The 65,032-nt window shown below is 47.0% G+C and overlaps 1 protein-coding gene across 1 annotated transcript; it reads left to right on the top strand.

Moving 5' to 3' along the window:
* Window positions 1-4,607: 4,607 nt before the first annotated feature.
* Tmem114 (transmembrane protein 114) lies at window positions 4,608-19,154 on the top strand. The gene is made up of 4 exons (XM_028872946.2): window positions 4,608-5,355; window positions 5,622-5,702; window positions 16,951-17,088; window positions 18,699-19,154. Exons 1-4 carry the CDS (start codon window positions 5,139-5,141, stop codon window positions 18,929-18,931), a joined length of 669 nt encoding a protein of 222 aa, XP_028728779.1. The 5' UTR covers window positions 4,608-5,138; the 3' UTR covers window positions 18,932-19,154.
* The last annotated feature ends 45,878 nt before the right edge of the window (window positions 19,155-65,032 follow it).

The following is a 65,032-nucleotide window of genomic DNA, read 5'->3' as shown; positions in this document are numbered from 1 at the left end:
CTGTTCCTTTCAGAGTGACTGGGCACGGTTCAGCTAGATGATGTTAAAATCCTCAGGGGAAAAGGGATTTTTCAAAGCCTTCAAAATTATCTTTGCAGAGAAACCTTCAAGAGTGTTTTCTGCAGGTGAGGAGCGTGGACACCCACCAGGCGACACGCCCATGCTAGACATGGGGTTCCCTAGTGGCTTGACCCCTGACTGTCCATGTTGTCACCTCTGGTATATGTGTCTTGGTTTTCTTACTGGAGTCAACTGGGTTCATCATGTAAAATGCAGAATAACTAATTAAGTTCAAACTTCAGACAAACAACACAACACTTTTTTTGTTGTTTGGTTTTTTTCGAGACAGGGTTTCTCTATGTAGTATTGGTGTCTGTCCTGGATCTTGCTCTGTAGACCAGGCTGGCCTTGAACTCATAGAGATCTGCCTGGCTTTGCCTCCTGAATGCTGGGATCAAAGGTGTGCGCCACCACCGGCCGCCAACACAACATATTTTAAAAGTGTATCTCAAATATATTATTTTGTGAGTAATTGGTGTGTTGAGATAGGGTTTCATATAACCCAGGCCAGCCTTGAACTCCCTTTATGTTGGAAGCTGTCCTTGAACTCCTGATCTCCTGCCTGGTGATGTCTCTAATGAAAATGATGGTAACTGTGTGGCCGAGTTTAGAAGCAAACAAAGCTGGGGGTGGGAATATGGCTTAGTGCGTAGAGTGCTATTGTGTAAGGACCTATTTTGAATCCCTTTACACCCATGCAAACCCTGGGCATGGTGGAGCACACCTGTAACCCCAGGGCTGCATGGGGAGCAGAGACAGGTGGGTCTCTGGGACTCACTGGCCAGGCAGTCTAGCTTAAATGGTGATGTTCAGATTCATTGAGAGAGGACCTTTACATGTACATGTACATTCATAGGTGAGCATACACACACACACACACACACACACACACACACACACACACACACACACCAGTGGTGACAGAGAGGATTCTGGAAAAATAGTTTGCAGAATAAGAAGATGCCATTTTGCAGTTGATAGCTCCATTAGCTTGCAACTATGTATCCAAGTTCACAAGGATAAGCTGCTGTCACAAGAATAACGATCTGTGCAACTAAGACCACCTCTTTAGTCGGGGTTGCTGGTGGTCAGGAGGCTCGTGTAGGGAGCTGTGGGGAGATGTGTCAGATAGGCAGGCAATGGTCTGATCATAAATTGCAGGGTGGTTACAAATTTCAGGGGAGGGGCCTATTTTTCTAATTTGTGGGCTGCTGCTATCTACAAGTTGTGTTGTGTTCTGGGTTCTGTAAATATGAAGAAAAGCAACCGATTAAAAGGTCTTATGACTGATGTCCTCCCAAGGACAGTTCATTCTGCTGTGATAGCTTGGAGTACAAAAAGTGTCTTTGATTCAGGGCATGGGAAAAGATAGAAAGAGGTTTCCCCCGCCCCTCCCGGAGGACCAGGGAACACAGAGAAAAGCCACTTGCCTCAGAGGACCGGAGAGATAACCTATGTTGAGGAGCAGTGTTGGACTCATCAGGTGGCCTTAGTCAGAAGTGTCCTTTACAGCAAAGCCGGGGGGAGACTAGAAATACAGTGTCCAGCTGTGCGACTTCCAGAGTCAGTGACTTTTACAACGCCAACCAAGGGCAAGAGACATTGAGGATTGAATTACGGCTTCAGCACGCTGATGCTGCTGAGGATGAAGATGAGGGTGAGAAGGATGAAGGTTAAGAAGGCTTTGGGAATGAGAAAAGCAATGACAGCATAATTCTCCACATTAACGCTGTCCTGATCAATTCTAACCTTTCAATGTAAAATACAACATACACTTCCTTGTTCACCATGTTACTAGCCTAGCCCAAGTCACAGGATCCCTCGCTTCTTCTAGTATGTCTTCCCAACTCCTCTTAAATTTTTTTTTGTGTTGTATGTGTACATGTATGTGTTTGTGCACATTCTTCTACATGCCATGGAGATGGGGGGGCAGGGATTTCAGGTGTACACTGCTTTGTTGTTTTTAGGCTGGGTTCTCTCTAAATCTGGAGCGAGGCTGATGATCAGCAAGCCCTAGCGATCAGCAAGCCTTGGAGATTCACAAGCCCTGGAGATGGGCAAGCCCTGGCGATCCTTTCACCTTTGACCTTCCCACCCTAAGCTGGGGTTACAAGTGCATGTGACTGCATCTGGTTTTAATGTGCATTCTGGGGATTTGAACTCAGATCCTCAAGCTTGTACAGCATGGCTCTCACCTGCTGACCCACCTCTCCTGCTCCCTCATCTCCTCAGCTGTTCCTGCTTCTTGCCATTCAGCGCTATACACTAATAGCACAGAGACTGAGGGTTTGGGGGCCCCCACCATGTAAGTTAGAACATTTCAGTTTCCTGCTTTAAACTGTCCAGGGATTTAAATTTTCCATCCTGGGTGCTCTGAAACCCCAAGTCGCCCTCATGAACCTGCAGAGCTGTACACCATTGCCCTCCACCCCCCACCTCCCTCTTCTGTGCCTCTTTCTCTCACCGATTCTTTCAGCGTCTCTGGAATGTACCCAAGCTGACACACTTCTATAGCATGATGGGCTGGTGTCTCGTCCATGTCTCAGGATCAATGTCACTTCCTCAGAGACTGAGACCTCCCTATGGTTACTCACCCTCCCACCATCCCTCGGGATGTTCTAAGCACACTTTAATAATCCTGGGCTTGACTTTTGGACGTTAGCATGATGTTCTTTAAGAATGTATCGCAGCAGTACCAAGGGTTTGACCCCTCAGCCATGAGGGCAGCCTGAGGGCGGCTGAGAGCTGCAGCCTCCAAGGCAGGCTAGGTCTGGCTCTTAGAATCTGCTTCCTTCACTGCCATATGCCACACACGTGAGTATTTTCTCCGGTGTCTTGCATGAGAAGGACTGGGAAGTCTAGGTTGTGTTTGGGCTGCTTATGCCTTCCTTCTCAACCTGGGCCCTTGTTTTAGATGCACTGGTGTTGCAAGTCTTTCTTGAAGGAATGGAAGGTTTATGCTGGTTAAGAACATGGTAGGGTTGTTAAGAATGCTGATGATGGTAAAGAGAATGGTAATGAGGTTTGTCTGCCTCCGGTAACGGTGGTGATGAGACTTGTTGGTGATGGTGGGGTGAGGGTGGGGATGGTTGTTGGTGATGGTGGGGTGAGGGTGGGGATGGTTGTTGGGATGGTGGGGTGAGGTTAGGGTGGGGATGGTTGTTGGTGATGGTGGTGGGGTGAGGGTGGGAATGGTTGTTGGGATGGTGGGGTGAGGGTGGGGATGGTTGTTGGGATGGTGGGGTGAGGGTGGGGATGGTTGTTGGGATGGTGGGGTGAGGTTAGGGTGGGGATGGTTGTTGGGGATGGTGGGGGTGAGGGGTGGGGATGGTTGTTGGGATGGTGGGGTGAGGGTGGGGATGGTTGTTGGTGATGGTGGTGGGGTGAGGGTGGGGATGGTTGTTGGGATGGTGGAGTGAGGGTGGGGATGGTTGTTGGGATGGTGGGGTGAGGGTGGGATGGTTGTTGGTTGGTGGGGTGAGGGTGGGGATGGTTGTTGGGATGGTGGGTGAGGGTGGGGATGGTTGTTGGGATGGTGGGGTGAGGGTGGGGATGGTTGTTGGTGATGGTGGGGTGGGGGGGATGGTGGGATGGTGGGGTGAGGGTGGGGATGGTTGTTGGGATGGTGGGGTGAGGGTGGGGATGGTTGTTGGGATGGTGGGGTGAGGGTGGGGATGGTTGTTGGTGATGGTGGGGTGAGGGTGGGGATGGTTGTTGGTGATGGTGGGGTGAGGGTGGGGATGGTTGTTGGGATGGTGGGGTGAGGGTGGGGATGGTTGTTGGTGATGGTGGGTGGGGTGATGGTTGAGGTGGTGGGGGGGATGGTTGTTGGATGGTGGGGTGAGGTTAGGGTGGGGATGGTTGTTGGGATGGTGGGGTGAGGTTAGGGTGGGGATGGTTGTTGGATGGTGGGGTGAGGTTAGGGTGGGGATGGTTGTTGGATGGTGGGGTGAGGTTAGGGTGGGGATGGTTGTTGGGATGGTGGTGGGGTGAGGGTGGGGATGGTTGTTGGGATGGTGGTGGGGTGAGGGTAGGGATGGTTGTTGGTGATGGTGGTGGGGTGAGGGTGGGGATGGTTGGTGGTGGTGGGGGTGAAGGTGGAGATGGTAGAGAAAATGATTATGGGGTGAGAGCAATGGTAGAGATGGTGAAGGTGGTGGTAGTGGTAATGGCGGTGGTGGGGTGGGGGTGAGGGAGGTGGTGGCTGTGATGATGAAGACTTTGGTGACAAAGAAAATAGATTCACAGAACCTGGCCTTCCCTACTTCAAAGAATATATATATATATATATATATATATATATATATATATATATATATATATATATATATATACACACACAAAAAACCCAAATCCGCCTTTTTCCTTTGTAGCCAGTTTATAAAAATTACTTGAAGGTGGGTTTTGGAATCAAAATCGTTTCAGGAGAAGGCATTGCAGGAGAATCTGTACCCTCAGACTAGAGAGTGTTGCCCCCTCTCTCACTCCAGTGTCTGAAGTCCGCCCTCTCTCCAGCACCGCCCCCTCGGCCCCTCCCTCAGTCTGCCTGCTTGCCTTGGGAGCCAGTCTTCCTGAGGTTTTAGGGCACTGGCCCTGAACCAGAGCTGTGGGAAGTGAAGGTAGACCCAGGCTGCAGTGGGGGGTCAAAGCAGAGGTGTGGGGAGAGCAAGGAGGGCTGAGGCCGAAGTGGCGGCGAGCTGCTGGGGAGTTCACGGAGAGTGAGGCTAGGAAGTGGGGGCAGTAGTGGGGTCTGGGGAGAAAAGTGCTGGGCTAGAAGGAGGAAGGCGCTGGGACTGCGCACCAGGCACAGGGTGGAGCTGAGTGAGGAGGCAGCGACGGCGCGGGTCTGGGACCGGTGCTCGGGGAGGGTCGGAAGGCACCAGGGAGGAGGTCAGAGAGGACAGGAAGCCCCGAGATCGTGGGTCCGAGCTGGAGCACGTGCGAGTGTGATCGCTCAGGTGAGGGTGGTGGAGCCAGAGTTTGAGCCACGTTCCAGATCCACGCTGGAGAACCTGGGGTGCAGCGAACAGACGGGGAGCGTGGGCAGGAGCCTGCGCCCAGGGGCCCTACGCTGGGAGATGCGGGTGCGCCTGGGCGCTCTGGCGGGCGCCGCGGCACTGAGTGGGGCTATCAGTTTCGTGCTGCTGGCAGTCGCCATCGGCACCGACTTCTGGTACATCATCGACACCGAGAGGCTGGAGAGGAACAGCTCGGGGGCGCAGGACCGGGGACCCGCCAACCACAGCCAGCTAGAGCCTCTGAGCTCCCACTCCGGTCTCTGGCGGACTTGCCGGGGTAAGGGTCCTCCCCAGGTGTCCGCGTTCGCTCCATGGTGCTGTACCTGCAAGCCTGGGACCTGTTGCTTGGCTCATGCTCCTCTCTCACTTAGGGGTGCGGGGAGGGTGGACAGAGCGGATGGCCTGCACAAGTGCTCCTGGCCGGGCCCAGCTAGGCTCACAAGTGCACAACGCTCCGTTTGCTGTCTTGGGTGGGAGACATCTAGGGAGGCTTTGTGGGGAAAAATGCCAGGGTCCTGCCCGTGAACTCCTCCCTTCCATCAGTCCAGAGCTCCTGCACGCCGCTGATGAACCCCTTCTGGCAGGAGAATGTGACGGTCAGCGACTCAAGCCGACAGCTTCTCAGTAAGTCTGGGGGTAGTGGATGGATGGAGGAACTTGGGTTCCTGAACTGCAGTGGTTGTGATGGTGGTGGGTGGTGGCTTTTGACCACCAGGCCTGAGACAAGACTGGGGCTACATCAGGGGCGGGGCCGCTCTTGCTCTACCTAGAATGTGTGTAGAGTTCTTCCAACTAATCGACAGTCCTGTGCACCAAGCAACTTGGTGACTGAGAACTCAAATCAAAGCAATGCCCTCTAGGCCCTTATAGACTCGCTGCGGAGAGGCCCTCACTACATGAGCAATTGCATTTGAGTGGCAATCATCACGAAAGGCGGTAGGGGAGCCCACACCGGTGTCTGAACATCTTTGGAGCTGAAGGCCGAATGAGAGGTCTTGTCTCATAAACCGAGGGCCAGCTTGTCAGTAGAGAGGGTGTGGGGTGCTTCAAGGCAGGTGCTTAGGAGGTGGAGAAGAGTCTGAAGGGCCACTGCGTGTGCCTTGCTGGCGTCAGGCTTTCCCAGCACCTCCCCCAGGGCCTAACCCTCCGTAGAGAAGAGAGGAAAGGGCCCAAGGGCACTTGTGGAAGGAAGGAAACAAAGGAGCAATTTCATCCTTTGAAACTTAGAGTCGTGCAGACACCCAACCAAGAGCTTCTCATCATTGTCTTTAGTTGCTTCTCACATCCACCCTGTGAAGCTGGTACTTCCATCTTCTCTTCACCCACTTCAGTACTGGGCACGAGATCCAGGGCCGTGCTCACACCCGGCAAATGCTCTACCACCCAACGCTATCCCTAGACCTCTTTCCTTCTTTTTAGTTTTTGTTTAAACAGTCCCACTGTTTTTCAGCCTGGCCTTGAGCATACTCTGTAGCTCTGTCGGGCCTTGGACTTGCAATGCTCCTGCCCTCAGCCTGAGTGGCTGGGATTATAGGCCTGTAGCACCAGGCCTGAACATCGCCTCCATTTTTGGCTTTCACTTGGAAACTGAGTCCAGGAAGGGTCCCATGGAGGGGATCTGAGGAGGAACTGAGGGTGGAAACCCGCAGGCCTTGGATGTGGGGGGCCTTGGGCACACAGCCCGAGGCTTAGGAAGCGACAGTAGCTCCCTCTCCTCTCCTTTCTTCCCCAGCACTTCCCTCTGCGCCCCAGGCCTCCTCCTGCCATAGGACTCCGCTCATGCTGTTTCCTCTTCTGTGTCTCTGCCTCCACCTACCAGCTTAGCTTGGCTAATCTCCTTCTCATTGTAAAGGTCATTATGCTCTTTTGGGTGTAGAATCTGACTCTCTCATTAGTCTGTGAAGTCCACAAAGGCAAGGGGTTATAGCTCTCCTTCCCACTGTTGAATTGTCAGCACTGAGCACAGAACCTGGAACACAGCAGATCACAAAGCAAAAGTCTACAAGAGTGAATGCAAGCTACATTATGGGTCAAAATTACATGTTATACATCCAATATACATGAATGAGTCGCTGGGCCTGTGAATGAATGGATGAAAGGTTGAATGAATGACTGGATGAGTGAATGACTAGACAGATGGATGAGTGAGTGAGCGAATGGCTGCATTAGTGAACAACTAGATGGGTGAAGGAATGAGTGAATGAATGGATGAGTGGATGGATGGATGTACAGATAGATGAATGGATCAGAACTGTTTCTCCCAAGTCCATAGCATGCTGGAAAATATTTAACAAATAACTCCTGGAAAAAAAATTAAAAGCCCTTGATTCATGGTATTAGCCCATTTCTGTGGTGTAAATATTTCCGCTGTGACCAGTTTTAAATTGCCAGCACAACATTACCTGGCTCGCAAAATTCCCCAAGCCTTCCCTGGCTCTTGTCAGCTGCCCGTCAGCCAGCTCCAGCACACCTCTGTGTAAGTTCCCAATGCCAGCAGCTTCCTGAGGCCGCCCCTGTGTTGGGGCTGAGGAGGGTGTAGGTGATCTGTACTTGAGGTACTCCAGTGGCATTGAGCAGTACTTTGGCTGCTGTCTGAGCACTGCTTCAAGAATCATCTAGAATTCTTGTATCAGAGAGAAGGGTCCAGACCTAACTTGGTTCTCTGGCCCTCTTGATCCCAGGGTCGATTTTTTTGCCTTTCACTCATTTCCATAGTGACCAAAAGGAGTTGTCCAAACCATTAAGGGTGCTGTCAGGATCCCCAAAATGAGAACAAAAATGCACGAACCACCAGGAGGCCAAGGCAGGAAGACGGAAGACTGCTGAGCTCCAGTGCGAGTTCAGTGTTAGCCTGGTGACTTAAACTAAATTAATAGTTTAAAGAGGTCTGGAGGTATAGCTCAGTGACTTGCCCAGCATGTGCAAGGTCCTGGGTTCTATCCCCAGCTCGGAGGGAGAAAATAGTAACAATCATGATAAACCCAGACATTGCATGGGCAAAATGAGCATCGCTTAGGACCTCATTTGCTTTGTAGCTGTTGTGTGAGTTGGGCAACATGTTGTCTCAAAGAAGGGCTTGACAGGCGAGCTGTCAGCAATCGTCCGCTTTCCCCCTACAGCCCCGTGCAGACTCTCTACCTTTAGACTCCTCGCCAAGCTGGATGCTGTCATTCAGCCACCTTCTCCTGCTTCTAGGTGAACCAACAGCTAGAGGTGGTTGACACTGGGCTGGTGTTCCTTTGAACTTGTTACAGTCACAGCCCTACTTGTTCCCTGACTCTGAGAAACAGGCGGAAGTCTCACTCAGCAGTTTCCTTGGCCCTCGACCTCTGATGTCAATGTATCCACAGCTCCACACCAGCCGTATGTACGTGTGACCTTGGGCATTTCCTCCATCTGTCTGGGATCAGCTCCCTCGTGTTGAGGGCACCAGCCATCTTCTTTCTAATCTTTTTTTGTTTAACCTCCTTCTTACACAGAGCGCTTTTAAAATTGTTTATTATTATTGTCTGTGTGTAGGTCAGAGAACAACTTCATGAACTGTTCTCTCTTTCTGCCTTTATGTGGGTTCTGGGGATCGAGTGCAAGCCAGCAGGCTTGCATGGTGAGCACTTTACACCCCCCGCCCCCCAGCCATCTTGATGGCCTTTTAATCTCAAGGTAAGGACGGAATTTGAGAGGTATCTTTAATAAGCCCAGGGTGGCGAGTGCTTGGTTACATATACCAAGTGCCGGAGCTGCTGTGATTCCCACTGTATCAGGAATGAGGACAAGCTGCCCCTTTGGACTGTGCACTCATTGCAAATCACCTCCAGAGAGAGCTTTTTCTCAGAATTGGTTTTCTCCTATAAATGAATTTTGTGTTTAGTCCAAGCTCTTTATGATGTAAAGATGTTCTAGTCATTTGAAGATCCTTTGTATTGGCCAGAGAGACAGGCTGACAACAGAGTTGTCCTGAGTCGGCCCCTGAGCTGATCCTGGTGGGCGTGGTGGACAGAAAACTCAAGCCTGCCGAGAGACCACTGTAGTGTATTCTGAGCCCGGCAGGCAGAGTGGTCAGGCATACCCCATCACCACGGCCTCATGATTCCATCGGGCCATCTGGGGAGGAGTGAGCAGATGTCCCCACTCCTCACCTCTTCCGGCCAGGGACAGAGGAAGCCATCTGTTCGAGCTCCGTTTCTGCTGCTGTAGCAAACACCCCGACAAAGAGCAACTTAGGGGAGAAAGAATTTGCTTGGCACACAATTCCAGTTTACAGTCCTGGTTGTGAGGAAGTCAAGGCAGGGACTTAGAGCATTGTGTCCACACTCAAGAGCAAAAGGGATGCATGGATTTTTGCTTGCTTGCTAGTACTCAGCTAGTGGTCTCTACTTTTATATAAGCATTCCTTAACCTGAGGGTTGAGACCCTTTGAGGGGGTGGAATGGCCCTTTCACAGGGGTCACCTAAGACCATTGGAAAACACAGATATTTACACTATGATTCATAAAAGTAGCAAATTTACATTTATGAAGTAGCAATGAAAATAATTTTATGGCTGGTGGTCACCACAACACAAGGAACTGTATTAAAAGGCTGCAGTGTTAGGAAGGCTGAGAACCACTGTTCTATATAGTCAGGGCCCAGTGCATGAAATAATGCCTTCCACATTTAGGGTGGGTCTCCCCACCTCAACCAACAATTAAGACAACACCCGCCCCCAGACATGTCCACAAGCCAACCAGGTCTAGATAAATCCTCATTAAGACTCTCTTCTCAGATGAAAACCAACCAGTTCAGCATCCAGGGGGCGCGTCCCTCAGCAGCCGGCTTGATACCCTGGCTTGAGTATTTATTTGGCTTCCAGATTCGCTCTAGGAAAGTGCTTTTTGTGGCAAGGAAGTTATCACTTAGCACTCTTCAAGAGCTGTGGTGGACAACCAGTGGACTAAGGGTGTAAGCCAGGAATCTTTTGGTGGCAAATGACAAAAACACCAATTATGCCAACTTAAAGAGGAGGAGGAATGGCTGGCCCACATTTTTGAGGAGGTCTAGTGTGTTGGGATCCCTGGGGCTCTGTCCCTTTTTTTCCCTCTGTGCACTTTGCTTTGGATGGGGGTGTGTTTGGGCTGAATCTTGCAGTCCAGAAGGGAGGGGCTATCCCATTGGACCAGATTGGATCATAGGCCTTTGTGTTGCGCCAATTAACTGAAGCTAAAAGACACCATGTGCTGACTGGCCAGGTTGGACCACGTAACTATTCCTTTTCTTTTCTTTATTTTTTCCCCCTCTCCGAGGCTGTTCTGGAACTCAATCTGTTGACTAGGCTTGCCTCGAATTCTGCCTCTGCCTTCTGGGCACAGGGATTAATGGCGTGTGCTACCACTCTGGCCCTTATGGACACTCTTATTAAAGGGGCAGAAATGGCATCAGCCCCTTAAAGACAATGGACAGGAGTAGGGTTTTGTGACTGCAACTTACCCACCTGTGTGAATTCTTAGCAGTCACCTGTGACCGTAAGTGGGCTCTTCTGGGAGGAAATGAGATTCTATGTGCAAAGATCCAGGGATAGGATCTGTATACAGTAGGAGTTCAATGAATGCTTACATCTTTATTACATCCCTGAGCCTCTAGCTTCCCACTTGGAAACTTATTTATTTGTAGAGATTTCTGAGGGATGGCAAAATGGCTCAGTGGGTAAAGACTTGCCGTGCAAGTCTGAGGATTTGAGTTTTGTCCTTGGAACCCTGTGCAAACACGATAAGAGAGAATCGACTCCATAAAGTTGTCCTCTGAGCTCTACATGCATGAAACGACACACATCATCTCTCCAACATATACGCACACATAATAAAGTTTTTAAAAAGAAGTTTTTTGTATGTGCATGTGGTGTGTGTGTGTGTGTGTGTGCGCGCGTGTGTGTGTGTGTGTGTGTGTGTGTGTGTGTGTGTGTGTGGTGTGTGAAGGTGTACATGCCAGGCATACACATGTGTAGGTAAGAGGTTAATGTTGTGTCTTTCTGTATCATTTTACACCCTGTTTTTTGAGACAGGGTCTCTTGCTGAACCTGGAGCTTCCTGTTTCAGCTAGACATCTGGCAGTGAGTTCCCATGACCAGATTGCCCTCCTTGCCCAACCTGTAGGGTTACAAATGGGCACTGCTGCACCTGGCCTTGGCATGGACGCTGGGTTTTGAACTTGAGTCCTCACACTTGCGTATCAGGCATTTCACCCCTGGGCCATCTCCCTGCCTGACCTCCTGGTATATTTAGCGTACATTTACTTCCCTCCTAGTGTTTGTCTGTCTGTCTGGCATTGAAGACCATGAGACAGACGCTGTGGGCCAAGCACTGCTCTGTCGTCTTCACACGTATCAACTTTTTAAATTTCCACAACAGCCCATGAGGGGTCAATATTATACATATTATCACACCCAGCTTTGTAGGTGAGGAAGCGTATGGCACAGAGAGGGTAGGTGAGTTACTTATGTTTGCACAGTAGCTGGCCGATCTGGGACTTGAACCCTGGCAGTTTACTTCTCTTCTGTTGGAATGATGCTATGCTGAGTCACATTTCAGTTCAATGTGTGTACAAGAAGACCAGAGGACCTGGGAGCTGGCGCCGTTGGTAAAGTGCTTGAAAGCATGAGGACCCCAGTTTCACACCCAGAACCTACAAAACCCAATCAAACCACAGCCAAAAGCAAAACAAAATTCATAACCCCCCTCATCTTCCCCCCCCCCCGTGCTAGTGGGCAGCTAGGCAACAGGTGGATCCCTGGGGTTCTCTGTCCAGCCAAACTGAGTGCCGTCCTTAGAAACGACACCTGAAGTTGACCTCTGGCCTCTACATGCACATCACACAAGCACACTCAGACCTGCACACTCAGGAACATGTAAACACACACAGGCACATGCATGTATCACACACATGTGTGTGAGACCGACCAGAGTTTCAGGCTACTCTGCCTCAGAGAGGAGACTGAGAGGAAGAGCAAGTGGAACAGGATTGGACCAGTATGTTTCAGAAACAGCCAGAAGGCCTGTAGTTCTGGAAGGTGGCCTAGAAAGTGCTTCTCAGAGACCTGCCTGACCTGTCCAGGCTCATCTTCAGCTGTGTCTTCAGAGTAGGTGACCATGATCAGGCGGACTCAGAGGTCAAATGCTTTCCGCAGCAGCCGAGGCTGACTGAGCTGGGGCCTGGCCTCTGTGAGGCCGCACGATTAGGGAGAAAAATCACCCGACCGGGTTTCCTGCTGTTCTGGATGCAGGGCCGCGGCAGTAGTGTGGAAAATTAAAATGAAGCTGGGTGGGAAATGAAAATGGAAGTGTGGGGGCGGAAGAGAGAGAAGGACATAAAACACTCAGTGTCGAGCGGCTCTGGGCACAGGAGGGACATAATGTATGATTTCCTCAGAGTGGTGCTGCAGGCAAGGTGGGATGTGGAGAGAGAGCGAGGTCGGTCGGGGCTCAGGAGTCTGTCATGCTTTAGATATAGAATCTCCTCTCGTGGTCTGTGGAGAGCTCAAGGAAAGGCAAGGGCAGAGAGGTCGTCACCGAACGAGGCACTCGCCATGTCCGTGGATGACTCTGTGGATGAGTTGGAGCTGAATGAGCTTTAGGCTGTGGAGCCGGTTGGAGGAGGAGGCTGAGGAGTCGGGGTAGTGGGCTCGTCTCCCTCTCTGCTTCCCGGCTGCCCAGAGATGAACAACTCTCTGTTATGACATTTCTGTCCTGTCACCAGCCTGAAAGCCAAGGAGCCAGGTGACCATGGACGGAAACCGTGGGAACTCTGAGCCCAAATCAACCTTTCTTCTTTTTAATTTTTTTTTCTCTCAGATATTTTACCACAGCAATGGAAAGCTGACGAAGGCAGGCCTGGATTCCTTGGGAGAATGGAGGCTTGGGTGTGAGGGCTGCCTTTCTGGGGTTCTGTGGAAAGCCAATCCCATGTTTAAAAAATTGAAAAAGTTGGTTCTGCTTCTAGAATCTGTGTGACATTTCTGGGAAGAGCGATGCCATGCTGGTTTGAAGTAATAAAAAGGAAAGAATGGAAGAGCCTCAGTGCATAGAATGAGGATGACTAGACATTTATGTGTGTAGATAAAGTTAAGGAAAATTACGTAGCCTATAAGAAGAGAAGATCAGTGTGCCTAGAATATAAAGCCGCACCAAGGAACGAACATGCCAGTTACAGAACGTCCTGGGCCACATGATGCTGTTGCTGCAGTCCTCAGCTGGATTAGTCAGCGTTCCCTTATGAGAACACCTGATGTGATCGACTCACCAGGAGACAAAGTTTCGAAGGTCACACTGTACTGTCCCTTGGGCCCATCACTTGGGGCTGTGGTGACACACTGTGGTGGGGACACATGACCAAGCAGAACTGCTCACTTAAAACTGCCAGGATGTAAGGATGAGAAAGAGGCCAGGGTTCTGCAATGTCCTTGGAAGACACCCCAGTGGACTTCAGACCTCGCTCCTGTCCCCGGATCCTACTGTTCCATACCCTGTGATAGAGCCAAGCGGGGACAAACTTTGGAGACACTTGTCCTAATCATGGCCAGTATAGTACTATAGTAATACCACACAACCACCTATAATGTAAAGATACTACCATCTACTGAGCACCTACTTTTGGCATATATGATGCTCCTACTGTATACCACGGATGGTATGGTAGTGTGGTAAATGATGCTATACTAAAAAATGATGCCACTAGCAAATATACATACATACATATATATATATATATATGCCTGGGTCTAAGAGGCGGCTCAGCGGGAAGAGCACTTGCCTCACAAGCCTTGTGACCTGAGTAGCATCCCTAGAAGCCCCACGTTAGCTTCTGTTCTGTTTCTGCGACAGAATACCCACGGCAAAGACTGCTCTGGCTCACAGTTCCAGAGGGATGGAGTTCATCACGGTGAGGAAGGCCCAGCAGCAGGCGACAGCATGGCAGCAGGAGCAGGAGGCTGGCTGGTCACATTGCGTCCACACCGAGGAAGCCAAGACGAGTGGGGAATGGGGTCAAAGCCCACGGGACCTCTGGGATGAACGTCTTCTGGCAGGGCTCCACATTCCGAAGGCTCCACAACCTTCCCACAGTGCCACCAGCTGGGGACAAAGCTCAAACACGAGAGCCCGTGGGGGACAGTGCACATTCAAAGCACCGCCACACGTAGGTGGAAAGAGAGAGCCGACTCCACCAAGTGTCCTCTGACCTCCACATGCGCGCCATGGCACGCCCTCACGTTAAATGAATACATCCAGAAAAGATACGCCATGTCCTCAGCTCCAGACCCAGAGATTGATCTATTTGGGAAAAGCAACACCGCAGATGTAGCTGAGGACCCCCAGGTGAGGTCCCCTGGAGCTGACGTGATGGGCTGTAAAACCCATGACGGCAGACATGGAGCTGGAACCTGGAGTGCAGCCGGCTAAGCCAAGGAATGAATCCCTGTGTTGCTGACTGCTGCCCGGAAACGGCTGCTGTGAGGAAGGAAGGGCCACCCCCTGCAGTGGGACAAGGACCTTGATTTTGAACACCTTGACTCTACAACCTTAGCAAATAAATTCCTGGTGCTTTTTGTTTTGGCAGGGTCTCATATAACCCAGACTGGCCATGAGTGAACTATGTAGCTGAGGATGACCTTGAATTTCGGATCCTTCTGTCCCTACCTCCCAGCTGCTGAGATTATAGGCATGTACCACAATGCCCTGTAGTCAGATGGTTTCTCCCGTCTTGCCCAGCCCCAAGGTCCCAAAGCCGTATAAAATAATCATTCAGAGGCTTGATAGTAATTACCAATTGCACGGCCTATGGCAGACTTCTTGCTAGTTAGCTCTTATAACTTGGCCCATTTCTATTAATCTGTAAATTGCCACGTCGCCGTGGCTTACTGATATTTTTACATCTTGCTTCTCCTGGAGGTGCTGGTGTCTCTCTCCTCTGTCTTTCTTCTTCCTGTCCCTCTCTTCAATTTCACACCTAGCTATAACCTGACTTTCCATAAGCCAAATGGCTTTATTTATCAACCAATCAGAGCAACACATAATCACAGCATACAGAAAGACATCCCCCAGCAATGCCTGGTTTAAACTTTTTGTTTTTGAGATTGTTATTTTTTTTTTTTTAAATTTATGTGTATTTTATTTTATTTTTGTGTGGGTGTTTTGAGACAGGGTTTTCCTGTGTAGCCCTGGCTGTCCTGGAACTCACTCTGTAGACCAGGCTGGCCTCGAAATTCACAGAGATCCATTAGGATTAAAGGCCGAGACAGAGTTTAGAGACAGTTTCTATTTCTCTGGAGCGCACCTTTTCAGTTACACTGACTGGCCAACAGCAGCAAGAATCCATCTTTCCACATGCCCAGCTCTGGTGTTACAGATGCATGCTGCTGTACCCCACTTTTTCTAAATGCTAAGGGCCCAGACTCAGGTCCCCGTGTTTGAACAGTAGTCACTTAATGGACTGAACCATCTCCCCAACTCCTTGATGGGTGATTTTTTTTTTTTTTTAATGTGCTGGGTCCTCAGCACATAGGCTTAGAGGATGGGATATTTGTTGGCTCTCTATTTAATAGATGAGAAAACAGGTTTGCAAAGCTGCATCCCAGCTAGCCATGGCTCCTGGGCTCTCAGATGGTGGTGTGGACGACACTGGAGCCTTGGGGATCGGAGTGTGGCAACCTGTGCTTGGCCTATCCTGAGACAATTGAGGGACACACGTATCCCAGCTGCCTCAGTGCTGGCGTGTGCCTGTGTTTGAGGAGGGTGATGTAATGGTGGTTGAGGACTGTGTGACTCTTAGAAGCACTGTGATCTGGATGGTAACTCCTGCATGCAGTCTATCAGGTCACCCACAGGGGGCACTGTCTGTGAATTGTTTGTCTGTCTCTGGACCGTGGAGCTGGGCTCAGAGCAGACACGGTCTACTCATCTGCTGAACTGAGGACATCCTGGTGGCCCGAGGAGCTGCCTTAGTGAGTCAAATGCTTGCTGCACGGAGTGAGGGCCTGAGTTTGAATCTCTAGCACTCCCATGAAAGGTCAAAAATGGAAAGGGTGATTTCCACCCGATCTACTTGTGCACCATGGTCGAGTCCCCGATCCTGGTCAGAGACTGCCTGGATTTCAGAGTTTTAAACTCTTGTTGTTCTTGTGTGTGTGTGGTGTGTGGTGTGTGGGTATGTGCACCACAGCCTACACGGAGAGGTCTGAGGACAACAGCGTGGAGTTGGTGCTCTTTCCGCCTTTTTGTGGGGTCCAGAATTCAGGCTGATTATGGCAGGTGCTTTTACCACGGAACCATCTCTCTGGTCCCTGTGTGATATTTTATTAACATTTTATTATTAAGATCACAAAGGCTTTTGGGTGTGTAGTTTCTTCTGGGATGTGGGATGAGATTAGATCCACCCCCAGGATAAAATGAGTCATGTGCCTTGGATTTATGGGGCACCTGTAATTTGGGGGTGGGGCCAGGGGCAGGGATAAAATTTGGGTACAGGGTTTATGAAAGGACCTTTCTCCATTTCTTCTGCCTGTTCACCTGCTCACCCACTCGCAAATATCATCAGCCTAGATGAGAACTAAATTTTCCAGGAGCCCTGGTGCTTATCTCATAGGCTTATTTGTTCATTTGCATGCTCATTAGAATATCAGTCCCTTGATGCTACACTGAGAAAATAATAATAATACAACACTGCCCTCTAGGGGTCACAGAGAGTAAGTGCAATGATGCTCAGTACAGAACATGCACACTGGAGTTTCCACAGTTCTTTTATCAGTAGAAGTAGTTGTGGTGTTCCTATTATTGCGAGTACATGGTAAATGTATGGAAGTTATTGAATACTGTTAGTGACTTCCTGTACCTGGTCTCCTTCTCTCTAGCCATGCACGGGACGTTTGTGATCTTGTTACCTTTTAGTCTGATCATGATGGTGTTCGGGGGGATGACCGGGTTCCTGAGCTTCCTCCTTCGAGCCCACCTCCTCCTGCAGCTCACTGGGACCCTCTTTCTCTTTGGAGGTAGGTTTCCACCTGCCCAGGGGCCAGGTCCAGATGCGTGGGTGGTGAGGGCTGTGCAGGAGCCCTCTTTAGGGGCAGGGTCTCAGTTCCTCGTTGTGATATCAGATGGAAGGGGCAGAGGTTTCCAGCCTTGAGGCCCCAAGATCCCTGGTTCCAAGGAAGGGGGAGGAGGACACAGCCTTGGGCGTCATCCCTCGCACCTTACTGAAGAGCTGTGCCTGTCACTTCCGTCCGGTCTCCCGTTGACGGCCTTGGCTTCCAGCTTAGAGTTGTGGGGGGCGAGAGACCCTGGCACCTGCTGCCTTTGCTGCCCCCTGCTGAGCAGTGGTTCTGATGTGGGAAGCCAGACTGACCAGCCACGGCAGGACACAGTGCACATGATTTCACTTTGCTGCAGGGCCTCAGTGAGACAGACTAAAACCCTAGCAGAAGCTTTGGCGGGGACTGGGGGCATGCTGGTTGAACAGCTCTCAGCTTCGTTTATCAGGAGTGATAAGTTCAGGGACCTGTTGTCCATTCTGGTGATTACAATCAGTACACAATGCGTCACGCACCCCTGTACACTGCACTTGCTTGTGGCTGAGAAGGTAGACTTACGTGTTTCACCACAAAAGGAGGCTGTGTGAATCAACACACGTGCTAATAACTTCTAGAGCTGCTCCACCATATGCACGCATGTTAAAACCATGTATATCACATGGTGGATATAGACAAAGGTTACTTATCAGGAGGTGGCACACACCAAGGTGTGGTTGTACACACTTGTCATTCCAGCACTCAGGAGGCTGAGGCTGGAGGATCTCAAGTTGAAATCCAGATAATACCATACAGTATAACTCTTAGAAACATAAAACCAATACCAAATCAAACCATTCCCCTCAAACCCAAATCCAAACCACACCCCCAAAAGCCCAAACCACACTTAAACCAAGCCTAACTAAACCAAACTGAATCAATCAAATCCAAACAAGGCAGTTTTTGCTTACATGGCTGGCCAGAGAAAGTGGGACTATGGCCCAGATGGTTGCTCTCTGGCTCCCTGTATTGAGACAGAGAGAGAGAGAGAGAGAGAGAGAGAGAGAGAGAGAGAGAGAGAGAGAGAGAGGGAGGGAGGGAGAGGCCTAGGACATGGTTCAGGGTGTAAGAGCATTCGCTGTGCAAGCAGAGGACTTAGTTCGGATCCTGCAAGCCCCGGGAACAGACCAAGCACGGTTGTGGGAATACATGTAGCCCCAGAGCTCAGGAGTGGAGACAGGACCGGGCGGACTCCCAGTTTGGCTCCAGGTTCAGTGAGTGACCCTGTCTCGGGGGAATTAGGTGGGGAGTGACAGAACAGGATGTCCTCAGTGTTGGAGGAAGCTGAGGAGGTGGAGAACAGGAGTGGGGGAGTGGAGGGGCAGGGAGGAGGGGCTGGGAGGAGGGGCTGGGAGGAGGGGCAGGGAGGAGGGGCAGGGAGGAAGGGCTGGGAGGAGGGGCAGGGAGGAGGGGCAGGGAGGAGGGGCAGGGAGGAGGGGCTGGGAGGAGGGGCAGGGAGGAAGGGCTGGGAGGAGGGGCAGGGAGGAGGGGCAGGCCCCAAGGCTCTGACTGACTGTCCTGGTCTCTCCCTGCAGCCATGGTGACCCTCACCGGAATCAGCGTCTACATCGCATACTCTGCAGCCGCCTTCCGAGAGGCAGCGTGCCTCCTGGAGGAGCGGGCCCTGCTGGATCAGGTGGACATCCGCTTTGGCTGGTCCCTGGCCCTCAGCTGGATTAGCTTTGTCTCGGAGCTGCTCACTGGGGTGGCCTTCTTGGCAGCTGCACGAGCGCTCAGCCTGAGGCAGAGGGAGGACCAGGCTGTCTGAGCTTGGTCAACCCAGAGGCCTCAGAGCTTTCGGGGCTCCCGGCAGCCTTCGCTTCCTCCAATGCCCTTGACAGAGGCCAGAGAGCCAGCCGTGTCCACTCGGCCGCTGCTCTCTGAGCTGCTCACTCCGCTGCCGCGTTGTATGCATGTGTGTGTGTCCGTGGACTGCTAGAGGAGAGGCAGTGTGGAACCCAGGTCCCCCGAAATAAACGCCAGTCCTAACCACCTCGGAGCTCCGGACCTCTGCCCGCTCCGGGCCTTCTCTGGCTTCACTTTGTCCTCAGCCCCGACCTTAGGATCAGCTTCTCTTCCTTGTGAGGCAACGTTGGGTGGATCAGAGAGGTTAGTTAACTTGTGCAAAGGTTCACAGAGACATGGGCATACTTTGCTCTTAAGAGCAACTCTGGGTTCCAGCTTCTGTGAGCAGGCTCAGGGCTGGGGCCTCTCCCTCAGATGCTGCCCTGGGCTCCACACAACCTGACACAGATGGGGAGGGCACAGTGGGGGGCACCAGGGAGAAGCCAGACTCTGGGTTCCAGCACCAAGGAGGGAGTGGAGGAGGGGTGGGGGTGTAAGAGGGGAGTGGAGGCGGAAATGGAGGAGGAGTTGGGAAGAGTCCTGCCCAGTTCTCTGCAGGAAAGGTTTTCTAGTGCAATGAGTCTCTAGTCTAGAAGCTCCCTTTGGCATTGTGAGCAGACTCATCCCAGATCCTCTAGACCACTCCGGTGGGCAGTGTTCGTCCCCCACACTTCTCCAGGTTGTCAAGAGACCCCCCAGGAAGAGGAGCAGGTGGCAGCTGCAGGCAGTTAGATCAACCCTCAAAACCGCGGTCTACCCCTGGGATGGTCCGCCCTGTGTCTGTGCCCAGCGAAGGCCAGGCATCAGCCCTCTCCAGGTCTGGATGAGTGCGCTCTCTGTGTGGGCGGAGCTTGGCAGTGCTCAGGGAGGACTCACTGGAATCCCCCGAGATTGGAGGCGGAGAGCCTCGGGCTGAAGGAGCTCAGAAGTTGCCGGTGTGTCGGTGTGTTATTAACATATTAGCAACACAGTTCTCAGCATCATGACTTTGCATCTTCGAGATGCCACCATCTTCATATGACATTGCCATCCAAAGGACATCATCACAGTCACCGATGACATCACTGCCCTTGTGTGACGTCAACATCCTACGACTGTCTTGGTTACTTTTCTATTGCTGTGACAAAGCACCATGATTAAGGAAACTTAGAAAAGAAAGGGTTAAAACTGGGGCTCACAGTTGCAGGTTAGCGTCTGTGACCATCATGGCAGGGGGCTTGGCGGCGGCGGGCGGGCGGATGGGAGGGCAGGGAGGGGGCTTGGCAGCAGGCGGGCGGGCACGGCACAGCACTGGGGCAGAGAGACTACCTGGGAATGGGGTGGCTTTTGAAAACTCAAAGCCAATCCCCAGTGACACACCTCCTCCAACCTGTCCACACCGCCTAATCCTTCCCCAAACAGCTCCACCAACTGAGGACCAAGTATTCACACATGTGAGTCTATGGGGGCATTCTCATCCAAACCACCACAACAAAACCAACTTCAGGACGTCACTGTCTCTCTCGCCGTGACATCATCAACTGTACGACAGCGTCCCTCAACATGGCCTCTTCATTTTTACATCATGTTCACCGCACGTCTTTCTCATGCCACCCTATGTGACGTCATCATTCCTCATCGTGACATCGTCTTCACAGTTGATTCCCAGTGAGTACTTACTACATGTTCTACACACCAGTCAGTCGGTCAACAAACGCTGGAAAGACCGAGGGGCATTGACTACAGAGCCAGCCTGCATCACTGAGCTGACCTGTGGGGGGGAGAGAGGCATGAGAAACATGTAGTATGATGGAGATAGACCTAGCAGGTTAGGCATGAGGAAGTTGAGGCACAGGCAGCCTGTTAAGTGCCCCAGAGGCACAGGGGTCACAATGGGAATGAAACTCGGAACTGGGAATTCCAGAACAATCCTCTGCTTTCCTGCCATCACCTACGCCACCCACCACTTCTGTGCCCCTGGACCTTGGACACGGGACATCTTCTGTTTATTCAGGAGAAGTGTAAACACTAGGCAGCTGCCACCAGCTGACAAATCCTGCCGGAGGCTGCCTGCCGTCCAGGGCCAGGAAATGTTTGCAGAGGCCGCATTACCAGAAGGACGGTCTTTGCTGCCATCTGCTGGTCGCCTGGTGGAACTGCGCTGGAGGACCAACAGCCGGGGCTGAGCGTGTTTGTTAAAACCTGAGTTTTACCGGGAAGGGAGACAGTGCAGGGCAGGAGTTCTCAGCTTGGGCGGTGCTCTCCGCATAGAGGGCAGAGGTTGAAGGTAACACCTTCCTGGTCTACATGTCGACAGAGCTGAGGCCAGGAGCCTCTGTGTGAACAGAAAGCAGCGTGCAGCTAAGGAGCAAGAGCTTTGAAGGGAAGGAATCCATTCACTGGTTCACCGAGTGTCTGTGGACATCTCACGCGTTAAGAAAGGTGCCGAGCCAGGGGGCACATGAGTGGGTGTGGCGGTTTCTGATTGTCAACTGGTCAGAACTCACCTGAGAAGAGTGTTTCAGTGAGGGATCCCCCGGATCAGGCTGGAATGTGGGCAGCCCCAGCCCCAGGGCGGGCTGTTCAAGCTGACCACAAGCATGCGCGCATTCATTGCTCTCCGCTCTTGACTGGTTTCGATGCGACTAGGTGCTTCGAGCTCCTGCTCTGATTTCCCTGAAGTGATGACCATCACCTGGAATTGCTTTTTGTCTGGGTATTTTGTCTCCACGATGGAAATGCAGTAGGCGAGTGGGGTGGTGGGAGGGTCCCTGCCCCCTTCCCCTCGTCACATGGAGACAGACAGTGAAGAAGAGCCAGGAACACACAGCGGTCAGGCTGTGGGTAATGTCAAGACACCAGAGCACGGCGATGAGGTGACCCGCCACATCCAGCAGGTGACATGATACTCAGACCCAGACAAGAAAGAGCCTGCGTGTCAGGATGCAGCCGGGCAGGCAGGGGGTGGCAGGAGAGAAGGCCTTGCTGTGGGGACAAGGTGACATGTTAGGAGGCAATGAAAGGGAGCTGAGGGAGTGATGGATGGGTGAGAGGGAAGGGGGAGGAGGGCTGTGGCTATAATCATGGCGGGGGGGGGAAGACTGCGTCACTGGGTGAGGGTTCTGCAGTTGCGCCGTCCTGTTCCCTTCTGTCTTAGTCTGGTTTCGCTGGCCTTTGAGAGCCTGTGGATGTTTCTTCAGCCAGGTCCTGGAGGTGCATTCAGATTCTTCCCACCACTGTTGTCCAACATTGTCATAGGAAGATCCCAAACTCACAATACTCGGGCCGCAATGGTGTCCAGTGGAATAAAAGTTTCAAAACAATTTCTAAATTAAACGTCAATATTGTTTTATTCCATGCGCCTCAGTGTCTTGCCTGCATGTGTGGCTGTGCACCACATGTACACCCGGTGCCCACAGAGGCCGGAAGAGGGAATTCTGGGGACTGGAGTTGCAGATGGTTGTGAGCCACCACATGGGTGCTGGGAGTTGAACCCACATCATCTGGAAGAGCAGCCAGTGCTCTTAACTGCGGAGCCGTCTCTCCAGCTCCTTGGAATAGAAGTTCTAAGGACGGGCCCAGGTGTTGCCATCCTCTTCTCGTTCTTTAGTGGGTCAGAATGGCAGCCGTGAGGGTCCCTTAGTCTGCCCTGTAGAGAGTGAATGGCAGGGAAGGGTGGGTGCAGGAGGTCTGTGGGGAGACCAGGAGTGTGCTGGGGGGTGCTCTGCAGTCAGTGGAAGTCTCCTGACCCTCCCCACCCACCCCGTCTATAAAAGAACGTCAACAGTCAGCAGACAGGACCCAGACGGACTTTTCAGCTGGGGATGGTGGCCGTTATGCTAGGAGAGTGGTGCTCTGTGACTGACAATGGGCAGATGGTTCAGGGCTCCCCGGGCCCTGCCACAGGGAAGGGGAGCCTCCCTGGGGACAGCGGCCAGAGATACATATCCCGCCTGCATCTGCTCTTGTCTGTGACTTCTTCACTGTAGACGATACTCAGGGCTGGCCAGGTCCCTGGCATGATGTGGCTCCTCTCACACAGGGAGGGACCAGTCCTTGGCTGCCAAGAGCCTGAGACTGTGGGGGCCTGCTTTGGGAAGCTCTTCAGTGGTGACAGGGTCCTGCATTATCCACACTGCTCCACTCCCGGGGATGGACATCCTGGGTTTAATGTGTAGTGGTGTGTGTGTGTGTGTGTGTGTGTGTGTGTGTGTGTGTGTGTGTGTGTGTGCCGGGCTGATCCATGGTTGTGATGTTCATTTCTTGTTTCCTAGACACTCGCCATCCACAGCTGGGATGGGATATTAGACCTCTTGAGCTAGCAGAACAGAGTCATCGTCCCAGTCTTGTTCTAACAACAGCCTGAGCCTTTCCAAATATTTACAAGTGAGGTCCCCTGGGAATGTATGGTGGGTTTGTGAGGAGAAGAGAGAGGGAGAGGGAGAGATGCGGGTACACACGGGAAAACAAGACAGGCACAAAGACCCAGAGAAGCACAGTCTTGCACTACTTCGGACAGGGACACGTTCTGAGGACTGTGTCTCTGGAGTGTGTTTATGCCAGCCTGGATTGCAGAGCCCTCTGCAGGACGGGTTGTGTTGTGTGGTGTGTCCATACACTCCCAGGTTCAGCGGAGCAGGGGGAGGACGCTGCTGCTCAAGAGGGTCACTGCATGCGGTTTCCTGGAAAACTGATTTTTAAGGATGGGAAGTGCACATTCTACACTCCAGTGACTAGGATAGGCTGGGGACCCATCGTCACCTTGACAAGGGCTAGAACAGATTTCTGGGCAAGGTCTATGAGGGAGTTTCTAGATAGGGTTGACTGAGATGGGAAGACCCACCCTGAACATCGGGTTGTGCCCCCTCAAAGGGTCACATGAATAGTGGGTTGTGCCCTCCCCCTCAAAGGGTCACATGAATAGTGGGTTGTGCCCTCCCCCTCAAAGGGTCACATGAATGGACAGACTCCTATTAGACTTTCACAGGTCTTGGTGAAATGGCTGCCACACAACTATGAGGGTCTGAGTTCAGATCCCAGCAATCATGAAAAAGTTGGGCCTGGTATCTTGCATGTGACTGCAACCCCAGCCTTGGAGTGGACACAACCGGCGAGCAATTCAGTGTACTTCAGGGTTAACGAGAGACCCTGTCTCAAACAATAAAGGTGGAGTGATTGAGTCGCTAGGGTCTGTATAACACACACACACACACACACACACACACACACACGCACACGCACACGCACACGCACACGCACACGCACACGCACACACACACACTACACACGCTTACACACTTTTTGCATGGGGGAAAAAGCTAGGAAAAATGAATTTCAAAGGATACTGTGAGCTCCTACACATCCGGCTATGTGGAGGATGAAGCTTGGAGAAGGACAAGATTCATAAGCCCAGGCTACTTTTAGGGCCCAGAGTAGGGCACCCAACAGAGCTCCTGTACTCATAAAGGCCTCTCCTTGGCCCAAAATACATTTTCACTATCCCAGAGAGCCATGCTCTTCCACCTGTCCTGTCTTCCTTGTGACTAGCTTGTTAGACTTTCATCACACGGTCAAAAGGCAAGTTCACAGCTGAGGACCTGCTCTTCGCTGTGCGACTAAGAGGCCCATTGTCTTAGCTTGGGTTTCTATTGCTATGAAGAAACCCCATGAGCATGGCAACTCCCCCCCCCCCCCCCCCCGCCCCAGAGCTGAGGACCAAACCCAGGGCCTTGCGCCTGCTAGGCAAGCACTCTACCATTGAGCTAAATCCCCAACCTGGCAAGCATGGCAACTCTTAAAAAGGAAAACATTTAATTAGGGCTAGCATACAGTTTCAGAGGTTCAGTCCATTATCATCATGGCAGGAAACATGGCAGCATGTAGGCAGACATGGTGCTGGAGAAGGAGCTGAGAGTTCTACATATTGATCTGCAGGCAACAGGAAGTGAACTATGTCCCTGAGCATAGCTTGAGCATAGGAGATTTCAAAGCCCACCCCCACAATGACACACTTCTTCCAACAAGGCCACACCTACTTTAACAAGGCCATACCTCCTAATAGTGCCACTTCCTTTTGGGGCCATTTTCTTTCAAACCACAGTACCCGTCATACCCTTGAGTGGACTGTGGCATCCTCTTTGAAGCTCCAGCATCTGGATTTGTTAGGGCTGTGGAAATGAGCCAGTCCGGGTGACAGAAAAGCCTGGGTCGAGACATCTGTTCAGAACATTTGTCTAGGATGTGTCAATTTCCTGAGGAAGTGCACCATGTACCCTCAGAGACTGACTGTAAATAAGACAGAAGGGAAAGCCTGGCCTCCAAGAAGTGAGTCTTGCCTCGAGTTGGAATCTAAGCCCATCACTCAGTGAGGTCAGCAACTGTGGATGGTTGACGGAGCACATGCGTCAGCTGCTTGCCCGGAGAGGGTGTCATCCTGGAAAAGGGTGTCACCAGAGCGCCTGCTTCTCAGGGTTCTAAAATGGCGCATTTGAAGGGCTTGACCGTGTCCCTCATGCCCAGCAGACTCTGGGAATTACCGTGTCCACGTCTGAGTTCCAGATGGCACTTCTGAAGTGATCGGTGTTCATTGTCACCTTGACTAGGTTTAGAATCGCCATGGAAACACACCTCTGGGTGTCCATGAAGGTGTTCCCAATAGATTTGGTCGAGGAAGGAAAACCCACCCTCCATGTGAGCAACGATTTTGTGGCCTGCGATTGCAGGTGGGATGAAAAGAGAAAGGAGGGGCCAGCTGAGGACCAGAATCCATCTCTCTGCTTCCCGACTGCAGATCCAGCATGGCCAGCCACCTCACACTCCTGCCACCATTCTGTCCCCGTCAGGATGGACTGTCCCCTCAAACCATGGCCCTCAGCCATCCCTTCCTCTCTCAGGTTGTTTTTTGGATGGTGTTTTCTCACAGCAATGATAAAATGAACTAATGCAGCTTCTACTGTTTGCTGGGTCAATGTCAGTCAGGAGCTCCCAAGTGACAGCTATTTGGGCCCATGATGTTATTTCTTTATAAAAAAGGCATGGTGGCACATGCTTGCAATCCCAGCAAGTGGGAAGTAGAGGCAGGAGGACCAAGAGTTCAAGGTCATCCTTGGCTACAAAGTGAGTTTGATGTCAACCTGGACTATATTAATAAAACCAAATCCCAAACAGAAACAAGGAAATTTCTAAGGAGTGTGAAACTGTACCAGAAACTATGAAACAACTGACAAAGTGACCTAAAACAGGGTGAGTAGGGTAGGGCAGGCTGGTCGTTATCAAAATGTATGTGGCCCTTGCATAAGAAACTCTAGCGTGACAGGGGAAGTCATCATAAATGCAGGTTCTCAGGCTTCGTATTAGAAAGATCTATTGAATTAAACTCCTGAAGAGACATTTGAAGGAACCTGAGTTTCAGCTGACACTCTGGGTGATTCCAACACACAGAAAGACTCAAGGATCATCAAACTAGATGAGCATGCCAAGACGAAACTGGACCACAATGGATTACCAGTGGAGGACACAGCAAAGAGGCATAATGAGGGACCAAAGAAGGATGAAGCAACATGCACTTAATAGAGAGGGAAGCTCTCAGAGCACCTGTGGGAATACGTGTTGCCAAGGCTACATCTCCATGCTGAGCACCACAGGAGAAGATGCTGGAGAGAGAGAGAGAGAGAGAGAGAGAGAGAGAGAGAGAGAGAGAGAGAGAGAGAGAGAGAGAGAAAGGGGAAAAAAAACCCCCAAGATGTTTGGGATCAGATAACTGCGCAGGAGAGACACACTCATATTTTATTCACATCTCGGAGGAGAACAGTAGATGTTTCCAGGGGAAGCTATTTTTCAAATGTCTGTAGACTTGATTGGGTTGAAAAAAAGTACAAATTAATTTAAACGCATCGTTGAACTTCCCATAACTTTTGCTGTGATGTGTTTTCTCAGTCAGTTGGCATTAAAACAGCTGCCATAGACCTTCTGAGTGTGGGAAAGAGGTCCCCCATGTAAGAGGATATGAACAGTGGCCCGGAGTGGAAAATCTTCCCAGATGTGTCTTTGGATTGGTCCTTCTTTGTCTCAATAGGTCAGTCACTATTCACACCTGTCCTCTTGCAATATCAAATCACTCGGCAGCCTTGAAGTTCAGCAAATGCGGCTTTTTTGAAAACTGTAAACTCCTACATATCCAGGAAGTCCCTACGCAAGTATTATCCCATCTCATTACTTTTCTTATTCTTGAGAACGAGTTTCTTCTTATGGTTTCAGGGTGTGAAAGGCGTGTCGGCTGGAGTGGCGACAGGAGTTTGGGCAGCTCCCACTTTGGCTGACCAGGAAGCCCAGAGGACTGAGGCTGGGACAGGAACTCACTGTGACCTTAAGTGCTGCCCCCTGAGACCCACTTCCTTCAGTAAGGCCCCACCTCTTAAAGGGCCCACGACCTGTACAAATATCAATACCAGAAGGAGACGAAGTATTTGAACACACAAGCCTATGGAAGCCCCCTCACCCCACTTCCCTAGAAGTCTAATGTTCTACTTTTCCTGCTCCCAAGATACCCTGGGGCACTGGGCCATAATGGCGGCTGTCTGCTCTGTGGTGCAACCACTCTCTGATGGACAGAGGGGACCTCGAGTGGAGGAGCCATGTCTTCTCTTCTGTGCGTGTACAGGGCCTCACTGTGATGCCAGGTTCATAGTTAACACTCAGCAGGTGTTTGCTCAGTCCTCGCTTGCTGCTCACACTTGCTATTTATCTGACCGCTGTGTTCTCTGTGGTGGAGAGGTGAACCATGCCCGTGTATATAAACCAGCTTGAACAGTAAAGGTGGCTAAAATAAGAAGAGAGGGTCAGAAAATTGGAACCAGAAGACAACAACAAATAAAATCAGAGTGAGGGAAAAAGAAAATTACCATCCTCATCGTCATCAATGACGACGACGACCACCACCTGTGGGCTAACACTTTTGCAATGTTTTGGCAACATGAGATTTAGCTTTGAGCTTTCTGTGCAAAAAAAGAAACTGTTGGGTCATATGTGTCAGTTTGACTAAAGAATTAGAGTAATTCTGTAGGAAAGATAAGGGGTTTACAATATAGAACCCTATACAACTGACATCCACAAAGTTTCAGATTTGTATCTATGTAGCGCATTCTAGGGACAAATCCTCTGTTGTAGATACACTCAGCAATAGGAGCCTTTGCAGGGGAGGGGAAGGAGATCCACCCCCCACCCCCCCACCCCCCGCATGCAATGGTCGGATATGGTTTGAGACAGAGGAGAAACGGTAAAGATCCGAGAGCTCAAGGTGGGAAACTGTGGAAGGCTTTGGGGACATGCTGGCATCAGAATGATTACATTTTATGAACGATATCATCATTCCGGCTGGAGTTTGGAGGTGAAGGGTCTGGAGAGGTGATTGACAGCTGCGCACATGAAAAGTTTGGGGAGAATAGTGCATCTGAGAGACAGCAGGAAATCCATGAAGTCTGGTGCAGCGGGGAGGAGAGACAGCAGGGAGACTGATAGGTGTGTCCGGAATTCGAAATGACCATAGGCTCACGAATTTGAAGACTTGGTCCCGCGGTGGTGGCCCGGCTCTGAAACCTTGTGGAACCTCTAGGAGGTAGTCTCCCTGGAAGAAGAGGGTCACTGAGGGCGGGCCTGGAGGTTTTATAGAGTGAAGATACAGTGTAATGAACCCTTCATGCCTTCCCTGCCACGATGGACTGTATCTTCACCAACTACCAGTCAAATAAATCTCCCCTTCCTTAAGCCAGCTGTTCAGTCACACGAGCAAGAGAACTGACTAACACACAAGGCGAGCCAGCCCTTGCAAAGATCTGCAACCACACTGTAAGTTCTTCGTCTGATTTCATAGGGCAGGCTGAAAGGATAAAAACAGGGAAGGTGGGTACCCGCAGAGGGCCCTGCCAAGGTATGCCCCTAAGAGAACACGCCATGTGCAACAGAGTCAGTGCAAGGGGTCTGTTGGGGGATGGGGAGAGTGAGAGAGTGAAAGGCTGTCTTGGAATAGGGACACGAGAGAGGCAGACAGACAGACAGACCCAGACAGAGGGAACAGGCAAAAGAAGAAGAAGAGAAGCAAGAGAGAGGACTGGCAGTTTTAAGGGGTGCGCCTGTCACATGGCTGACGGTGGAAAGGCACCTGGCGCCAGGTGATGACGTGGCTGCCTCGGTGGGAACTAGCACAGGCAGTGGGGAGCTGTGGAAGAATTTTAAATGGACAAGTGACCCAGCCTAAGTTAAAGATGCAGAAATACTCACTTGCTGTTGTGCCCTGGGTGCGAGACCCCCCGAAGAGGCCACCAGAGACACGAGCTCACCGAAATGCAAAGCAAGGTTTGTTGAAGCAGTTCAAGCTGTGCAGCAAGGACCTCATCAAGCCATCCAACACAGTAGAGGCTGGAGGAGGTGCCCGCCCCTCTGCAAGCTCAGGTTTGAAAGGCAAAAACCACAAGGCTACATCATTTAGGGGTGCTAGTACAGGTACAGTTCTGATTGGCTCAAGTTTCAGGGGCTTTTCAGGATTTCTGTGTTATCTTACTTTGTAGTTTTAACTGGTTGTTTGTCAAACTTTATAGACTACCTCCAGCATTGGGGCATTCTGTGGTTAATCAATTGCTACCAGATAGTCCTTCAAACATTCTGACTTTGTACTTTGACCATCTCCGGCATTGGGGCATTCTATGGCTAATCAGTTGTTACCAGATGGCTCTTCAAGCATCCTGACTTTGTCCTGGGACCTATGTGAGCAGCTCTGAGAATTTTGAAACTCAGGCCTGTTTCAAGCTGGGGTGAGGGGCATGCTTGAAATGGGGGTGCTTTGGTTCTTCATTTACCTCTTTATTCATCCCTGACCAAGGCCTCGCTTTCTCTGTAGGCAGCCCATACTGGTCCTAAATTTCTCTGCAACAAGGCCAAGGGCTCTGAAAACACTGAAGTTTGAACTGACACCAATTACGCTGCAAGGGTGAAAATTAATTAAAAGTTTTCAAAGGGCTGTGTTCAGTATTCTTCCCTCTTTTGTGTTATCAGCAACGCTGCCTTTTCTCCTGGCTGGGAGTTACTGCAGTACAAGGTTTTCATGTTGCCTGTAGGGTAATTATGTCAACTATATGAGCCATGATAAGCGGCAGTTTGTATTATTCTGTGATTAATCTCCATACATTCTGGCATTCCAATCTGCCCTCAGAAGACAAGGCTGTGATTCTCTGGTGCAGAGGGAGGACTCCGGGAGAGCTGCAAGGACTGAGGAGCTGAAACACAGGTGATTCCAGACAGGCTTCCCAGTTCCTCCAAAGCACCCGCCAACTCCAGGCCCCATCCGCCCTCCCCACAAGACCCAAGGACGCTGGTGCTTCTGGGAGACCATCCAACATCCGCAGAGCACAGTTCAAACCCTGTCCCTCCTCCACTGTCTCACCACTGTGACCAGGTGCTCTGCAAGATGCCATTGAAAAGAGGAAGGGTTTCTTGTGGCTCACAGTTGGAGGGCATACTGCCCATCATGGCAGGGGTGGCATCGGGAGTGTGAGGCGGCGGGGAGCACCGCACCACAATCAGGAGTGTGAGGCGGCGGCGGGGCGCACCGCACCACAGTCAGGAGTGTGAGGCGGCGGGGAGCACCGCACCACAATCAGGAGTGTGAGGCGGCGGCGGGGCACACCGCACCACAATCAGGAAGCAGTGAGCAAGGACTGCTGTGCTTGGCTCCTTCCTCCTTTGTTGACGGTCTAAGGCCCTGTGCCAGGGAATGCTGCTGCTGGCGTTTAGGGTGTGTCTTCTCACACTAATTAAGCTAATTAGACAATCCTTTGAGATGTGCCCAGAGGTTTGTCTCCAAGGGGATCCTAGATCCTGTTACACTGAAAATCAGTATTAACCACCACAATCCCCTACCCGACTCAGAGACAGCCTAAGAAGACTCCGGAGAAGAGGGAATTTCCAGTTTCAGCGCTGCATCCCTGAGGAGTTCTTACATAGCGGACAGTTTTGTGCATTTGACCTAGCTCACCGGGAGGGAGCCCGACCCTTGGTGAGTCCCAGACTGAAGATGAACTTTTTCCAAGATGGTGTCAGAGGAGCAGACATGGGATTTCTCTCAGGTGATATAGTGTTCTACAGCACAGGAGGGGGACTCCAGAATTCATCAAAATGATTATATAAATAACTGAAAGACAGGAGTTAGAAATTTACAGTAAATAAAGAGGAATAAAATGCTAGTTACTCCAGTTTGATCATTTACATCGTGTACATCAAATTATCTCATTCACACTATAACCCATAAATGCATGTAATTATTGTGAATTCTGTAAAAACAAAGTTGCCTGGTGTTTTCAGCCTCTTATCACCTCTTCCTGCTCTCTTTCCTCCCCTTCCTCCTCTTCCTTATTCTTCCTCCTCTCCTTCCTCTTTTTTATTTTCTCCCCTTTCTCCTCTTTCTTTTTCTGCTGTCTCCTCCCTCCTTCTTCTCCCTCCCCCTTCCTTCTTATGTATTTGAGACAAGGTAGCCCAACTTCTTGGGAGGCTTAGGCAGGAAGACACAAGTTCAAGGTCTGTCTGGGTTATAGAGTGATTTCAAGACAAGCCTGAGCAACTTAGCGAGACCCTGTCTAAAGATAAGTAGTAAAAAGGAGGCTGGAAATGGCACTTGGGGATAAACCTCTTGCCTGGCTTTCATGAGACCCCAGGTTAGACCCACAGCCCCCTCCTTGTCACCTTACTGTGGGTCACTAAGGTGTACCGTAGTGTTCTCAGACTTTTTTTTTTTTTTTTAAGAGACAGGGTCTCATGTAGCTAGGCTGGTCTTGAACTCTGTGTAGATGAAGCTGACCTCGAACTTCTGATTCTCTTGCACTCGCTTTTCCAGTGCCAGGGTTACAGATACAGTTTACCATGGCCTGCTTGTGTAGTATGGAAGACTGAAGCCAGGGCTTTGTGTGCCAGGCAAGCTTTCTACCAATCAAGTTACATCCCCAGCCCTTGGGTTATTCTTTTGAGACAGAGCTTGCTATACAGTTCAGGTTTATGATCTTCCTGCCTCAGTCTCCCAAGGGCTGGGACTACAGGAGTGCACCAAAATACCCATCTCCTTGAGTTCTGTACACAACTGAAACAGAGAAGAATTGGTTTATTTCTAGCCAGGGGATGGGTGAAGTATCTCTTGGAAACTGTCAAAAGAAAGTGAACAAAGCCAACTCCATGATGGTCCATCTTGCTGCAGCCCAAGTCTGTCTTCTTGAGTCCTGCAGACTTCCAGACGCTTTTCCATTCCCTGCGTTAGATGATTTTCCCACACAGACAGGAAAAGGTACTGTGACCCAATGCAAGGCTCTTTCTAATCTATGATTTATTGATGGTGGAAGTGAAAATTTCATTAAAACAGACTGCTGTTTCTCATTCGTTTGTCACATTTTAAATTTATATTTTAAAACATTAATAAAACCAACACCATTAATTATTTTCTGAAATGTCAAATGAATTTAAGATGTGGCGATGTTAGTCTGTGGCTTCATCTCATAAGAGGATGGAACTGTTTCAAAAAGCCATTTCCTGTCTATATAGAGACCTCTTCTTTGCCTGAAACTCACCATCAGCTAAACTGTGTCTCATCTCCTGCTCCTCCAGGTCCTCCGTCCTCTCTTCTCCTTCTTTTTCTTCTTTCTCCTCCTCTCCATCTTCCCTTTTCTGCGTTCTCCTCTGTTTTCTCCTCCTTCTTATTATTTGAGACAGGGTCTCAGGTAGCTCAGTCAGGGTTTGAACCTGCTGTAGTTGAGGCTGGTTTTGAATGCTTAATTACCTTTCTGTACCTCCTGGCTGTTGAGATTATGGATATGTACAGTCATATCCAGTTTCTCCAGCGATTTAATTAGTCACTCCTGTTTTCTTTTTCCTGAGATATCACTCAGCACCACCTTGAAGGGTTCTATCTTAAGGCTGTAGTCTTAGCTCTGTTTGTAAAATCTGCATTCAATGTAGCTCTCACTCTCCAACCCCAAACAGGACTCACTGCTCTTGGTGAGGTGGAGACCATGCACAGAGTGTCCTCAAATAAGATCTGCTTACTATATCCTCAGGGCATCTGTTGTCTCAACTTGGTCCCACTTGGTGGAGCATCTGTCCAGGACTTGTGGCTTCTTACCAGCCTCTCCCCAGCCTCTCCTCCAATCCTGCCACTCCACAGCTCCTTCCAGAGGGGATGACCCACGACCTGCAAATCTGCCCTGGAGTGCTGGTTCAGATTGGTGAAGGCGCTTGAATGCAGTTTTCCTATGGTGATTGATTCTGGTTGAAAACTAGACTGAATCTGAAATCAACTAATATATAGACCCCTGGACATGTCTATGGGGGCATTCCCAGAGAATATGTAGGAAAGAAGACCCTTTCCTAGGGTGTGATGAACCTTCTTTTGGCCCAGATAGAAAGAGGTCCCAGTTTGAAAAACAGTGGCCTTTGCCTGCCTGCCTTCCCCTTTTGCTAGTGAGTGCATCTGTTTTATTGTTGTTGCTGCTGCTGTTGCTATCCTTGCTGAGGAACTTCAGCTTCTTCAGCCTTCCAATGTGGATTGAAGACAAGAAGCTCCCCAGGAAACACCCAGGCATTCAGCATCTGATTGGGGCTACTGAGGCATCCAGCCTCATGGACTGAGCAGTTACCAGGTTCTTAGCCTCTTCAGTGTGCAGACAGCCATTGTTAGGCTACCCAGCCCCTATCATGTAAGCCAATCTAATAGATTCCCCTTGCAATATAAATTTATTCTATGTGTTCTCTTTCTTTAGAGAACCCCAAATAATATATCCCCCAAGGGATCTCAAACATTTATTTGCCACCATGCACAATGGAGACTTTGTTCACATATAGGATGTGTTCCTGTGATATTCAGATTGTAACAGAAAAGCCAAACTGAAAAAGAATGGAAGAGACCATGAACAATGCAGCTCATGAATATGATATTGTAGTAAAAGAATCTGCTTGTTAATCCAATCATCAAGTTATTTGATAAATGTTTACAGTGCTCTTCTTTATAAACCAGGTATTAAGCTGGGAGCTGGGGATACACGATGAGCTAGTTTTAAAGAAGCAAAAGCATGTATGTTAATAAATTATATAATTCAAATATAGCCTCAATTCTTGCACTTTAATAAAATTGTGTATGTATATACAACAACACTTGTGAAAACAGTACAATACACACACACACACACTTTTTTTTTTTGAGATGGTCTCCTGTAGCTCAGGGTGATCTCAAACTTAGGACACAACCAAAGATGACCTTGAAATATGGATCCTCCTGAGTGCTATTCTTATAAGCATATTCTACACACCTAGTTTATGAGGTGGTATGCTCAAATCAAGAGCTCCATGAGTACTAGATAAGCACTGTAAACACCTAGGCTGATACATGTATGAGTACTGTGCTTGTACACACACACACACACACACACACACTCACACACACACACAGAGCCTATGTTAATCCACTTGTGTGATTCCAATATCCTTAAGTGCAGTGGGGTACACAGTGACACCCCTCTCTCCCACTGGCCATCCTTGCTCACTGGGTTCTCCTTCAGGCTTCCCTTCTGTGTTGGCTGATCTGGGTTATCACTTGACACAACAGGGAAGTGTGTGTGGAGGCACCTCAGTGGAAGAGGTGCCTTGAGAAGACTGGCCTGTGGATGTATCTGTGGGCCATTTTTGAGATGGATGATTGATGTGGGAAGGCCCAGCCCACTGTGGGTGGTGCCACCCTTAGGCATGTGGTCCTGGGTTGTATAAGAAAGCAGGTTGAGCATGAGAGATAACAAGCCAGTAAGCAGAGTTCCTCCATGGGTTCTGCCTCAGCTCCTGCTTGAGTTCTTGCCCTGGCTATCTTGGAGATGGACCTGTAATCAAAAACGGAACCTTTCTAAAGTTGTTTATCACAACAACAAACAGCAAACTAAAACATCTTCAGAGCAACTGCTTTACACACCCTCCCGTCTCTCTGGCACTTTGCTTGGCTTTCCTTTCCTTCCTTCTTCCCTTTCTCTCTCTCTCCCCCTCTCTCTATCTCTTTTTTTTAACCCCCACCTCCCAACAGAAATAGGAGCTTAAGTCCTCTTTTTATCCTTAGCCTGCCTTGGTGATTGTGCCGTAATAGTACATGGAGACTTTCTTTTCTATTTTTGTAGCTGCTGTGGAATAGAGCTTTGACATCTGTGGTCAATGACTAGCAGGAAACCAACACAGCAGAACCACTCTGTAAGGCTCTGTGGTCCTGGAAAGAACTTCCCAATGTTGAATAACAAGAAAAAAACAGTAGAGTCTCACTGGGAATGATGTCAGTGTCTGGTGCCAAGTAGAGTCTTCTCTGTGTGGGATCTGTGTCTATATGGGAAGGTGTTCATGAAAATATCAGCCTCAGTTACATTCAGGTGCCATTTATTATGATGCTGATTTTATATTTGGAGGAAAAACGGAAACACACAGTTTTTACATCCAGAGTGAAGAAAGCCCCCGGTGATCATCCCTTTGCTCTGCCCTTAACTACCGGCTGGAAATGGTGACCCAGACCATGAACAGTGATGATATCCATGCCCCAGCTCTAGGTCCATATCCTTCTTAGTCCTCATGTCCTTAGCTGAGTGCCCACACAACATATGTGCTTAAGATGTGGCATCAGGCAAGAAGAAAAGCATGTAAGGTGAAGGAACAAGAGAGGCTTTGCCAGTGGGACCTGATGGTCCATGTGAGGGTGACATTCTCCAGATTTCACTCCTGTCACCAATTTTACTAACAGATTCGCCACTACTTTTTCCATTGTATGGTATGACCCCTGCAGCTGAGATAAGAATATGGAGCTCTTTTATCCAGGTCAGTCTTCCCTGAGCAGAGGACAAGACTTGGATAAGTCTGTTTGTCTGTCTGTCTCCCATCCCACAGACACACACAGACACATAGACACCTCCCAACACCCCCACATGTGTGAATGCACATACTCATTACATAAAGTTCTTTCAGAATATTTGGTCTAAGGTTAAGAAAAATAATAAAATGAGCAGTGGCTTACTACCCATTTTGATTCCCTCATATTTTTGCATCTATTTTATGTCATCCATTTATTTTTGAGAAATGGTCGTACTATGTAGCTCAGCTTGACTTTGAACCTACTCCTATGTAGCCCAGGCTGGCCTTGAACTAGTGATCCTCCTGTTTAGGCTTTTCCAGTGCTGTCATTACAGGCGTGTGCATCATGTAAATACATTTGTCTTTCATTTTCTGGTGAGGACAAAGAAGGCTTGAGAGCAGAAAGGTCTTTAGCAAAGATCCCTGGACTTCTTAGTTGTTTTCGAATCTGGAACTTGGCACTTGGCAAATCTCCTCTACCTCCCTCTCTGACTGCACGAGAATTATGCAGAGACCTGAACTTGCAGGTGTCTCCCTGTGCTGACGGATTCAGGGCGATGCTGCATTCATCACCAGACTCATAAGCGCAGTGCCTACTGTTTGGAAATTCTTCTTCCTTGACAAATGATATATTTCATTTATTCCCCATGATCTTCTTGCATTATTTCAATATTATTAATACTTGGCAAATATATTAAAAAAGTAATAAACTGGCAATTATGATTGTGCTATGGACCCTAAACTGCAGTTATTCATTACATTTCAATTATTAACTTCACTTCAAATGTCTTTCAGCAAAGATTGGAAGAGAGAGAGAGAGAGAGAGAGAGAGAGAGAGAGAGAGAGAGAGAGAGAGAGAGAGAGAGAAAGCTCTGCACTCTGGTTTCTGGAGGTCTGTGTTTCACTCTGGCTTGACGTTTTTCTGATTTATCCACTATCTCAGGGCTAGATGAGTCCAAATAATAATAAAATATATTCATTCTCACTTAATAAACAATAATGATCTATACTCTGTATTTATATAGTACTTTTTAACTCTTCTTGGTGTGTTAGTTTCCATGACTACATTCAATTTCAGCACCATGCTAATGAAGTTCCCTTTGTATCCCTCCTAATTTATTGATGGGTACACTGGGCACAGAATGACTCAGGGACTGGGCAGAGCCAGCACCAGATCGTGACACTTCGGCCAGCCCCATTTCCTCCAGCAGCACCTCCTCGGAGCATCTTGGTACCAGCCTTAGTTGTAAAAAGGCAAGCCCTGAACTACAGATAAAGTCAATCACTGAGCACGATGAAGACGCTGACCTCAAAAGGAGTAGCTGTCTGCTGCCCTTGTCATGGCTCTAAGTACTGAGCACATGCTACTTGGTCAAATTTCCTTAAGAACTCAATGAGGAAGACACACAATACAATAATCCCATTTTATGGAAACCTTAGAGATTTCCCCAAATCCCAAAGACCAATAGTTAGGTGTACAGTCATAACCACAGCAACAATAATAATGGTGATGATGATGATAGAAACATAAATCCAATGCTGACCTTGTGCTGACAGATGCACAGATTTCATAAATGAGGATTTGGAAGACTGAATGAGTTGCTTCAGGTTAGAAACAAGAGCCATCTTGCCCATTATCACCTATTCCTCCAGCACCCCACTAAGCACTGATGCATGTCATCCTATTTTTTACCCCAAAGGAAGAGTAGTGAATGGAAGTAAGGCAGATGCAGGTGCTTGGGGGAGTCCCTCCTTTGGAAATTTGGCTCAAGATTCACCCTTAAGCAAGCCTGTATCCTCCACATTGTGACCTCTCCCATTTTTCCCGCAGGACCAGGATGAATGGTTGCTGTGAGGAACATGAGGAATTCTGTTTCTCTAAAATAAGCAAATTGTGTTAAATTTTAATGGTGGTCATTATGGGCTGGTTTCTCTGTGGTCTGAAGCGAGTCCTCTAGTCCCCTTTGAAGAATCCCATTCGCACAGATTAATTGCCTGCAATTTTGTCTGGCACATCCTCATCTCAGTCATCGGCGCTGTGGAACTTGTCCCCATCTGGGCAGAGCCCCATGATGGAGCACTTTGGCCTTTAAGATATGCACAATAAATATTTTAGGTTTGCTGATGAATGACTTGCTCTCACGGCAAGGCTGCCGAGTTTGCAGGGATAGAAGAGGAGGAAGTTGAACAAATTTCAAAGTGAGAGTCACCTTCAGTCTTCCTAGGGAGGTGCTGGGTGTGAGGCCTGTGTGGCAGCTTTTCCTTAAGAACCCTGTGCCAGGGGCCTTGATGGAGAGTTTTTGTTAAGCCTTTCTTGTGGACAGGGTCCCCAAGTTGATACCTTTCCTAGGAACACTTATAGGTGCTTTATAATTCATTTAAGAATTTGATTCCATGAGGTACCCAGTGAGAATCTTTTTTTTTTTTTTAGTTTTTGTATTTCAAGACAGGGTTTCTCTGTGTAGCCCTGGCTATTCTGGAACTTATTCCATAGACCAGGCTGGCCTTGAACTCACCAAGATCCACCTGCCTCTGCCTCTGAGTGCTGGGATTAAAGGTGTGTGCCACCACTGCCCGGTCCCAGTGAGAATCTCAAAGCTACAGACTAAGTCATGCCTCTTATCTGCTGTGACAGTTAGTGTGAATTGTCTACTTGCTAGGAAATAGAGTCACCTGGGAGACAGGCCTTGGGGCATGCATATGGGGGATTATCTTGATTACATTAATTGATTTGGGAATACCTGTCTTGATTGTGGGTGAGACCATTCCACTCTGGAACTGTATTAAATGAGCGAAAGAGCCGGTCATTTTACAGTCATTTCTGTTTCCTGATTGCGGATGCCATGTGGTCAGTGGCTTTAAACTCCTGCCACTTTGATTTTCTCCAGCGTGGATGGGACCTTGAACTGTGAACTCAAGTACGCACCCACCTTCCCTTAAGCTGCTTTAGTTAGGGTATTTTATCATAGCAAGAAGAAGGTAACTAAGACATCTGCTTAAGATACTCTATTATTTCCTGGCAATGTGTATATGAGGTCCCATGTGATCATGCAGTGGTTTGAAAGACAACAGCTGCCAGAGGCAGTGGCACTATTAGGAGTTGTGGCTTTGTTGGAGTAGGTGTGGCTTTATTGGAGTAGGTGTGGCTTTGTTGGAGTAGGTGTGGCTTTTTGGAGGAAATGTGTCACTGTGGAGGTGAGCTTTGAGGTCTCATATGCTCAAGCCATGCCCAGTGAGACAGTTCACTTCTTGTTGCCTGCAAGATGTAGAACTCTCAGCTCCAGCACCATGTCTGCCTGCACACTGTCATGTCTCACCATGATGATAACGGACTGAAACTCTGTACTGTAAGCCACCACATTTAAATGTTTTCCTTTATAAGAGATGCTGTGGTCATGGTGTCTCTTCACAGCAGTGGAAACCCTAAGTAAGACAGATCACTGCCCTCTTTCCTCTGACTGCCTCATCTGCTCATTGTTGTTCTAGAGCTTTCAGGTGAGCTTTTAAATTGCTAGTATGATATCTTTCCTTTTTTTTTTTTTTGATGTAGGCACTTAGTGTTGTGAATTTTCCTCTTAGCACTGCTTTCATTGTGTCTCATAAGTTTGGGTATGTTGTGCATTCATTTTCATTGAATTCTAGAAAGTTTTTAATTTCTTTATTTCTGTCTTGACACAGTTTTCATTCAAAAGAGAGTTGTTCTGTTTCTATGAGTTTGTAAGCTTTCTGTTGTTTCTGTTGTTGAAATCCAGCTTTAATCAGTGGTGGTTGATAAGATGCAGGGGGTTATTTCAACTTTCTTCTATCTGTTGAGGCTTGCTTTGTGACTGAGTATGTGGTTAATTTTGGAGAAAGTTCTGTGAGGTGCTGAGGAGAAGGTGTGTTCTTTTGAGTTTGGGTGGAATGTTCTGTAGATACCTGTTAGGTCCTTTTGGTTTATAACATCTGTTAGCTCCAGTATTTCTCTGTTTAGTTTCTGTCTGGATAACCTGTCCATTGGTGAGAGTGGAAGTCTCCCACTATCAATGTGTGAGGGTCAAAATGTGGTTTAAGCTTTAGTAATGGGTTGGAGTTTTCTATTGTGGAAAATATTTTAAGATGTGTTACATTTGTTTATGCTGTGGAACATTTGTTTTAATGATGTTATATTCTTTTATGTTGCATTTGTTTAACTCTGTGAAGCGATGGTATTTTGTCTGTCTAAAATACCTCATTGGTTTAATAAAGAGCTAAACAGCCAATAGCAAGGTAGAAGAAAGGATAGGCAGGGATGGCAGGCAGAGAGAATAAAGAGGAGAAGAAATCTGGGGGGAGATGATCAAGGAACAAGAGAAGGAGAAGGAGAGGGGGATGCAAGGAGCCAGCAACCCAGATGCTCAGTCAGCCATGGAGTAAGAAGTAAAGAAAAAATTGACAGAAGTAGAGAAATGTAAAAGCTCAGAGGCAAAAGTAGAGAGCTAATTTAAGTTAAGAAAAGTTGGCTAGAAACAAGCCAAGCTAAGGCCAGGCATTTATAAGTAAGAATAAGCCTCCGTGCATTTATTTGGGAGCTGGGTAATGGGCCCTCCAAAAGAGCAAAGAGCCAAAAAGCCAAAGTAAAAAAAAAACATTTTGGTGCCCAGTTGGGGCTGACTTTCCATGTAAGGCTTAAGAAAGCTGAGGGGTGGGGCGGGGGGAGGGGGAGAAAGAGGATATTATTCCTTTAAGAGTTTCTGTCTGCTGACAAGCTCTTGAGCAGTCAGAAGGTTAGGTAGGAACAACAACAACAACAACAACAACAACAACAACAACAAGTAAAAATGCCTGTGGCAGTGTAAGCATTAGCATTCTAGAGTTCTAGGAAGGTTGAATGCGGTTCCTGGTCAGACAAAGCTCCGGTTGAGCTAAGAGCTTTAGGCTTGGCTCTCATGAACCAAGTGGGCAGAGCCAGCTGCTAGAGCAGTACAGAGGACCCAGGTGTAGCTTAGCAGTTCAAAGGCTCATGCGATCAAGAAAGGCTCAATGATATGCAGTAAAGCAGGTTCAGATGGAAAAAAAAACCTCTAAAAATGTTCTAAACTAAAAAGTATGTTTAACAATGGCATAGGCTTAAGGAAGAAAAGAAAATGGGTATAGACAGTCACAAAAAGAAATAAATAGCTAAAAAAATAAAGTATTTAAAGAGACAGTAAAAGTAATATATAAAAAAACTTTGTATACCTTGGGAAATATACAGGGAGTCTGGATCCGGTAAAATATTATGTTGATTTTGAATTTTTTGATTACCGATGGCAAGAGACAGCTGCTGGTAGACATGGGATTGTGAACAGGATTGAAAAATTGAACAAACCTAGATACTTTAGAGCTATCTTAACTTTAAAAAGAAGTCAAAAATATACTTGCCAAATGAAATTAAAATCTCTGGAGTTTTGTTTCCATAGAAAGTGAGAGGCTGTAGGTTCCTTCCAGGTTAATGTGGTTTGATCAGGGAGACCTCTTGAATCTTGACAGGTGATCAATATCAACAAAGGCTACAGCTGGTTCCCCAGGACTTCGCCATTGTCTTAAATCTTCTCAGGGACTATAAAAATGTCTTGCCCACAAACAACAGGAAGCAGTTTGGAGAACACAATGCCCACATTTCCAAGAAGGGTGTGGGAGGCTTTTGGTTATTTGGTGGGTTATGAATGTTTGTTATCATTTAGGGGAATATAGCATTTTGATATAATTTTAAAGTTATTTTTGTTACATTGTATATATGCTTCTACTCTTTTTTTTTGCTTTGTACCTATGCAGTTCATTTAAATGTATGGTAAAATTTCTATTATTATAAAGTATTTAGGATAATTAGAAAACATAGGTTAGTAGTTAGTCACTTATAACAATCAAATTTGTAGATACATAATGCATATTTTCAAGATCATACAGATATATACTTTAGATAGATAAATGGTCTTCAAATACTTCAAAGACATATAGAATATGGCAAATTTAAATTGTTTTGTTAACTTAGGGCTTTTCATGACACTGAGACACATCTGCTCCTGGCAGTACCAATTTACTTCATTAAAGGATGATGGGCACTGAAGAAACTTCACAGGAGTTAGCCGGGAGCCATTCCCTAGCGGTGGATGGGTCCTGAAGAGGGTGTAAGGAGTCTGCGGGAGAAGGAAGTGAGCCCAGCCATGGTGGTTGGGAGAATCTTGCAGCCTGGCTGACTAGCAGCCAGAGTGTTTCTTTATTTATACAGAATTTAGTTAGCAGGGATACATTTATGATGTTCGAAAACATAGATCATATCATTTTTGTTTTTGGACATGTGTTTCACTTCCTTTTGCTCATCTTTTCATCATCATTAAAAAACTATGATGGAACAGAGTTATCATTTCCAATCATTTTCCCCCAAGTTTTGACATCATTAATAAACAGAGTTATCATTCTTACTCATAAACTCATAACCCAAATTTTGAGAATCTAGAGGCATATGACAGTCTGTGCTTGGGCTGGTTGTTTTGTTTGCTTCAAGGACATTAGACCAAAACAAAATGTTCAAGTCACCCTGGGCATTTTGCCATGTCTCAGGCAGTGTATTACTAACTCTTAATGGTCAGAGTGCTCAGGAAAAATCCTCAGGCTAAAACTGCTGTAGTTTTTATTAAAATCCTGGCATAATACAATCAATATTCACATTTATATCTTTATAGAATTTGGCATTCTGTTGTTCCTTGACATTATAGTGGCTCTAACTTTTTAAGAGAGGGAGGTCCTGACTTCTTATACTTTTATCATCTTTCCCCTCCATACTTTGCTCACCAATATGTCTCTATGTAGGGCAGAGTTGTATGCCAATGTAATTGTCTGAGTATACAGTGGGAAGAGGCTTGTAATTTGAACTGTGGCCAATTCCTCTAGCCCACTGGATCTTGTTGACCTTTCTAATTTTACTTTGTTTTGAATATCTTTTTCCAGTGTAAGTACAGGGACAGATGTTTCAAGAATGTCTCATAGCCTCATGAAGAGACCTCTGACTTCTCCTTTATGTGTCACAACCTCCAAGGCATAAGGAAGACCTTCAGGTAGATAAGGATGTCTCCCTCAAAGTGTGTGTGTGTGTGGGGAATAGTATGTTCAGGACTTTCCTGGGTAAGCTTAGAAGCAGCATTCCTGGAAGAAGGCATAAATGATTCATAAGGAATTTTCCATCAATACAACATCCCCAAATTGTACAAATATTAAAAGTGCCCAAGTATGTAACAGGTAGAGATGAAAACCAAAGGTGGCATGGCAGCCATCATGAGGCTCAGCTTTGCTGGAACTTTGTCAAGCAGCTGTGCTGGCTTTATGACTTCTGCCATTCCATTCAGATATGGCTGTGCCAGGAGTTTGCTTTAATTGTTGCAAGATGAACCATTTAAATAAGAAACCGCTTTGCCTTGACTGCTTGACTGTGTGTTGTATAGACTGGACATGCAGAATCCACAGGAAAGTGACTGCTGAACTTTGCCAAAACATGCTTTGTCCTTCAAGATTCCTGCTTCACAGAAGAGTCTGCCAGTTATTTTGTAGGACACAGAGGAAAGTGACTGAAAAACTTTGCCAATACAAGGCAGGACAGTCCTTCAAATTTCTTGGTTCACTGAAAAGTCTGCTAGGCTGGTAGGCTAAAGATGGATACTCCAACATTGCAGAGGAACTTTGGGTGACTGTCCAGGCAGATGTCAGGTAATATTAATTCCTTTTGGGGTCTTTGATGGAGTTAAAGACTAAATAATTAGAGTTTCAGTTTTGCTTAGTTATGATTAAGAAGTGAGTTAGGTATAAAACTTTGGACTAAGATAAAACAGATAATGTAGTATTTTCTCTGAATTTGCTGAATACAAATGGATCAAGTATTGTAAATATAATTCTTGATAACCACTTTTGTTGTATGTAGTTTTACTATGTTAAAGTTAAAACCTTTCATTTTTATTTAGACAAAAGGGGGAAATGTTGAATATTATTTTAAGAAGTGTTACATTTGTTTATGCTGTGGAAATTTGTTTTAATGATGCAAAGATGTGTTGCATTCTTTTATGTTACATTTGTTTAACTCTGTGAAGCTGTGATACTTTGCCTGTCTAAAACACCTGATTGGTCTAATAAAGAGCTGAATGGTCAATAGCAAGGCAGGAGAAAGGATAGGCAGGGCTGGCAGGCAGAGAGAATAAAGAGGAGAAGAAATCTGGTGGGAGAGGATCAAGGAATGAGAGAAGGAGAGGAGGACACAAGGGATCGGCCACCCAGCTACATAGCCATTCATAGAGTAAGAAGTAAAGAAAAGATATACAGAAATAGAGAAAGGTAAAAGTCCAGAAGCAAAAGGTAGATGGGCTAATTTAAGTTAAGAAAAGCTGGCTAGAAACAAGCCAAGCTAAAGCCAGGCATTTATAAGTAAGAATAAGCCTCCATGTATTTATTTGGGAGCTGGGTAGTGGACCCTCCAAAAGAGCAAAGAGCCAAAGAGTAAGAACAACAACAACAACAACAACAACAACAACAACAGTTTTCCTTCTAGTACCTTCTGTAGGGCTGGATCTGTAGATAGATACTGTTTACATTTGTCTTTATCATCGAATATCTTGTTTTCTCCACATATGATGATTGAAAGTTTTCCTGGGTTTGGTAGTCTGGCTGGCATCTGTCATTTGTTAGAGTCTGCAGGAGATCTGTGCAGGCCCTTCTGGCTTTTAGAGTCTCCATTGAGAAGTCAGGTGTAATTCTAACAGGTCTGCTTTATATGTTACTTGACCTTTTCCCCTTGCAGCTCTTAATATTTTTTCTTTGTTCTGTATGTTTAGTGTTTTGATTATTATGTGGAGACAGGACTTTCTTGTTTGGTCCAATCTATTTGGTGTCCTTTATGTTTCTTGTACCCTTATAGGCATCTCCTGTAGGTTAGAAAAACTTCTTTCTTTTTTTTAATTAGGAGATTTTCTATTCATTTTACATACTGACCACAGATTCCCCTGTCCTCTCTCCTCCTGCTCCCCCAGCCTTTTCCCCCAACCCACCCCCCATTCCCACCTCTTCCAAGGCAAGGTCTCTCATGGGGAGTCAGCAGAGCCTAGTACGTTCAGTTGAGGCAGGTCCAAGCCCCTCCTCCCTGCACCAACACTGCGAAAAGTGTCTCACCATAGGCACTAAGTTCCAAAAAGTAGGCTCATGCACTAGGGATGGGTCCCAATCACACTGCCTGGGGGCCCCCTAAACAGTTTGAGCTAAACAACTGTCTTGCTTATCCAGAGTGCCTAGTCCAGTACTATGGGGGTTCCTCAGCTATTGGTCCACAGTTCATGTGTTTCCACTAGTTTGGCTAATTGTCTTTTTCCAATCATGGTCTTGGTATCTCTTGCTTGTAGAATCCCTCCTCTCTCTCATTGATTGGACTCCTGGAGCTCTGCCTGGGACCCGGCCATGAATCTCTACATCTGCTTCCATCATTCACTGGATGAAGGTTCAAACCTAGATGCCCCTCAACTGAAGAACGGATAAAGAAAATGTGGTACATATACACAATGGAGTACTACTCAGCAGAGAAAAACAATGACATCATGAGGTTTGTAGGCAAATGAATGGAATATATCATCCTGAGTGAGGTAACCCAGACTCAGAAGGACAAACATGGTATGTACTCACTCATAAGTGGATACTAGATGTAAAGCAAAGGATAACCAGACTGCAACCCACAGCTCCAGGGAGGCTAGCTAGTAAGGAGGATCCTAGGAAGGATGCATGGATCACCCAGTGATGGAGAAATGGATGAGATCTACATGAAAAAACTGGGGGTGGGGTGGGGTAATGGAGGGCAAGGGAGGGGGAATGAGAAAAATTTCTTCTATGATTTTTTTTTGAAAATATTTCTGGCCATTTGAGCTGGGTTTATTCTCCTTCTAGTCCTATTATCCTTAAGTTTGGTTTTTTCATAGTGTTCCAGATTGCCTGGATGTTTTTTTGTCAGGAATTTCTTAGATTTAACATTTTCTTTGACTGATGTATATATATAATTTCTATCGGATCTTCAATGCCTGAGATTCTCTCTTCCATGTCTTGTATGCTGTTGGTGATACTTGTGTTTGGAGTTCCTGTTCGCTCACTTAGATTCTCCATTTCCAACATTCCCTCAGTTTGCGTTTTCTTTATTGCTTCTGTTTCCATTTTCAGGTCTTGACCCATTTTATTAGTTTCCTTCAACTGTTTATTTGTCCCCTCCCCCCAGCTTTCTTTAAGGGATTTATTCATCCCTCCATTTTTGTCTTTTCCTTGATTTCTTCATTTCCTTTTTAAGGATATCTATCAACTTCATAAAGTTGGTTTTAAGGTCATTTTCTTGTGCTTCAGCTGTGATGGAATGTTCAGAGCTTGCTGTAGTAGGATAGCTGGACTCTGGGGGTGGCATATTTCTTTGGCTGTTGTTGACTGTGTTTTTACGCTGGCATCTAGGTATCTGAGCCTGCCACCCAGCTTCCAAATAAGTCACACATGGAGACTTATTCTTAATTATAAATGCCTGACCTTACCTTGGCTTGTTTCTTGCCAGCTTTTCTTAAATTATCCCGTCTACCTTTTGCCTCTGGGCTTTTTCCTTTTCTTACTTCTGTGTTTCTTACTTTTACCCTTACTCTGTGACTGACTGTGTGGCTGGCCCCTAGCATCCTCTTATCCTTGTTCTCTTGCTCTTTCTTCCTTTCTCCCAGATTTCTCCTTCTATTTATTCTCTCTTCCTGCCAGCCCCACCTGTCCTTTCTCCTGCCTCACTGTTGGCCATTCAGATCTTTATCTATCAGGTGTTTTAGATGGTCACAGTAACACAGCTTCACAGAGTTAAACAATTGCAACATAAAAGGATACATCTTTACATCATTAAACAAAGGTTTCACATTATAAACAAATGTAACACATCTTAAAATAATATTCCACAACAACTGTGTGCCCCAGATACTGGGTGCATAGCTTCAGTGTTCACACACCTGAGTTTGGTCTGGCTTTGATCTGATCTTTCCTTGCCATCTTCCTGTTCCTCCATTTTGCAATGGGGATGTTTATTGGGTGCCGTGTGCCATTGTATGTTGGAAGCATGTAACTTGTTTTAATTATGCAGAGACCCACAGTTAATAGACTGCCCTGAGTTTCAGAGGAGACTTTGAACTTTTGATCAGTGTTGGAAAGGTGAGGCTATGGAGATGTTACAAGTTGGATTAGCTATATTTTGCACCATGAGATGACCATAAGCCTATGGGGGCCAGGGGTCAATACTATGGTTTGAATGTGCAATGTCTTCCATAGGCTCATTCTGGAACACCTGGTTCCCACTGGTGGCACTGTTTGGGAGGCGGTGGAACCTTCAAGAGTCATCTCATTGGAGAGGATGGTTCACTGGAGGCAGGCCTGAGGCTTATAGCTTCTTTTTTCTTTTCTGTTTTCTGATTTGTCCACATGTGAGTAAGTGGCCTTGCATTCCTGCCACCACAGCTGCTGGCTGTCCATCCCACTGCCTTCTCTGCCACAATGACTTCACTAAGGAATTCCAACCAAAGTAAGTTTGTTTTCAAGGAGCTAGAGATGTTCACCCTAGTCTCTCATATATGTGAGGCAGGTTTCTATCTCACAACAGGTGCATCTGCCAAGAATTGTTTTCTTTTCCCCAGTTCATAGAGTGTCCTACACCCTTCTGCATTAAGTATCTGATTTCTGGATTGTTCCAGTTTCCTTTCTGTTGCTACGATAAATACTCTGACCAAAAGCAACCTGGAGGAGGAAAGGGCTTGCTTATTTACACTTCTAACTCACAATCCATCTTGAGGGGAGTGAGAACAGGAGCTTGAAGCAAAGACCATGGAGGAATGCTGTGTTCAGCTCACTCTGGTCCACGCTCACTGACTCAGGCTTAGCAAGTTATACAGCCAGGATGTACAGAGTTGGTGTCACCCACAGTGGACTGGCCCTCCACCATCAATTATTAATCAAGATAATCCTTCACAGATATACCCACAGGCCAATCCGATTTAGGAATTTCTTTAATCAAGGCTGTATCCTCTCAGATAACTCTAGGCTGTGTCAAATGGACAATTAAAACTAAAACATGGGCGTCCCTCAGTGTATTCAACTAAGCACCCCATGGACTGTCCAGCTGTTTCATTTATCCTTTCACCGAGGGCTCTACAGACTGTTCAGCTGTGTGCCTCACAGACTATCCAGTTGTTACATCAAACATGGTGTTGGCTGTTTAACTGGGTTTCCCACTATGTTTCTGGAAGATGTACCTCTCCTTCTGCAAGATATTTTGTCTCAGATGGGGTTCCTCAGATCAGGAAGGTTAAATGGATTTCTGTGTTGGCTTGTGAAGTCTCTGAGCTCTGCAGCAGTATCCTCCAGTAGTGACTCTCCTGGTGATGACTCTCAGTGCAGTTCCAAACACAGCCATAAAAAGCAGTACTTGATTTCCCAGCTGCAACCCTTCTTTTTCCAGTGTCCTAAGAAGGGAGTTGGAATGGGATAAGTTATGTGTTGTGGTTTTAGGCATTAATGAATATGAGAAACTAAATTATTGAATTTTGCAATGCAAATTATATTTTGAACACAAATTCTTCATTTCTGAATGCTAAGGACTCATAAAGAATGTCAATGGTTTATGAATTAGGCCATTAGCATGCAATTTGTGATTCAAACAGCACACCAGCGCTGTGTAATAAGTAACTATATAAAGAGTAGTGTTGTTGTCTAAATTTTCAAAATATTTTGCTTGGTGCATTAGAAAGTTTTTTTAAAAGCTTTTAAGATATCTTCCTCCATTTCTTCTGCTTCCTTCCTTCTAGCCATCCCTCCTTCCTCTCTCCCTCCCTCTCTTTCTTCCTCCCTCTTTCTTCCTTCCTCTCTTTCCTTCTTTTTCTTTCTCTCTTTCTTCCCTCCTTCCATCTTTCCTTTACCCCTCTTCCCTCTTCTCCAATCTTCCTCTCCCACTCTATTCTCTCCTTCTTCCTGTTCTCTTTTCTCTCCTCACTCTTTCCACCTTTATTCTTTCTTCCTTCCCTTCTTCCTTCCCCCTCCCTTCCTTCTACCCTTCCCCCACCCTTTCCTTCCCTCCCTGCCTTCCTTTCCTCATTCTCTCCTTCTGTTGGATGATTACATTAGTACATTTACACTTCCCAATAATTTCCTGGGTTAGATCAAGAGATCTAGGGAAGCCCCAGTACTTTGGGATGCAGCCAGTGAGACCCAGAGAGCAAAGGGACTTGTCCAAGGTCTACAAGGGTACAGGCAAGTGGATCCAGGTTTCTGGCATCCAATACCCGCCCCTACAGCTGACTCACTCCGGCCACCGTGTGGTTGACTAATCTCAGATATCTGTCTTTTAGCAAATTTTCGTGGAGTGAGAGCAGTTAAGGATGGCTCCTGAGTGGTGTGAGAGAGTGGGAAAGCGATGAGAAAGTGAAAGATATAAAAGGATGTAGCTGGGTCAAACCTTGCAAATTCTTTCCACCCTCATTATTTGATTGATCTGAATACAGTGGAAGGAACTTTCAGTGTAGTTGCAGGTATAAAGCATTACAGTCAATAAGAACTATTTTTCTGAAATACTGAGCACTCCATCATATAGAGAAGAACAAGTTGAGTACAGATCCAAGTTCACAGACATCTAAAGACCCAGCACTCCTGTACCTTAGTTGTGGTCAGGCATAGTTGCACTTGAGAATCACCAAGGGAAGTTGGAGTAGTTTGAGAGAGATTGGCCCTCAAAGGCTCATACATTTGCAGGCTTAGTCCCCAGTTGAGGAGCTGTCAGGGAAGCAATAGGAGGTGTGGCCTTGTTGGAATAGGTGTGGCTTTGTTGGAGGAGGCGTGGCCTTGTTGGAGGAGGTTACAAAAGCTTACACCAGGCCTAGTCACTCTCTCTTTTTGCCTGCTGCCTGGAGTTCAGGATGTAGCTCTCAGCTACTTCTCCAGAACCATGTCTGGCTGCATGCTGCCGTGCTCCCTACCATAATGGCAAACTCGAAAACTGTAAGCAAGTCCCACATTAAATGCCTCCTTTTATAAGAATTACCTTGGTTGTGGTGTCTCTTCACGACAACAGAACAATGACGAAAACAAGAGTTTTAAGGCTTTCTACAACCACAATGCACTGTGACCTGACTAAGTCTGAATGTCTGGGAGTAGGACCTGTGCTTTTAAGAATTCTCTTTAAGAATTTCACTGTTGCCTGGGTGGGTGAGGGAGCTGACCCTCCTTACCAGTTACAGTACTTCAGAAAGTGGGCCGTGCACCTCACCTGGGCAGCACAGTAGAGCTGACCCTGTTGATGGGGGTTCAGATTGGTCCCCGAGAATGGAGAACAATGGAGAAAATGCGTTTGGGACATCTGGCCTGTGGCAGGTGGAAGAGTTGGCACAGAGGCCATAAGAGCAGGAGAGCTGTCCCCGACCCTTCCCAGTACTTGGGAGAGTGGCTTCTGCACCTTGCCTGGGCAGCAAAGTAGAGTTGGCCTGATGGTGGGGGGAGCTGACCCTGAGTGCGTGAAAGCAGGAGAACCAGTCCCTGGCCCCGCCCCTTGCTCATTGCTGCAAGGGGTGAACTAGCAGGGGGCTTTGCCAGAGAGCTCTTCCTGGTCGTGAGGACAGGGGAGAGCTGGTGGGCTGACCAACCCTGCAACTACCCAAGCCCAGAACTAGGGTTGAGTTGGCCCACCCCAATATTCACCCCATTTATGATCTGCTAGAATACGTGAAGGGGCTGGTCCTGCAGACCCAAAGCTGCAGGATCTCCACAACACAGGGCAACAACAGGATATTCAAGAGGAGTCCCAGTGAGGGCCCAGCATCAATAGTGTAGCAGAAACCAGAGGCCTTGAACCAGACCAATGACTCTTTGCAATGAACATTTGCAAGTAAAGATAAATGGATAAAAGGGTTTACTACGTGATTGACTGTGTCACATTACAACTTCCATGATGAGATTTTTCTTCCTTTCTTTCTTTTATCTTGGTGGGGAGGTTGCAAGGACAGAGGGTAGATATGAAGGGACAAGGAGATGAATGGGATCGAGATACATGATGTGAAAAACAAAAAGAATAAATAAAAAGAAAGTTAAACAAAAAGAAGAGGAATTTCATGTTGAATCAGGATTTTGAACTACCACTGCAATCCTGTGTTCCTATTCTTCTGTGCTTGGGAACCAGCAAGGAAGCTAACCACCCATAGAGGCGCTTGGTTTCCTCTTCCTCCATATTCTGACTCAGTTCATTTGGAGGGGGCCTGAGGACTAATGTTGAACACACCACTCAGATGCTGCTGCTGCTGTAAGGACCACAGTTTTAGCAACATCTCCTACCCCACTTGAGCACAATATTTCCCTCTCTCCGTGAATGAACCACATTGTCCACACACTACTTTGCTTCTTGCGGTGATAGAGTTAAGTGGAAGAGCTGAGAAGCGAGGCAACATCCCCAGATGGTTTTGTGAGTCTCGAGAGTAGGGTCATTTTACCACAACACGATCCAGCAGTCAGCTCCTTTAGGGGTGCATGCACACGATCACTTCTTGGAGAGGACAGAAAAAAGTAAAGCACAGCCAGAAGATGACAGAAGACAGAGTGTTATTACCTGAAGCAGGTAAAGTGAACGGTGGGGTTATTTATAAAGCGATGTTCTCTCTGAACTAAGGAAGTGTGAGGATTTTACTGGAGAATCTATACATATTTATATAGGGAAGTGGATGTAGGGCAGACACATTTGTGAACATCCTCAGTGTAAGCTGTTCTGGGTTATAAGCCACAGGTTTTTGAAGAAGAAAGATGGCAGATTCTAGCACTTCTGGGCATGCTCAGATCAGTATTAGAATGAGCTAAATTTACTCTAGGTCACCTAAAGGGGTGAGCCAGATTGGCTTGGTAATCTTGACTGATTCCTCTTAAGTTTCTCCAAAGAATTTTAGCTGAAACAAAAGGAATAACTTTGAAAATGCATTAGCAGCAGTTAAAAGGGATGGGGGGAGGCAGCTTTCTCCCAAGGGGCTGTAGGAGCCTGATTCTAAAGCATCCAGTCCATGGCTGATATTCCTGGTGGCTGAGTAGGAAACTTGTAAAGAATTACCTTCCAAGCCCAGCATTTTCTTTCTTCCCAGATTAAAAAAATATTATTTATGTGTATGTGCATATGTCTTGTGTGTGCATGACCCAGGAGGCTGGAAGAGGGCGTAGATGCCTGGAGTTGTAGTTAGGGCACTTGTGAGCTCCCTCACAAGTGAACTGAACTCAGGTCCTCTGAGGAAGCAGCAGGTGCTCCTCCTCCTCTCCCTGATTGATTGGAGGTCTTTAGCCACTCCTTGTCTAGAGGCAATCTTTTCTAGGTAGTGACAATGCTGGGGCTTTTGCTACATTCTGCAAAGGACTCTTCAAGCTCTCTTCCGAGGGCTCTGTCCTTATCTTGCAAGAGAAAGTTCAAGTCAACGGGTTCTTGCTCAGTTCTAAGGAAGAACTAGAATCTTCCTGGGATACCTGCAGAAGCCATTGTCCACAAAGACGGTGAACCGGAGCGCTTGAATGACCAAAGGCAAAAGCAGCTTCCGAGAGCCCTTGCACATTTGATAATGGAGGGTCTCAGAAGCATACCCAGGGAGTGTGCTCTGTGAGTGATGGCCATGGGGCAAAGAGCTCACCTTGGGTGATAAAATATTTAAAATTTAACTTCGCACCCCTATGTTTTATAAAGAAGAAGGCTCATGCATTTTTAAATTATTTTGTAAATCACGTTGAAGGCTGACAATGCAGATTTACCACTGTGGCTGCAATTTAAATACCAGGTTATCCCCTCATTATGTTAACAGAATGAAAAGCCGGAGAGTTCTTCCCTCTGATCTGTCAGGAGCCCATGGAGTTTCTCCTGATGAAAGCAGCACGGCCCTGCTCTAGATTCTAGAGATGCTCCCCTATGGTGTGAAGGCTGGAAAGGGCTGTGATTGGATACTCTGGGAGGAGGCAGAGTGTTTGGAGGAGCAAGGCAGAAGGTGGGGGCAGGGACACGAGGCTGTTAATTAGAAGAGAGCACCATCCAAGCCAGACGCGGCCTTTATAGTGGAGGGCAAAGTGCATGTGTTTCCCTTTATAGAACCTAAGGATTCCTCGAAAGTGTGTGTGTGTGTGTGTGTGTGTGTGTGTGTGTGTGTGCGCGCGCGCGCATTTGGAATGAGCATATTCATATCAGAAATGGTCAAAAAATTAGATTCCATTCTAGGTGACGATGAGGGGAAATAACTTGTAGAAAGTAGCTCCCAGACTCATTGCATTTTAGGGGAGCTTATGATTTACATCTGGAATGGTCCCTTAAGTTCATACTGGTTTTTCTTTTCTTTTGAGTTATTTATTCATTTTTATTGGAAGTTTTTTTTCCATGCAATATATTTTGATCATGCTATTTCTTCTCCAGTATCTCCCAGATCATCTCCACCTCCTTACCCATCAATTTCCTGTTTTTCCCTCTCTTTCTCTCTTAAGAAAAACAACAGCTCAATCCAACCTAACCCAACCCAAACAACCAACAGGAAACACACACACACACACACACACACACACACACACACACACACACACACCACCAAAACAAAACCCTCAAAACCCCAAAAAAACCCTACAAAATACTAAAATGGAAATTAAAAATAAATGAGCAAAAGACAAGATAAAAAAAATCCCAAACAAAGAAAAATAAGGAAAAAAATCCACAAAAATACCATTAAGTTTGTTTTGTGTTGGCCAACTATTCTTGAGTATGGGCCTGCCCTGAAGTGTGATTAATATACTCAGTGAGACTCCATTGAGGAAAAGTGGATTTTTTTCTTGGCCAGTGTCTATCAATTGCCGATAGTGTCTTGCTTAGGATGGGAGCCCATGTCCGTGTTTCCCCCTCCCTCTCACTGCTGGGACTCCATTTGGCTTGAACCTATGCAGGCCCTGGGCATGCTGCCACAGTCTCTTTGAGTTTGTATATGCATCAGTCCAGCTGTAGCTGGAAGACACTGTTTCATTGCAGTCAATCATCACCTCTAGCTCTTACAGTCTTTCCACACCTTCTTCTGCCTAGGGCCCTGAGCATTGTGTGTAGGGCTTTGCAGACATCTATTTAGGACTGAGTGCCCCAAAGTCTCTCACTCTCTACACATTATCCAGTTGTAGGTCTCCGAGTTAGTTCCTATCAACTGCAAGAAAAAGATTCTCCGATGGCTGAGCAAGGCACTGATCTATGGGTACAACAGTATGTCTTTAGGAATCATTTTATTGTCATGCTCCTTTAGCATAATGATAGTAGTAGGCTATCTCCTAGGGCCCGTGACCTGTCAGGTCTTAGGCTCTTGGCCACTTTAGCAGTGTCAGGTGTGGGTTCCAGCTCATGAAGTGGACTTTAAATCCAATCAGAAAGTAGTTGGTTACTTTTATAACATTTGTGCCACGATTGCATGAGAATATCTTACAGGCAGGCCACTGTTATAGGTTGCAAGTTTGCAGGTACGAGAGATCGATGATTGCCTTTTCCTCCAGCAGCATGCAGAGTACCTTCCAGTATCACGAATACTTGTCAGTAGGGATGAAGCTTCTAGTTAGCCACCAATTTGATTTCTCTGTACTTTATGAGATATGTAGGTGTTGTCTTCAACAATAGGGCCCCACCATTAGGTTTTGGAGAAAAAACAATAGCCTTGGCAATAGCCTGTGATGTTTGGGAGTTTCCATGAGGCCCCATTTGCCCAAAAACTTGATAAGATGTAACCCATGTGTCTTAGTCAGTGTTCTATTGCTGTGAAGAGACCACCATGACCATGGCAACTCTTATAAAGGAAAACATTTAATTGGAGCTTGCTTACAGTTTCAGAGCTTTAGTCCATTGTCATCATGGAGGTAGGTAGCATGGTGGCACATAGGCAGACACAGTGCTGGAGAAGTAGCTGAGAATTCTAGATCCAGATCTGCGGGCAGCAGGAAGAGAGACACTTAGGACTGGCTTGGGCTTTTAAAACCCCAAAGCTAGTGACACACTTCCTCCAACAAGGCCACTTCTCCCAATTCCTTTTAACTAGTGCCACTCCCTCATCAAGCATCCAAATACATGAGCTTATGGGGGTCATTCTCGTTCAAACCACTATACCACGCCTGGCACTGGAGGTCTTACTTGGTGGCACAAGATGTCTAGGGCATTGTCTCCCCTGTTGTTTGGTGACCCCATTCAGATTCCTTTCGCACATGTATATATTTTAGAAAGCTTTTACAAGCAGTAGGTTTCCGTGTTTTTCAAAAGGTCTTTAGCATTTGTTGTCCACTTCCCCATATTCCCTCCTTTATCTTCTCTCCCATCCTCTTCCACATTTCTCCTATTCTAGTGCCCTCTTCATCTCTCCATAACAATACATTCTATTTCCCCTTCCTTGAGAAACTTCCCCACCAGAACTCCCTGACTAGGTACCTAACCTCTGTGGCGTTAAAAGCTTTAAAAGCTAGCAACCACATGTAAGAGAAACCATACAATAGTTCTCTTTTTGTGTCTAGATTATCTCACTAAGGATGATTCTGGCTCTGTCCATTTACCTGAAAATTTAATAATTTCATTTTTCTTAACAGAGGAATAGTATTCCATTGAGTAAATGTACCATATTTTTATTACCCATTCTTTTGAATTGTTTTTACAAAAAAAATGCTTTAATTTTATTTGATTTGTATGGATGTTTTGCCTGCATGTTTGTGCACTATGTGCATTCCTGATGCCCATGGAGGCCAGAAGAAGGCATCAGATACCTTGGAATGGAGTTATAGATAGTTGTGAGCCAACATGTGGGCGCTGGGAATCAAACCAGGTCCTCTGGAAGAGCAATGAGTGCTCTTAATCACAGAATTATCTCTCCAGTCCCTATTTTTATTTTGAATCATATGTAAGTGTGTGTGTGTGTGTGTATGTATGAGAGAGAGAGAGAGAGAGAGAGAGAGAGAGAGAGAGAGAGAGAGAGAGAGAGAGATTTCCTGGAGCTGTATTTGCAGATGGTTGTGAAGATTCATGTTTTGATCTTTGGTCTCTATCTTATAGCACTACTTTTTTTGTGCGTGGGTGTGGAGTATATGTGTGTAAATGTGCAGTTGCACGCACATTTACACATGTGGAGGCTAGAGACCAAGCCCAAGTGTCATCCTGTTGGAGCTGTCCACTCTGATCTTTGAGACAGGGTCTCTTACTGGCCTGGATCTTGCCAGCTCGGCTAAGCTGACTGTCCAGTGAGCTCCAGGGAAGCACCCGCCTCCACCTCCCCAGTGCTGTGAGTTCAAGTGCTTAGCACTACACCTAGCTGCTATGTTTTGTTTTTATATGGGTTCTGGGGATCAAACTCAGGTCATTGTGTTTGTGAGGTAAGCACATTGTTAACTGGACCATCTCCCCAGCAAAGGCAGATGGTTCCATCCAGGGGCTTTGCACTAGCTGCCTTATCCATCTGATAATGTGTTCCCTCGCCATCTGGGCACCTCTGGTAGGAGGCGGGACTTGAACATAGGCCATTTGACTATTGAGTCTACATTCTTAGTCACTTTCCTAAACATCTCTCATAGGAGCTCATTCCAAGTTCACTTCCTCATCACGTTGCTTTTCGTCACGGTGTTTGTCACTGCGACAGAAATGACCCTGGGACAGTGGGGAATGGACTCGACTTGTATTTATAACTTTCCTTGTATTCCAGGTATGGGAGGGCATTATTTGTCGGGATGGATGGTACAGTGATAGGGAGGTTATGGCCTGTTGTGTGGAGGCTTCTTTCTATGCACACGTTTTCAGTCTTTCTTCCTGCTTCAGCTTCTTGCCTGGGAGTGCCTTATCTTCTCTTGATAAGGGATGAATTGGGGCTGGAGGGGGAACACATTCACTCTTCAATACCAATCATGCGATTCTCCTGAAAACGAGGCTTTCAAGACGAGCAGGATAATATTTTCCTGTACTTTAGCTCTGCATTGAGTTAGGTGGGTCTTGGCTGCAGCCACCATGACTCTTTGTGGTCCCAGTGGGATTCTAGGAGGACTTTCCCAATTCTGCCTTAGGCTTCCCATTTGGAGAGTGTCACTGAGCACCTACTATGTGCATATGCTGTGTTTTTTGTGTGTTCTTGTGTGTATATGTATTCACATGTGGACAGGTGTCAGAGGTCAACATTGGGCATCTTCTTTATTACTCTGTCTTATTTTTGAGACAGGGTCTCAAGTTTGCCTATCCTGGCTGGCCAGAGAGCTCCAGGGTCCTTCTGTTTCTGCTTCCTCAGTTCTGGATTACAGCCTCATTCTTCTCTTGCACATGGGTGCTGGGGTCCTGAATTTGGGTCCTCAGGCTTGTGCTGCAAGTACCGTCCTGACTGAGCCATCCCTCTCCCTCATAACATGATTATGATTGTTGTCTCACACAGTTTCCAAAATGTCCCCGAAAGGCATTCTGTCTCACCTCCGTTGTACAGGTGAGGAAGTCAAGGCACAGGGCATGAGATTAGCTGACTCCAAGAAAGCTCATGTAGCTGAGTCAACATTCAAATGTGGGGTGAATTCACATCCCAGACTCTTCCTACTCTGCAAGTGCAAAGCAGAGGTCCGTGGGGGACACTGATCCTATTATTCAGGACAGTTTGACTGCTTTGACAGCCTCCCAGCTTATGGTATATAATAATCGATTTAACAATTGTTTGGCTTGTGAGCACAGGAATGGACTGTAGCAAGTTAAGATAAAAAAGGAGACTTTTAAGGAAAGGTAAGGATTATTCAGAAGGTATCAGACAATTAAGAATCACTAAAGATGGGGCTGGAGAGATGGCTCAGCAGTTAAGAGTGTGTACTGCTCTTGCAGAGGGCTTGTATTTGGTTCCCAGCACCCACAGAGGGCAGCTCACGACTGCCACAAGTCCAGTGCCGGGGAATCCGATGCCTTCTTGTGGCCTCTGAAAACATCTACACACATGTTCACAATCTCTGACTCTTCCACCCAACAAACACAGAATTAAAAATGGAAAATCTTGGGCTGCAGAGATGGCTGAGTTAAGATCATTTAATACTCTTGCAGAGGATCAATTCTTAGCCCCATGTCAGGGGCCTCACAACTCCCTGCAACCCCAGCTCCAGGGAATCCGTCACCTCTGGCTTCCCTGAGAACTTGCACTCACACCCACATATCCACACACGAGAAACACACATACACACAGTTAAAAATAACAAAACTAAATCTTGGAAAAGAACCAATAAAGGCAAGGTCCGCTCTAAGGACAAGATCTAAAGACTCTGTGACACTTGGGGGATCACTGTGATGTAGGTCCAGTGCCACATAGAGTCTAAATCCCCATCTTCCAAATGTCAAAGACCCCAACAGGGGATCTGAGTTTCCCAGCTTCAGTGAAGAGCTCCTGGCTGGCACCTCCCAGCTGTGACTGATAAAAGAGGGGAGACCTGCAGATACCCCATAGGTCCTGGGGTCCTAATGCTGGAGGGTTTTTGCCACCACTTTTTTTTTTTTTTTTGGTTTCCATTTCTAGCAAAGACTACTTTGAGTACTAATTCTTGCTTTGAGACAAATCAAAACAAGAATGCAGACTTAAAGAGAGAATTCATTGGGAATATTGACTTTAAGGGTGCAGTTGTTCTGTCCTCTCTAAAACCTTGGTTCAGATAGTGAATACAGGGACTGGAGAGATGTCTCAGTGAGTACAGTGCCTGTCTTACAAGGATGAGGACCTGCACTCTGTACCCTGTGGGCATGCAAAGGCCCACCCAGTGTGCATGCATCTGCAATTGCATCGCTGGGGTGGTGGAGCCTGCAGGCCGGCCAGTCTAATCAAACCAGGGAGCGCCAGGGTCAGTGAGGGACCCCATCTCAAAAATAATGTGGATAGTGATTGAGGAAAACACCTGATGCCTCCACATGTGTGCGCACACTATGTATGCACACTACACACACACACACACACACACACACACACACACACACACACAGAGAGAGAGAGAGAGAGAGAGAGAGAGAGAGAGAGAGAGAGAGAGAGAGAGAAACTGGATCCATGTAGGTGAGAGCAAAGAACAGGCTACGAGAAAGGAATGATAAGAACAATAAAAACCTTCTCCACACTGGGAACCTCAGTCATGCTCTGTTCTGAATGTGTGGCCCACGGTGTCCAGGAGAAGCCATGGTAAGTGCATCTGAGGAGCACAGCTCTCATCTCAATGGTGGTCCGACACAGACAGATACTAGACCTGCAAGAACAATCTGAGTGCCTTGTTCCTGTCCATCACAGCATGGAGACATCAGCCTTAGTGTCAATTTGTTAGAGGGTGACATCAGTGACAGCTGAAGCAGAGTGTCATTAGCGGACAAGATGATTCCATCAAACTAAATCTCACAAACAATACATTGCTGTTTGTCATCAAGACACTTAGTCCACCAGGGGCTGCTCCCCAAACTCCCATAATCAATTTCTGCTAATTTACCAATTCTGAAGCTCTGCAAGGGTGCTGGTAATTTCATATTTTACACACCCACAGAGGTTACGGTAATTGATTCAGTTCTGGAAAGTGTTGTAATGACTTTGAATGAACTTGAAAGGTTTTGCATTTGTTTTCAGAGGCTGTTAGAAAAAGTGATTCAAAGTCTGCCACACGGGCACAATTTGTAAAGGTTGGACAGGAAAACGACGGATTAGCTTTTCTCTCAGACAGCCATCTTCTCGTTATAAGCGCCCTGCTCATGAGGCGGGCTGGGCTCACAGGCAAACACCCACTTTCTTTTAATCTGTGTCTTCCTGGTGGTGGACATCACCTCTGAACATCTGAAGGGGGGAAAAGGCAATTATTGAAGAAGAATCCTCTTAAAACAACGTGGCTGTCTGAATTCTATTTTTTTTATAAGTAAGTACTCTAAAAGTAAGTTGGAAAAGATGAGAAATAGAATTTTTTTTCTTGATTTTGGTAAGTTCTGAAATGAGCTGCAACACATATATGCATAGATACACACATGAGAGAGAGAGAAGGAGAGAGAGGGAGGGAGGGAGAGAGAGAAGGAGGGAGGGAGGGAGTGAGAGGGAGGGAGGGAAGGAAGGAGGGAGGGAGAGAGAGAGGGAGGGAGGGAAGGAAGGAGGGAGGGAGAGAGAGAGAGGGAGGGAGGGAAGGAAGGAGGGAGGGAGAGAGAGAGAGGGAGGGAGGGAGAGAGAGAGTTTCCCTCAACTTTTCTTTGCTCCTAGGCTGTGTGTACTACCCCTGCCTCTTTCAAGCTGATCAAGTGTGAATTGGACTCAGATGTTTGAAGTGGCTATTGTTTTCTCTTTCTGGGGCTAATCACTGTCCACATGAACATGTCTTTGAAGAATAAGCTTCATTAATTATTTTTAGATAATATTTTACCTATCCTTTGGTAATGTATTTTGTAGATGTGCACACACCACTACGTCCCCCAACTATCCTGAGTGCTCACACACTCTGTCTCCTGATGCCATGCCCTCTTTAAAAAATTGTTATTAATAACTCAAGTCTAATTAGTCAACCTATATGCACATAGGTATGGCACTGTGTCACGGGAGACCTACCAATAGCCACATCCCCTGCGCCACCAGTTGCCAATAGCTCCTCAGCAAGGGGTGGGACTTTGGGGCCGCCTTCCTCTCCATGGATGCACTAGTAAGTGCTCAATTGCCAGGTTTCTCTAGTTTTAAATAGTTAAATGTTTATTTTGTATAATTTAGATGAGTAAAGGTGATGGACTTCATATTTGTGCAACACACAGCTATTTTGTGCTTTCATTCTCATTACCCTCCCTTGTTCCCCCTCCTCTCTCATGAGTCCCACTCTGGTCCTCAAGTGGTCCTTATACTCTTATTTGTTAGACGTGTTTTTAAAAATTTAGATTCTGTGTACAAGAGACAACATACAATATGTATTTTTGTCTCTGCCTCCATTATTCTCCTTTGTTCTTCCTCTACACTATTACTCTTTTGCTTTCATCACACACATACATACACACATAGATACAAACACACTACATACATACACACACATAAACACACATACACATACATACACACACTACACACATACACACACTACACACATACACATACACACACATAAACACACATACACATACATACACACACTACACACACTACACACATACACACACATAAACACACACACATACATGCACACACACTACACACATACACACACATAAACACACACATACACACACACACTACACACATACACACACATAAACACGCATACACATACATACACACACTACACACATGCGCACACTACACACACACATAAACACACACACATATACACACACTATACACACACACACTACACACATACACACATATACACACACTACATACATACACACACTACACACATACACATAAACACACATACAGACACACTATACACATACACACACATACACACACTATACACATACACACAGGTTCTTCACATGAGAAAACATGTTATTTATTTTTTGGAGTTTGGCTTGTTTCATGTAAAATGAGGATCTCCATTTCTTTATATTTTTCTACAAATGGTATAGTTTCATTCTTTTTTTATAGCTGAATAAAACCCCATTTGTATATACATCACATTAAAATTGTTATTTCAAAGTTATCATAAAAGTAGTGGGGTAGTGGGTTTCACTGGGGAGTTTGCATATATATATATATATATATATATATGTGTATGTATGATATATGTATCATTGGACTTTGTTCTAACTCATCTCCCTTGCTTTCCTTCCTCACCTCTTCTGTACCCATCATGTTGGTTCCCTACTTACCCCATGAAATCTTCACCCTTTTGCTTTCATGCCATGTTATACCATCTGTAAAGTTTAAAACCATTTTATGTATGTGGATGTTTTCCCTGAATGTATGGACTCTGTGCACCACATGCTTGCAGTGCCTATGGAAACCAGATTCCCCTGGAACTAGAGTTACAGCTGATTGTAGGAAAATGATTGAACTTGGGTCCTCTGAAAGAGCAACCAGTGCTCATAACTGATAAGCCATCTCTCCAGCCCCCATCATGCATCTTTTGATGGACATCTAGGCTAGCAGGCAGTTTTCAAGTAAACACTGCACAAAGCTATGATTGTAGTGTCTGCCCATGACTATGGTGTAAATAATTTGCCATAGCTAATTTCACTGATGAAGTGATAGAGCAAGGAGACATATGTATGGTGGGGCTCTGATGCTGGTGTATGCTACCCCCTTAAGCTTTTCAATGACCCCATCATCTATCTCCTTTTGTTCCTCATTTTCCAGTTTACTCCTCATATGCCAGCAGACTGCTTTTCTCTGTAACCTCACTTTACTCTCTGACTGTTGAATATTACTACATTGGCTCTGTCTTCCAGTTTCCACCACAGTTCATGCTCATATCCTGACCAGCATCCTACCTCTTTTCTGGTAATCTAATGAAACCACCTTCATACCCAAACTGCAGTACCTCAGCCAGCTGCGGGGCTGGAGAACGGAGACATTTGCTCACTGCTGTTTGGGGGCATTTTCAACACCTGAGTGCTCTGGTTAGCAATGAGCTGTAAACCTGCTCAGACACCTGAGTGTATACAGATAGACTCGGGAAAACAAAGGGCTCTTCAGTGAGAAAGAAGCAGTTTGGAGGAGATGGTTGCCTTCCTGGTTTCTGGTACTCTAGGATAAAATGAAAAGTTGCTGTTTATCACCGAGGAGCGAGGGAGGGTTGAGACACACCACGCAGTTCCCCGAAGCACAATTAGGCCATATTGAAAACATTCTAATCTTTGTCTTGGAGGGGCTTCTGAGACTGCTCTTGGGAGAGGGTGGCAGAGCTAAATTTATAAGGAGAAATGAACCAATGGGAAAGATGAAAGCCTGGATCTTCAGGGAGCTATGGGGTGGAGAAGGTGGTTAGGTGTGGGTGGAGTCTGGGGATGATGGAAAAGGACGGAGGGGACTATTGGGAGGAGGTAACCCATCAAAGAAGAAACAGATTGGGTGCGGGGGTGGTGGTTAATCTATCCCCACTGTGGAATGCCAGGCAGGATGTTGTGGGTGGAGAGAGAGATGCCCAAAGTTGATTGAGTAGCCTGCTCTAGCCTGGTTACTTTCCTCATAAAGCCCTTTTATGGGCTTGTCACTGGGCTTCTGGGGGTGGTTAGGAATCAAAGCTAAGGCCTTTCTGATTCTTTTCACCACTGATGCATCTTGTCTATGTCTTTCCATCTCTTCATCATTGTGCTCTTTTATCACTCATGGAGCTTCCCGACTTCTAAGGTACCATGTCTGGAGCTCTCACTGACTTGGAACCTGACTAAATTCTTTATACTTAGCACTTCCTCCAATATCTGTAATAGGGTAGTGTGTGTGTGCATTTGTGTGTATGTGTGTGTTGTGTTGGATTGTACATGTATGTGTTACGTGTTGTGTATGTTAACTTTTATCACTTTTTGTTTTAAAGGAGAATGCTTATCCTTAGAGGGTTAAAGTCATTTATCCAAGGTCTGACTGTGAACTCCAGGTATCAGCTCCAGCTAATCCCTAGTGGACAGCCAGGCTGTGTTCTCAACAGCAATAATATTTTGCTTTTTTCTCTTGTGATGTACTCAGGACCAACACATCTCAAGATCTTTGCTAGGCAAGAGCATTCATGACAGAGATCCATAGGGAGTTTTGACTGATAGCTCAGAAAGCTCTTTTGTTCCCTCCTGGGTTTTCAGTACTGATCGAGGGAAGGTGCCTTCACTCACCCTTCAGAAAAACCATCACAAGTGTCAGAACAATAACGGTAATAGTTGTTAATTCTCCTACTTTAATCTTAAAGGTGAATGTTTAATTTCAGAATCAGAAGCAAATCTGTGAGGGCTGAGGAGACGGCTTGTTGGTGAAGCGCAACGAGCTTGCTTTGTAAGCGTGAGGACCTGGGTTTGATCCCTAGAGTCTACAATGCATGGTGGTGCATGCTTATAACCCCATGGGTAGCAAGATGAGAAGGTAGAATTAAGCGAGTCTGTCCAGCTTGCCTGTTGAAGCTCTGGACTGATGAGAGACTCTATTGAAAATGGAGGTGGAATGTGCTTCAGAAAAGACACCAGAAGTTATTTACTGATTTATCCACACAGGCATGAGAGGCAAGGCCGTTACTCAAGTTCTCCTACAGCACAAGCAGATCTATGGGCGAGTCTGTACCGATGGGAAGAGGCTCAACTGCTATGCCATGTCTTATCTTTCACCTCCTGTAAAGCTAAGTTTGCGTCTTACCTGTCATTCACATCTCTTGGTATTGGGTAAGTTACTTTTTACTCAGACCTTGATTTTTTTTCTTTTTACATGCAAAATGGGCATGGCAGAAAGAAGAAAACTTCTCATTTTCTGTGTTATTATGAACCTTGAATGAGAAAACAAAACAGGAGGAAGTGCAGGATGTGTGGTTGGGAGATGGTATCATACAAGCACAACACGGTGGTTAGGTCAGGCACACTGTAGACAGACTTCGAGTGTGAGTCCCTGCTCTGCCTTTTATCACTGGCATCCTCAGGGAGGGTTTGAGCTCTTCAGAGCCTCAGTTTTCCTATTTGTAAATGAGGACACTAACAAGACTTGCTCTGTGGGTAGATTTGCCAATGAGCTGGGAGGGTGGATGGGAAATGCTCCGCACAATGTCTGGTGCACCGTCCACATCTAACAAGCATTAGCTACTGTGCTGATGGAGCAGGATCTTGATAGTCATCCATCAGGTGACTTCAAAAAATCAGGAGGCAATGAGGAGGACAGGCATAAGTAGTGAGGTTGGAAGATGGAGTTGGGAACTCATTTTTGGCTGCAGGAATCCAGGACAGATCTGGGATATTGAGTTGGTGTGAAGACATGATGGCCTCACAAGAGTGATCCCATCAGAAGTGAAGGATGGAGGCGAGGGCACATGGCAGCAGGAGGAGGGGCTGGTATAGCAGGAGGAGGGGCACATCGAAGGAGGAGGGGCTTGCATTGCAGGAGGAAGGGCTTGTATATCAGGAGGAGGGGCTTGCATTGCAGGAGGAGGGGCACATCACAGGAGGAGGGGCTTGCATTGCAGGAGGAGGGGCTTATATAACAGGCACAATGCAAACTGCTTG

Source organism: Peromyscus leucopus, chromosome 8b (genome assembly GCF_004664715.2).
Source record: "Peromyscus leucopus breed LL Stock chromosome 8b, UCI_PerLeu_2.1, whole genome shotgun sequence".
Lineage (NCBI taxonomy): Eukaryota > Metazoa > Chordata > Mammalia > Rodentia > Cricetidae > Peromyscus > Peromyscus leucopus.
The sequence above is the reverse complement of the archived record's forward strand: the minus strand, read 5'-3'. Positions and strand labels throughout refer to the sequence as shown.

Coding starts and splice junctions, on each gene's coding strand:
- Tmem114 (XM_028872946.2), top strand. CDS start 5,139: ATGCGGGTGCGCCTGGGCGCTCTGGCGGGCGCCGCGGCACTGAGTGGG. Junction 5,356..5,621: donor TCTCTGGCGGACTTGCCGGG/GTAAGGGTCCTC, acceptor CCCTTCCATCAG/TCCAGAGCTCCTGCACGCCG. Junction 17,089..18,698: donor GACCCTCTTTCTCTTTGGAG/GTAGGTTTCCAC, acceptor CTCTCCCTGCAG/CCATGGTGACCCTCACCGGA.